The sequence below is a fragment of the Notamacropus eugenii genome, chromosome 3 (assembly GCF_028372415.1).
Source record: "Notamacropus eugenii isolate mMacEug1 chromosome 3, mMacEug1.pri_v2, whole genome shotgun sequence".
NCBI classification, from domain to species: Eukaryota; Metazoa; Chordata; class Mammalia; order Diprotodontia; family Macropodidae; genus Notamacropus; species Notamacropus eugenii.
This window is the reverse complement of record NC_092874.1, coordinates 227164361-227233840: the sequence shown is the minus strand read 5'-3', so window position 1 is coordinate 227233840 and position 69480 is coordinate 227164361. Positions and strand designations below refer to the sequence as shown.

The following is a 69480-nucleotide window of genomic DNA, read 5'->3' as shown; positions in this document are numbered from 1 at the left end:
ACGGTATTTGGTATGGTGATCCTTTAGAAAGTCATGGAGCTGAGCCTACATAAGGGATTTATGAAACCTGGACAGAGTTTGAAAATTGTGTTCCCTAGGAGTGATGATGCATGGAAGACTTTGAGCCTGTATGGTGACGTGCCACAGAAGCAGAATTTTCTGGTATTTAGAATTTGTGCAGTTGGAGAGGTAACTCTGGGTTGTCTCCCAAGGCTATGTTGGCAGAACACCACATTCTGATCATTCAAAGGCTGAACTCAGTTATGGAACCATATATCTTTTTTCTGACAAAATCCAATACTTACTATGGTGTCGGGCACATAGTAGGTACTTAGTAAATGTGGAAGGAAAGAAGAGAGGGAAGAAGGAAGGAAAGAAGGAAGAAAGGAGGGAAGGAGGGAGGGAGGGAGAGAGGAAAGGAGAAAGGAAAGGAGGAACTATTTATTAAAGACCTATTATATTTATTTATATGTTATATATTTATTAAACATAAATATTATAAAATATAATAAGCAGAAACATTAAACACATGTTTATCAAAATATTAAATATATTTATTAAGCGGTAAATATATTATATTATATTATATATATTATATATATTATATAATATAATATATTATATATAATATATTATAAATATATTATATAAATATATTATATATAATATGTTTACATTTGTAATATATTATATATATAAATATGTATATCTATTAAAGACCTTTTATATGGCAAGTACTCTCAAGCACTTTTACAAATATTATCTCAATATTATTCTCACAACATACTATTGTAATCCTCATTTTATAGATGAGGATACTGAGGCACAGAGAAGTTAAGTGACTTACCCACAGTCATATAGCAAATCTGTATAAGAAGTCTGAGGCTGGATTTGAACTCAAGTCTTCCTGACTCCAGGATCACTGCACTACCTAGATACCTCCTGAATTTACAATCTGTTCCAATTCTTTGTCACTTTTCATGCACTACTTTATATGCTAACTCGTCTCTTTACACTATAATTCTTATCTCTACAACTAAGCTGTCAGCTCCTGGACAGGAGGGGCCATGACCTGTGCTGCTATGTTTTCTCCCTTAGTGCTTCAGACAGTGGCTTCCTCCGAGTAAGAGTTAAACAAATGCCTCCTGACTATGGGGGATTGGGACCAGAACTGGAATTCCTTAGTTTAGGAATCTCCAGGGCACAGAATTCATTCCATCAATACAAGCAGTCACCTCTGACACACTTCATAGCTTTAAAGCTGCCTAGAGCAAGGAGAGGTTATACAACTTGCCCAAGTTCCATCATCGGTACGTGTAAGAAATCGGTCTTGAAGCCAGGTCTTCTTGACTTCAGAAACTGACACCTGGGAAAGGCCTTAGCTTAGAAAGGCCAAGGTCTTTCATGGCATCTGAGGTCATCACCAGTCCTCTTAATCTATGTTTTGATGCTGCATTCTGATAAACTCAGGAGGAGAGAGGGAGTCTGGTCACTTTGCCCTGCTCTGTCTCACTTAAATCGAAGTCACTTGCAAGTCAAGACATCACCTTCCTGATACCATTGGTCCTCTTTGAGCACAGAGAACAAATGACAATCGACTCGGGCTAGTTGTCTATTCAATATACCACATCCCTCGTGGATTACAGACTCACATCATAGGATTCAGAGCTATAGGGGACCTTAGTCCATCCTCCTCATTTTACAGTTGAGGAAACTGAGACCCAGAGAGCTTTAAGGGACTTGCCCAAGGTCACACAGTAGGCAGAGATGGGATTTGAACAGAAATCATCAAACCCTGTACTCTTTCCATTACATAATGCAGATGTTCACCTTCTCGGTGAAATTCTCTCATTTCTGCTTGTGGTAGCTGTCAGTGCCTGGGGGTAGCTCAATTCGGGCTCTCCTAGTTTGATAGAAAAATCACAGAACACTTGAGCTGGAGGGATCTTAGAAATAATTTAACTTGCCTCAGTATACGAATGAGGACTGGACCGAGGTAGTTAACTCTCCCAAGGGGAGTAGATTTGCTCTTTTAGAGAGAAGAGTCACAGAACATAAGATGATGCTGTAGTAAAAGCTTTGGGTTTGTAGTCAGAGGATGTGGATTCAAATCTCAGCTCTGACATCTCCTACCTGTGTGACCTTGGGCAAGTCATTCAACCTTTGGGTTCCTTATCTGTAAAATGAGGGAGTTTGGACCAAAGAACTCCTAAGGTCCCTCCCAGGTCTAAATCTACAACCTTAGGAAGTTGTACTAGGGCTTTGATAAAGGATCCTTGAAAGATGGGGGATTTATATCTCAAGTCAGCATTAAAATTTTAGTTCTACTTTCTGTCCCCTCTTCCATTTCCTGGGTGTTTGGGTTCTTTTCATCCAATGTTCTCTCCAAGTCCAAACTTATTGGCCCTTTAATTTCCTAGCACCACTCAGGATTTGATCTCCTCTCTATTTACATTCTGTCTTCTTTCTAAAGTCTAGGTTGGACCATGTCACCTCTCCTCCTCATTCAATAACTATCAGTGGCTCCCTATTATATCTAGGATTAAATGTAACATCCCCCTCTTTTTTTTGGCTTTTGAAACCCTTCATCATCTGATCCCTTTATACCTTTACCCTCTTTGGACACCAGTGACACTGGCCTCCTGACTGGTCCTCACTCCATTCCCCTGACTCACTGACCATTTTCATTGGCTAGCCTCATTGCCTGGAATGCCTGGTTTTCCTTTCTCATTTTTGCCTCCAGACTTCCCTGATTTTCTTCAAGTCTCAGCTCAAACCTCACTTTCACATGAAGCCTTTTTCAGTCATCCTGAATGCAAATGCCCTCCCTCTGAGATTGTTTTCAAATTCTACTGTCTCTATCTTGTTTTTCATAGTATTTTTTGAGCATTTTTTATCCTCCTGGTTAGCCTGTGTGCTAACTGAGAGCAAGGACGATGTTTTTTTTGCTTTTTCTTTTTCTATCCTCAGTGGGTATGGGAAACATACTTCATATGTTTTTTCATATATGAATTCCTTGAGGGCAAGAAACATGTTTTTGCTGTCTTCTGTATATCCCCAATGCTTAGCACCATGCCTGGCACACACAGTAAGTGCTTTAATAAATGTGTGTGAGCTTGACTTGACCCTCTCAGGGAAGTGGGGGTGGGTGACTTTTGAAATTGACAGTACTAACCACTTGGAAGGAGGCAATGCTCATTTAGATGGATAAATTCTGACATATTTCTTTTAAAATCAGTTTTGTTGCTTCATCGCTACCCTCCGGTATTATATTATACTCTACGTGATATAAGGATTTAATGTGATGGCGAATGTGACATGATCTGGTGATTACATGGTTTGGGGACTATCACCCGGCACCTTGCCCTTGGTGTGGAACACATTTATCTTGGTCAAATGAGGGAGATGAGCCACTGATGCTGTGTTGAAATGGGCAGAAGGCACTGGGCAGTTGGCACAGTGATCCGGATAATTCAGGAAAGCCAGCCTGCTTTAATGGAGGGTAGAAGAAGGAGAGTATGGGGCCTGAGGAACAAGAGTGCCTGTCTATAAAGGGTGGTTGTTCAGCCTTCCACTTCTCTCTGTCTCTCTCCGCACCTCCTCCCCACCCACCCCCCCCAATCGGTACAACCACTAAACTAATCTGGAACTCAAGAGAGGACAGAGCTACACTGCCTTGGGTAGGTAGGTGGGAAGTAACGGGGAGAGGGTATTTAGAGTCTAGTTCATAATCTCCTGCTGCTTACCTGACAAAAATCGGTACTTACTTTAGACTGGTGTTCCAGTTCTCAAACTCTTTGGTTCCAGTATCCCTTTACACTCATAAAAATTGTTTAGGCTATTTCCAAGAGCCTTTGTTTATATGGGTGTGATCCACTGATATTTGATGTCTTAAAAATTAAAACATCTCAATGTTATTATGAAAAATTTTTGTACTTCTAAGAGCCCTTGGGTCATTGTTGCCTCCCCTCCACCCCCCACTACTCTTTGAGAACCACTAGCCTAATGGGCCCTTAGCAAAAGTGTTTTAGCATATGACCAGGGAATTATTAAAAAAAAAAAAAAGCCCTAAATCTGTAAATGGTTGTTTCTCTGAGGTAAGAGGGGATGGTATCTTTCCCTGAACCTGTGACTTTCTCCTCTCTCCACTGAAGACAGATCCTGAGGAAATAAGTGCATGCTCTATCAGTACTAATTCAAGTTTTTATATCATGTTAAGGTTTAGAAGGGGGCAGCTAGGTGGGGCAGTGAATTGAGGACTGGGTGTGGAGTCAGGAACACTCATTTTTCTGAGTTCAAATTCAGTCTCGGACTCTTACTAGCTTCATGACCCTGGACAATCACTTAACCCCATCTGCCTCAGTTTCCTCATTTGTGTGAAGCCAGAGAAGGAAGTGGGAAACCACTCTAATATGTTTGCTAAGAAAACCCCAAGTGGGATCACGGATAATTTGACATAACTGAACAACAAAAAGCAATTTGCTCAAAACCACCCTGTGAAGTCATTAGTTCAATTATAATTATTTCCATTTTACAGATGGAAAAACCAAGACTAATAAAGTATCAAAGACAGAACTGATTCCAAGAGTCTCTGGTCTGTACCACATCAAGAAGGATTAAGATTGGCTCTCAGGTACTTCCACAAGACTGGAACTCTGGTATCCAATCTTCCTCCCCGCTTAGGGCATCTCCCATATGTCTGGGTTTGAATATTTTGTTTAAAAGCTTGACCTAATGGCTGGGGAAGGGATAGGATGACCTCCAGAATCCTCCCAGTAAAAGACAGAATGCTGCTTAGAAGTCTTAGATAGAAGACCTACGTAACAAATCAGTAATTCATTAGGAGCCAAGATCCCTTTTCCCACCCTTTATAGCCCCAATGACTCACAGCCAAACCCTGGCAAGGGGCTTCCCGGTGGTTTTAATTAGACAATTAATTTTTTATTGGTCGTTTGATTTCCTGAGCGAATTTTTCTCTCCCTGTCCTCTCCTCCTCCTCCCCTCTCTCCCTCCCTCTCCCTCCTCCCTCCTCCTTCCCACCTGTCTCCCAGCTGTGAAAAAACCAAGGAGAGAAAAGGGGACCCAGTGAGGGCGGGGAGAAAATAATCCCCAATGCCTTTGAACTGGAGAGTAGTGGGGAGGGGGAATTCAAGAGGAGGCTAGACCAGGGTAGGTCTCCTCTGTAGACTTCTCAACCAGTACTGATCACCACAGATGTGTATGTTACCCCCAGGTGATACCTGGGCTTCTGGGAGCCCCATAAAGATATTACCAATGACTCCCCCCCATTCCCCTAAGCCAGCTGGCTAATTAGTAACACAGGGTGGGAGTAACGCTGGGGAAAGTGCATCGGAATACATCAGTGGTATTTCTGTGGTTAATCCTGGCCGTGCTGGAAGGCTGTTTACCCCTCTGCCCAGGGATTAGGAGCCTGTTTGAGTTAGAAGGGCAGAGAGAGGCCACGGCTTTCGTCCTGGATCCCACCTGCTCTTAGGAGCTGGGGGGAGAGGGGGAGGGAGAGGAGAGAAGGAGGAACAGGAAAGAGCAGGGAGACTGAGTGCCTGAGCCAGCAGAAAAAAAGTGAGAGAAACCTGTCTCCAATCTGTCTCTTCTCATTGATCTCTGATTGCCAACCACTCAGAGAGGCTTTTGATTCTTGATCCTGACCTTTCTACACCCCCAATTCCCTAAATCAGCGGTTCCTGGGTTTGGGGAAAGGAGGGGCCACATATCTGGAGAGTGAGTTTATTTCCAGGTGACAGCCAGCCTTCTGCCAAAGGGAGCCCACAGGCCTTGTGTTTGGGTAAGAGGGCTCAATCAATCAACAAGTGAGGTCTGCCTCCTTACTCTTCCTCTGGCAAGATGATCCATGCATTTTCACTGGCTGTCCCCCAGGCCTGAATTTTCTTCCTCTTCTCTGACTTTTAGGCTCCAGTTAAAGGCCCACCTTCTGCAAGAAGCCTTTCTAGATCCCCCTTAATGACAGTGGCTTTTCTCTAAGATTATCTCCAAGTTAGAGTGTAGATAGCTTCTTTTTATTTTTTGAACGTAGTTGCATTTTGTTCTCTTACCAGAGCAACAGCAGGGACTGGTTTTGGTCTTTTTAAAAATCTCCGTGTTTAGCACAGCGATTTGGGGGAAAAGGTACTTAGTAAATGCTTTTGACTCAACTTGTTAAATACTTACTATGGGTCTCCCTCCTGACAGTGAAGACAGCATCAGGATATAAGAGATGCCTGCAGACTAAATACAAAGTAACCTAGGAAAGGAATGCATTAGTGAGTGCGAGTGGTACAAGCCTGCTGTGAGAGCCTCCCACAGCAGATGGCGCTAGAGTTGAGTGTTGGAGAAAATTTTAAATTACAGAGGTGAGGAAAGAACATTCAGGCAAGCATGTGGAAAAGGCAAAGAGTATGAGAAATGGAGAATCATATATGAGCACTAACAAATAGTTCAGAATGGCATTGAGGGGGGTAAGTAGGCTAGAAAGGCAAGAAGGGACCTGATGGTGAAGAGCTTAAAATGGCAAATAATTTGATCATAGTGGCAATAGGGAGCCACTGGAGTTTATAGAGTAAGAGTGTGACATCATCAGACCAGCACTTTAAGAAAATAATTTCAATAAGAATATGGAGTATGGAGAAAGATATAGCAGAGAGATCAAATAAAAGACTATCCCAATAGTCCATGCTAGAGGTGATTAGGGTCTGAATTAGGATGGTAGCACTCTGAATGGAGAAAAAGGAGTATATCTGGGAGAAGTTAAAAGGATAGAAATAAGATCTGGCAATTTATTAAATATATAGATTCATGTTGAGGATGAGAGTAAGGTTTTGAACCTAGGTGACTGAACGGATGATAATGTCCTCAACTGTAATAGGGAAGTTTGGAAGAAGAGCGCATTTTGGAGGAAAGACAATGAATTCTGGTCACTTCAACTCTATAAGACTCAATCTCCTCATCTGTAAAACGGGAATAATAACACCCATCTCTAAAGGTATTTGTAGTATAAAAATGAAAAGCGATAAATATGCAAAGTGCTTTGTAAACCTTTAAGCACTACATACATGCTACCACTTATTACTGTTATCATTAGACATGTGTCAAAATGCCTATGAAAAAATCCAGTTCAAAATGTCTAATAGGAGATTTGTGATTCAGGCCTGTAGTCAGGAGAGAAACTTGTGCTGAATACATTAGTCCAGGATAGCACTGATGATTGAACCCAGGCGTGTAGATAAGGTCACTGAGAGTGAGAGTATAAAGAAGAAAGAAATGGGTCTAGGAGAGAGCTTTGATGACATGGATGATGATCGAGCAAAGGAAACTGAGAAGGAGCAGTTAGCAAGGTAGAAAACAAACCAAGATAGAAAGGGGTATCCCAGAATGCAAAGTTTGGTCAGCAAAGTCAAGTGCCACAGGTAAGTCAATCAGGATGAGGACAAGAAAAGATCACCTGGTGACTTTGGAGAGAGCAGTTTCAAGTGAGTGACAAGTCTGGAAGCATCTTCCAAGGGTTGAGAAGAGAGAAAGAGAAAAAGGAGTGACAGTACCAAGTACAGGTGGCTTTCATAAGGATTTTAGCTGAAGAAAAGGGTAGAGAGATAGAATGATGGCTAACATGGATGACCAGATCTAGTGAGGGCTTGTCTGTTTGTTTATGAATGTAGCTGTGTTAGCTTCATCAGACTAGAGTGAGCTCAGCTCCAGGATGTGAAACAGCTAGAGGCAAGGCCTGCCCATGCCTGGACTACAACTAAGGCCTTTCCTTTGGCTCTAATGGAAGCCACCTACTGTCAGTGCAATTTCATTTCCCCGGTTTGAAAATAACAGTTTTACCATATTCACCTTTATAGTCCCTTTCCTGTACACACTTTGGTTTGTGGGTGGAATTGACTGTAACTGAGTCTTTAAATTCATTGTATTTAGCACTCCATTTACGTCTTTCACGAAGGTAGTTGTGAGTCATTGTAAATACCATTTTAAATAACTGAGATATGCTAATGTTTGTTTATGGATGGAGGAGACTTGGGCAGCTTTATGTACAGCAGGGAAGGAATTGATAGGGAAAGATTGAAGATGAGAGAGGGGAGAATAGTGGGGCCAATCTACCAGGGGAAATTGGAGGGGATGGGATCAAGCCTACATCTAAGAAGAAGGACTACCTTTCCATGAGAGACAGGAGGAAAGGAGGAAATAGCAGAAATAATATTGAAGTTTTGTGAATTGAGAAGAGGAGAAAAGGGAGTTCGTAGTGAGTGGCCTTAATTTTCTCTAGGAAGCACGAAGTCCTAAACTTGGAGGGTGGGGGAAGGAGGTACTTAAGGTGAGAGGGAAGAAGGTCTGGTGCACCCACTGTTGTCAGTGGGACAGAGAATCAGTTAAGGAGGAATAGAAGAATTTCCTTGTTGAATCGAGGGCTCAGATGAGATTAAATAACACAAATTTGTGGTGAACTGTCTGAATGGTTGTGTGATTTTCTTCAGCTCCATCCAGCAGAATGTTCACAGGAGCAGAAAAGGAAGAGGGTAGGCTTAATCCAAGGTTGGGGCTTTGCAAGGGAGGAGAGTAAAACTGGTTTGCCCAGGGTTCAAGATTGGAAAACAGGGCAAGTAGCACTAGAATGGGGTGGGGTGGCCTGGAAAAGAATGTATGAGTAGAAGAACAGGAGGTCACATTGAGGATGAAGAATAGATTTAGAAAGAGTAAGGCATAGAGATGGAATGAGAGATTATGGAAAAAGGAAATTTGAGCTCTTGACCATAGAAGAAGGACCCCTGTGGGTGATCAGTGGTATTACCACTCCTTTGTGTAGCTCAGGTGTAGTGAAGGGATAGGTTACAGGAGTTGAGTAGATAAGGCATTGGGAAATTAATGTGTTTGTGGGAACACCAATGTCTCTGTGAAAGTCCCCTAGTAAGAGGACAGGAGTGAAAGCTGACAGGAAGACTGAACCAGGCACTGAATGTGTTGAGAAAGGAAGAAGACTGTTCTGGGAATTGCTAGATACAGTCACTGGGATCTGCACTGGGTGATACATTTAGATACAGTGAAATCAGTAGTAAAGAGAGTAGGAGGAGAAGAGTGGTAGTAGAGAGAGAATCTGGAAGTGGCAATAAGGAGCAAGAAGTATTCCTACTCCCTTTCTAGGACCAGCAAACTGGGAGACGGGGCAATATGAGAGAACAAGCAACCAATACTGGGAAGGATGTCATCCGAGGCAATGTCTTCTGGGGTGAGCAAAGTCTTGGTGACTTCCAGAAGGCAAGAGAACCATGAGAAGAAAAGATGAAAAATAAAGAGAAGCTTGATTAGAGAGAAGGAGAACACCAGAGAGCACAGCAAAAGGACAGGGTTGGATTGGGACATGGGGTTAGAAATGAGTTGGATAAGGGTGACAAATGGGCACCAGAGATGAGCAATGGGCTCATATCTAGACGCATCTCTCCCCAACTCCTGAAGAGAAGAGAGGAAAAGATGAGAAGTTTCAATCAATAATTATGTGAGGCCTACTGTGTGGCAGGCAGTAGTAATGGAGGTACAAAAAGTAACTGAAGATTAGAGTCCAGAAAGTAGGTCTGGGAGATTTGTACTAATTGATGGTGGGTGAAATGAAGAGAGCCAAAAGAACAAAATAAACAATGAGTACAACAGTGTAAATGAAAATATCACTAAGGAAGGAAGGAAGGAAAGAAAGAAAGAAAGGAAAGAAAGAAAGAAGGGAGGGAGGAAGGAAGGAAAGAAGGAAGAGAGGAAGGAAGGAAGGAAGGAAAGAAAGAAAGGAAGGAAGGAAAGAAAGAAGGAAGGAAGGAAAGAAGGAAGGAAGAAAGGGAGGGAGGAAGGAAGGAAAGAAGGAAGGAAGAAAGGGAGGAAGGAAGGAAGGGAGGGAGGGAGGAAGGGAGGGAGGGAGGGAGGGAGGAAGGAAAGAAGGAAGGAAGGAAAGAAAGGAAGGAAGGAAAGAAAGAAAGAAGGAAAGAAAAAAGGAAGGAAGGAAAGAAGGAAGGAAGAAAGGGAGGGAGGAAGGAAGGAAGGGAGGGAGGGAGGGAGGGAGGAAGGGAGGGAGGGAGGAAGGAAGGAAAGAAGGAAGGAAGGGAGGGAGGAAGGAAGGAAGGGAGGGAGGGAGGAAGGAAGGAAAGAAGGAAGGGAGGAAGGAAAGAAGGGAGGGAGGGAGGGAGGGAGGAAGGGAGGGAGGGAGGAAGGAAGGAAAGAAGGAAGGAAGGGAGGGAGGAAGGAAGGAAGGGAGGGAGGAAGGAAGGAAGGGAGGGAGGAAGGAAGGAAAGAAAGAAGGAAAGAAAGAAGGAAAGAAAGAAAGAAGGAAGGGAGGGAGGAAGGAAGGAAAGAAGGAAGAGAGGAAGGAAGGAAGGAAAGAAAGAAAGAAGGAAGGAAAGAAAGAAGGGAGGGAGGGAGGAAGGAAGGAAAGAAGGGAGGGAGGAAGGAAAGAAGGAAGGGAGGAAGGAGAGAAGGAAGGAAGGGAGGGAGGGAGGAAGGAAGGAAGGAAGAAAAGAAAGGAAGGAAGGGAGAGAGGGATGAAGGAAGGAAAGAAGGAAGGAAAAAGAAAGAAGGAAGGAAAGAAAGAAGGAAGGAAAGAAGGAAGGAAGGAAGACAGAAGCTGAATTCTGAGTAAGTGAAAAGCCAATAAAGGTTCTGAAGAATAAATAAGGAAGCAGCCATACTTTCTTCTCTGTAGAGAGCAGGGGACCATTAAGGAAGAATACTGGATACATTGACAAAAATGGTTACTGCATAGTGTTTTCACTTGACTATTTTTCCTTCCTATCAGTGGTGGCGGTGAACCACTTTTGGGGTGTGGGGTATGGAGGAAGAATGTTTGCAGAAATCACTGTGATGTAAAAAGAAATAAAATTTATTAAAGACAAAAAAGGGGGAGGCCCTGGTATGTCCTATGAAGGGAGGAGGCTCTGTTTCTTTAAAATGCAATAAAAAAATTTGAAGTCTGTGGTCTTGATGTCTAGAGGCAAGAGAATGGATTTGATAATATTGTGAGGATTGCTTCACCAAATGTCCTGCTGGTGGGGACACTGTCATTTGTTGAAAGATAAGGACTTGTCTGGGAAGTGCACACTTACATAGGCACACAGTGACAATATGCACACACAAATGCTTGCAGATAGGTATAAATACACAGGATACACAGGAAATCAGTACTTTGATGTTGACTCATTGGCATACAGCAAAGAGAGAAATGGAGACATGAAAACGAAGGGACACAAGGAAGGGGGAGGGGAGGGGAGAGAGAGAGACAGAGACAGAGAGACAGAGACAGAGAGAACGAATTCAAAGAACATGAATGAATGAAAAGTAAACTCAAAAAGTGGCCCCAGTAGCCACAAGGGAGGGACATGAAGATTCCCAAGAGGTCAGAAAGGATGACATAGAAAAGTCAAGATCTAGAATGACTAGAAAGAAATCTGAAAGAGAAAGACTGGGCAGGCTGCAGAGAATGACAGGGAGAGAAGGTGGGGAAGGGAGGAGGCAGAAGAGGAGGCGGGGCATTGATTGGATCAGATACAATAGGACTGCCTTGGCTCTCACAGCCTGCCTGCCTGCCTCTCACATCCCGTAAGAGCAGAACATTGTTGTTTTTCCATCCCTTTCCCCAAAGCCCAGGACTTGAGATTGACTCAATTGCAGCTTCTCTCCATCCTGGATGTGAATAATTAAGTCATCTGGATTCTTATGATTTACCATTTCCAGTGATAAATAGACAGCAGCCGAGCAAGCCAGTTGGCAAAACTCAGGCTGGAAGTTATAATTTGTCAAGCTGCCAGCAGATTCATGTTTTATGCTAATGGCTAGAGACTCATTGACTGGGGGGGAGGCAGTGACCGGGTCAGCTCTGTCCTCGGGCACATCGGAGGTCAGGAGGTCGGGGGTGAAAGGCAGAGGCTGATATGGATTTTCTGTAAGGAGTGTTGTAATTTTATAATCATTCAGCTGGTCCTCACACAGAGATGTACAGAAGTATCCTGATCCACACACACTCAGAAATGTTGTGAAACACACACACACTCCACCCCCAAATACTCTGACCGACACAGGTCCACACGTACATTCTTTTCAGAGGCACCTTCTCACAAGATCTCAAACAAACCTGGACCCATTCCTTCCTGTCACCTTCATATGTACTTAACACAGGTGCAAGAAAATTTAAATAGATTACTCCCATACAGACACATCATTACCTTCCCTGAACTAACCGTACCCTCCTCCCCCCCACATAGACACCCTATAAACATAAGGATAAAGGGACATTTCTCCCTCATTTCAAGGTCTCTCTACCTTCCCAAAACTCAAGCATGAGCCTAACCCTCTCACTTTGAGATCTTTCCTTTTTATCCAGCTAAACCCAGATAACAGGGAAAAGGATGGAGTTAAATTCCCATATCCCAATTCTCATTGAACCAGTTCTAGAAAAATCTTTTCTATTTTCCAACCAATAGAATTTTTCAGGACAAGGAAACCCAACCTTGTTGGCAAGATACAATTTTCCAATCCAACACTAGCTAAATTCAAACCAAACTTTAATTCTCATCATTTTATTTTATTTCACATCACATTTGGACCTTCCCTCCCTCCTTCCACCCCCAAACCCGTGAAAATTCTTTTGATAGTCATAAAAAAGAGGTAGATATTTGATTTCTATATTTTGAAAATCCCTAGTCTTAATCTCTTGAATCTCTTCTGGTTTGACCCTGGGGGAGGAGGGTCAGAAATTTTTTTGAAGTATCTTTCTTCATCTCTCACTGTGAGAAACCTGGGGGTTTGGTTCAAATATGAAATGCTTATTTTAGACCAATTAGGAAATTACGGTTCCAATTTCGACTCCTAAGGTCCTTCAAAACAGATCAATGAACAGGTTGGAATGCAAGGGCCTTTGTCCTTTTCCTCATAGAGGATTTGATTTTGTTCCTCGTCAGTCTTCCAGAGTTGGGAAATCACCATTCTGTTCTATTAGTGGTACCAAGGGGTAGGGACTCTGCTAGGGGTGAGGAATGAACACTACTGTATTCTGATCTCAGAGATCAGATGACACTGCCTGTTCCAAATTAGCAGCACTGCCTTGATTTGGGTTTGGAGTCTTCCTCAGAAGGGAATTTTCAAGCAGGTTCCCAGGTCTCCAAAAAGGAATAGGAGGGAACTCTAAGAGAATAGCATGGATACTGTGATGTTAATCTCTGGTTCAGCTCTGTGGATATCTATCATCTCTGCTATGTATACTATTTTCCTAGGAATGGTTTTCAAGCGCTGAATTGATTTGTTTGCCCATTTTCAAGAAAAAGGGTCCATGAAATGCATCTGAAATGTAGAAATAAGTCCACTTGCATGGCTGTCTGCCCTCAAGTCCCCGCTGAGCCCTGGATATAGTACAGTGTCCCAACTGTACTAGACATAGCACTCTGCATAATACTGCAGATGGGCCATATGTGTGATAGCCTAGATTATGATGGAGAAGGATTTCCTGAGCTAAGCTGAGAAGCAGAGATGAGATAAAAAGGTGACAGAGAAGCAAGTATAATGTCAGTGATTACAACAAACAGTCCTATTCACCCTGCTCCTCATTTACCAGAACTTTCCAATTCTTCCAGTCGGCTCTCTCCAATCCCAATATTTGCAGTCTGTGTAATTAATTGTTAATAGGCAGCGTCTGTTTCATCCTGCCCAGAGGCCACATAGAAAAGCCTCTTGGAACATGAAAATAAATAATGGGGCTCCAGTTTGGAGCTGGGTGATGAGGTTATTTATGAGTGAGTGAACCATTTCTCTCTTAGAACGCTTAGGCAGCTAGAATAGCTGGAGTTGGGGAGGGGGAGTTTCAGGGAGGGAGTGTTGGAGACTGGACAGTTCTGGGAATGTAGCAGGTAAGCATAGGGATGGTCAACACAGACAGGACTCCTGATAAATCATGCATCCTAATTAGCATGGGCATTTTCTGGTATTGGTTCACCATCCTAGTTGGTCCCATAAGATCCAGGGTCTCACTACTACCCTGAAGACTCATGGTCCCAGTGGAAGTGATTTGTTTTGATGGAGGGACCCAGGCTAGGGGCCATGACGGGCTGCCCAGGATCCTAGGACTTAGCTGAAAAGCATCCAGCCAGAGCTGAACTGATTTAAGAAATCTAGGGTAAAGGTGGGTATATTGAAATATATTCCAAAATACATTCTATAGGGAGATAATTGGATACCTAGTAAATAATATTGTATAATAATGCATTGTATAGTATTGTATATATAATATTATATAGGTATCCATACATTTGGAGAGGCTAATGGAAAGAAAGCCATGTTGCAAATAATTGTGTGTTCAGTGGAATACAGATATATATGTAGGCTCCAATTCCTAGATTAGAGATTCTTTCATTAACTACAAGATTCTCACTGTTACTCCCCTTCCTCACCCCTACTGCACACACACATTCTTATAGTCTTCAAGATTTGAAAAACAGCTCCACCTGAGCCAAATACAAAACCATTTGATTGTGTGGTGTCAGAAAGCCCTCAGTTTTGAAGGCTATGGTCTCAGGAGGTGGGGAGGGCTATTTGTTTCAGGGGTATATGAATTTCAGCAACTTGGTAAGTCTATCCTTACCTCCCTAACCAGTCTTGCTGAGATTTTAAAAACAAGCCAGGGCCATCCAGGCTTCCCAGTCCTTCGAGGCTCAGAGACCTCCTATTCTGCACACACCAACATGCTACTTGCTTTAGTTACCCAGATCACCTGTGGGGGTGGGGCAGTGGTGCTTAGGAGAGTCATCGAATGGGAGTGAGGGGCACTGTGCTGGCTGAGTAAAGGAGGGAAAGGGCATGGGAGGGAACCCAGCCCCCACTCAGCCTCTCCTTCTGCCTCTTCTTTTGCTTCATCCTCCGGTTCTGGAACCAGATCTTGACCTGAGTCTCGCTAAGCTGTAGTGTGGATGCCATTTCTGCCCCCAAGCTGTGGGCAGGTAACGCTGCAGGTGAAACTCCTTCTCCAGCTCAGTCAGCTGTTTGGTCCCGGGGCGGCTCATCAGTGCTGCTGCTGCCACCTGGGGCTCCCCAGAATTGCTGTCCCCTCCAGGCTTTGCTGGGCACAGAGAAGAAAAGAGTCAGAGCCTGAGATGACCCAGCCACTGGGGAGCAGGCAGCATACAGCCCCAGTAACCACCAGCAGCCCTTTCCCCATTATAATCAATGTCTCTCCCTCCCTCTCTTTTTTTTTCATCAGTTTCTCCCTTCTCTTAATTCCTTTTTCTTCCTTTCTTTTTCTGCCTCTTTTTCTCTTTTAAAAAATTATGCATTATATACTATGGATAGATGGATTACATTTTATATGTGTATATAATGTATAAAGTACCTAGCATATATTGAAATTATTTTATAGCTACAGATATATGGGCAGAGGTTTTAACCTTACTAATTTTCTTCCTCTTCTCAATTTTCCTTTTACACTAATTTTCTTCCCTCTCTTTTCTCCTGTCTTCTCTTAAGTCCCTTCTTTCTTCTCTCTTCCTTCTCCTCTGCTTTGTCCCTCTTTCAATTTGGTCCACACCTCTATCCTTTCTCTCCAGCTACCTTTTCTTATCTCCCCTTTTAAGTTGTTTCTAATTTCCTTTCCCTGTCTTTCTTCATTTCTTAGTCTCAGGATTTTTCATTCACTACTTGGAGGCCCTCTCATTTTTCGGTTCTCTTCCTTATTTCTTTCTCCTCTCAAGGACCTGCTACCCTAAGCTCTCCATCTTGCCATCCATCCCATGCTTAGGTTCTTAAAGTCTCAAAGACTCTTAGACTCATTGTCCTCGGGTCCTAGACTATACGCTTTCCCTCCTGCAGGTTTAGGTCACTATTACCACCACCATAGGGTTTCTTAGTGGGAAAGGAGACCTTGCCGATGCCATCCAGCTTAAATCCCAGTAAAAATCGGGAAAGAAAACTTGGTGCTTCTGAGGGGTTTGGGGACTTTTTTTTTTAAAGGACCGAGTGCAAAGGGACAGCTATAAGGAATGGGCAGAAGTGGGGGGCCAGGGAGCTGGCACAAGGGGGGAGTCTCAATGCCTTTCTCCAAACCTATTAGTTGATCCTGCCTCATCATTCATCCCCCGAAGACAGCTGCCTTCTCTCCGAAGTCCACATTAGCCACGGGATTCAGGGAAGGGACTAATCATTCTACTACACACTAATGGGGTCTTGGATCACGTGATCCACTGGGGCTGCTGTAATGTGATGGATTCTTCACTTAATAAAAGAGGGTCCAAAACCCCTCTATTTACATTTATTTGTTTGACTGAAGTCTAGAGCTAGTCTCACAAGAAATGTGGTGTCTATAAAGTTCCTAAGTATTTGGGCCAATTCTCTTATCAGTGTCTTCCGTAGTCGGTGGAAAACGAGATTTCCCCAAACCTGCGGGCCAGGGCCACAGACTTATTAGCTTCTCCTGACTCTCCCCTTCCACAGTTGCGCGAATTGTTTTCCTTATCTAGGGAAAGCAAGAAGCCTCCAGTTCAAAAAGTTTTTGTTATTAAGTATCCTTAAAAACAGTAACAATTATGGCAGTAAGCATTTATTTTGCTAGAGGCGAATTTCCACGTCCTCCCGTGGATGCGTAACGACATCGTCGTTTTTCAGCCCTGCACTGTGTCTGAGTCCGAAAAAGAATCGAAAAACAAAACAGAAACACAAAGCGACCGAGGCTGGCCGGGTCTAATGGCCCTGGGATCTTCTCCAGGCATAAAGAGAGATGGGGGCGGGGGGCTTGTCTCCCCCTCCTCCCCTTCTCTTAGTATCCTTTCCTTTTTTTTCTTTCTTTTCTCTCTGTGCCTCTTTCTCTCCCTCCCTCTCACCCTGTTCTCTTCAATCTTTTTTCTTTTTTTATCCATATGTCCTTCCATCTGTCCATCCCATCCATCCATCCGTTTTAGAATTTCAAAAGCCTTTTGAGACGTTAGGCCCTCAGGGGCAATTGGGCAAAAATTTCTTTTCCATTTGAGTGTGTCCTCTCCATGCCCTTCAAACCCCAAACTTGGGGGCGGGGGGGGGGAAGCATCGCATTCAGCGGTCCCAACCGTTATCGGTCTACTCCGCCCCACGTAAAGTTCACTGAGATCTTTTAGCTTCCGCAACACTGGAAAGAAGGCAAGGTGTTTAGCCAGGTTCTGGCCCCAGATTACAAACCTGGCTGATTTGGGGTTCCCTTCGCAGCCAGCTTCAGCCTCAGAACTCTCCTGACCTTGTTTTCCCCATAGTGTCAGACTTGCCTCCAACCCCGTCAATTTCTTTTCCAAGAGAAGAACCTGAACTTGATGATTTGGGCAGGGTTCCCCCCCCCCCACATATTTTTGGGGCTTAAAAGGTAGAACCAGGGGAGAGGTGTGGAAAGAGGGGGACAGGGGGAAAGAGGGGCCATTACCCCGAACTAAGCTTAGAAATGTTGGCTTTTCCATATACTCTGTTTATCTCAGAGATGTTAGGGAATCAGGTACCCACTCAAAGCGTCCCAACCCAGCTGATATTTAATAAAGGGACAGCCAGAGTCCCCTTTCGTTCCTGCTCTGCTTCGAAGGAATTTTTTCTCCCAGCACACTAGCAGACCCAGCAGAGAAGCCTTTCTCAGGGAGGTCCAGAACAGTGAACTTCGTTTCAATTGGGCTGAGCCTAGAAACTCAGTCCCAGATAATTTACTATACTTTACTCTTTCAACTCCACCCCCCCTCCCCACCCCAACACTTACAAACTCTGACCCCCTCCCCCCCCAGCAGAGATCTCAATGGACCTTTAGGGATAGGCCTGGAGGCAACTGTTCTGCTAAGGTAATATTTATCAATGAAATTTAGCAATCATTTAAAAAGTCAACAGGCCAGGACCAACATAAAGTAAAATCTTTAAATTGTCTGAAATAAAAATTGAGTCAAAAGCCAATAAGGCTTCCACGTCCTCCTCCCACTTTAAACTTTAATATAAATTAAGCTCCAGGTTCTATTTCCCTTCAGAAAAGTTCCCCCAGGTTCCTGACAAAATATCCGAACCAGTTTCGCGTCCCATCTCAATTTGCTCCCCCCCCCTTCCCTTTCCCTGTAACCTCCTCCCTGCACTTTCCTTCTCTTTTCTCCATCTTTGGAATCATCCCTTCATTTTCCTATCGTTTAACCATACTCTCCCGCATAAGACTAAAACTTCAAGGCTGTTACTTTCTCCCATGTAAAGCAGGCACATGCCGACCCTCCTCCCCATCACCCCCAAAGCCAACGCTGTGCTGACTGAACAGTTTTTTGCACCCCAATAAAGGCGTGGAAGTTGAGGAGTGGAACTGATGTTTGAACTTGTGCCTTTCCTTGTAACGCCCTACCAGTCCCCAGCTCACCTGCTCTGGACGAACTCCTCTTGGTTTTCATCCATTCAAAAGTTTGGCGGTCTCCCCAAGAGTCCAAGGAATTTCGCTCATTTGTCCCCTGGCCGGTCTCCTTGGGGGCATAGTCGCCTTAAGGTACAGGGTGAGTACAGCTCCACACCCCCGCCCAAACAGGGAGGTGCAGCATGGTACCCCAGAGAGCAGCAGCCAAAGTCAGTAAGATAGGGAGACAGACAGGTCTCTCGGGGATAGCTTGGAGTAGAAAGGGCGTTGTATAGGGTGTGAGGAACCGGGCTAGTGGGACCAGGAGGGCTGGACGGAATGGAATCTGGGTCCCTAGCGAAGTCTCTCTGCCTCTCCAGTTTCGACCCTCCAGGGTATGCCCCAGCCCAGAGCATTCCTTCTACCCCTTCTGGGGCTGCGCTCATGATCCAGGCATGGCCGAAAGGGAGGGTGAGGGGGCTAAGGGATCCCCTCCTCGCCTCTCCATCTCCCCCCGCCCGGCAAGTCCCAGAAACACCGAACGCCCGCCCCCTTCCCTCCAAGGAGCCGGGGGACAGAGAATTGCAACAAGAAATTCGATCGATTGGTAAGGGAGATCACGTGATCCACTCCTGACCAATGACCAGGCCGCCTGGGATGAGCTAATAATGGAAGCAATTTGTAACTTTCAGTGGCTCTCTCCTCCTGGAAGCTGGAGGGAGGGAGGTGGGCAAAGAGTAGGGGAGAGACTCTGTACCCCGCCCCCCTCCCCTGTTTCTCCTCCCTACTCATGAAGTCCCTGGACACCTCGCTTTCTTACTCCTAACCTGCTTTCTTCCCCCCTTCCCCCCTTCTACATTTCCTTTGACCCACTCCCCTTCTCAAGATGCATCGGCTCACGAGCAAGGTAAGCCATGTACCCCCTCCCCCCCACTACCTCTCACTTTGGCTCTGGGGCCCTCCCAGGACACCTGCAAACTACGCCATCCCCCATAAATATATTTTGCTTCCGAGTTTTTAAGTTTCCTTGGGATGTGGGGTAGGGGTGGAGACCATCTCCTTAGGCAGTTTCTCCCGAGACTGGGGATAACGTTTGTAAACATTGTGCTTGTTTCTATTTCATCTTTCCTTTTGAAGTTAATTTTTTCTCGATAAATTTCATTTCACCACTCTAGAGGAGGAATAGTTTATTTCTCATTGGAAGTTTTTTCTTTTCAGATATCGGTTTCATTTTAGTTTTCTAAGTTTCCTTTCTTTAGAGATGTCAAGTTCATCCTCTTTTTCCAATCTTTTCCCGCCGATCTCTTCAGTTGCTTGAAAAAAAAATATTTTGGGAAGTTTCCATGTTCACCACTTTCCTCCCTTTCCCCTCAACCCTAAGTTTCAAGCTTTGGCACGTGTCACCTCCTTTGTCAACTGCTTGGGGGGAAACACTTTATCTTCTGTGTTTTAAGTGTGCTTTAATTTGTCTCTTGGACCGGGAATATGGCTTCTTTTGGGAGAAGACTGGGGAATTGGTTACCTAAAATTACCCTCTTCTCGCTAATTTCAAGACCTTTTAAAAAGATACTTGTTTTCTCTCTTTTGTAAATTTCACTCACTAAGCTACCCAGCCTTTCTCTTTTATTTCGTTGTTTTTAATCCCTCTATTTCTTAGTTTCATTTCTTTTACAAATCTGACTTCTGGGAAAGGAGATCACATTTTTATATTTCGATTAATTTCGTGTTGGGGGGGGTTATTTTAGTAAACATCTCTTCACTTCTTTTCCCCTCAACCCCTTTTCTATCTTTCTCTTTTTCCACTCCTTTTTTTGTAGTCTTTGCCTAGACAGGAGTCCAGTGTGATGGGCTCCCATGTTCTCTTCCTCTGCTCCTTTCCAACATAATTTCTTTGCTCTTCTCCCTCTCACCCCCAGCCCTAAATTGTTAAAGATGTGGTGTGTGTGTGTGTGTCTGTGTTTGTGTGTGAGTGTGAGAGATGGAGAGGGAGAGAGAGAAAAAGAGAGGGAGAGAGTGAGTCCCCCTTAGAAGGTATCATCTCACTTTTGACCAGACCCCAGGTCCTTCATTCTTCCCCTTCCTCCCAACTCCCAGACTTTACAAGCAGGACTGAAGTGAGATGTTCTGTAAATCAGCCAGTCTTAGCTGGTCTCTACCCCAGTGGATCCTCTACAAGGTTCTAAGGACTTTGTACAACCTTATTTCAAAATATCAGTTACTTTTGTGTTTTTGTTTCTCTGTCCTGGTCTCCCTGTCACTGTCAGTAACATGTCTTTCCTACTTTTGGTGATCAAAAGTAACTCTATTTGGAATTTAACAATTCTCTTACCTCTGAGGAAGGAGTGTAGAAGAGAAATTGACTTGCTACTCCAGATTTGAACCAACGGAAGGATAGGGTTAAGAGCAGAACAGAATGTTCTAACCCCCTCGAAACCTTGAAGTATTTCACTTTAAAACAAAACCCGCTTCTTCAGAAGTAGTAATTCTGCTTATTGTGGTGGTTATGATTAAGAAATATGACGCAAATTGTATTAATATGGTATTATTAAGTTAGTATATTAAAATGAACCTTAGCCAAAAAAGTATAGCATTGTTCATGTTAACCACAATAAAGTTTCAGAAGATGACTTTGTACTAGCCGCTGGAGAGACTCTTACTCAAAGCTTTCAGACTGCCCAAGTGAAACTAATTTTCCCCTCTGCCCTCCACCCGCCTGTCTCTCACATTGACATTCTGGTCACATTCGGCCAGCTCCACGTTCTGCTTCTCTGAAATATGAATCTAAATTACTATTAAAAGGGACTGCTCCAAGTTAATTGGCATTAAAAGAATTCATTTCAATTTGTTAATATTAAATGAACACACTGTACTTGAGTTCTCTTGTTCCATTCTTTCCTGATGAGCCATGAGGGAAAGAGGGAGAGGTTGGTTGGAGAAAGAATAGAGAACAGGATTTCTCTCTGACCCTCATGGCCAGACTCCATTAGCTCTGCTGGAGAACAAGGCTTGGGGGTAGGGTGGAGGAGAGGTTAGAGATTGGGGGGGGGGGGCAAAGTAGAGGAGCCCAACTACTGTTTTTCTATCCTGCCTCTCAGAGCCGAAAATCAGAGGATGAAAGGCCAGGGAAAGGGAAAAGGTTGGGGACTTGAGGGGTGGGGGAAGACTGTCCATCAGAAACTTAGGGAGAGAGGCAGGTTATAGGCAGAACTATGAGGACAGGTGCGTGATCTCTGGTAACACCAGGAGGAAGAAGGACGGCAGCAGGGCTTATCAAGGCAGGTGCTGTGAGGGGTCCTTGACTGTTGAGGTACAAAGAAATAAATGAGACTGAAGGAAGCAGTGGAGACAAGAGGGTTGTAGGGGATACTGTGGGGAGAAGCAGAGCTCTGATAAAGAGCAGAGGGACTTAAAAAAAGAATTAGAAAAAATGGGAAGATGGTATGAAAAAAATGGAAGGAGCTGGGATCCATCCAGGGGAAGGGGAGAATGGGAACTAGAAAGTTATTTTTCTACAGAGCAGGAAAACTTGCTGGCTCCCCTTCTCTCTTGAGTGCCAAATAGAAAGATACTGACTGTGTACAAGGGGAAAAGAGGAATGTAATTAAAATGAAGGAATAACTTCTAATCTGGGAGATTTAACCTGTTAAACTGGATGATTTAAGAGAATGGTGGCATCTTCTTACAAGCTACATTCCCATCTAGGGTAAAAGATGGGATTGACAGTGGTGATCTCTGAAGGACACTTGCAGACTTGGGCTTACAGATTTTCATGAATTTTAATGCTCTTATATTGATTTTGGGGGACCTATCCTAGAAGGGTGGCTCATTAGGGTGAAGACTCTTGAACTGTTAAGAAGGGTTTACCATCTGTTGACTTCCTACAGGGGAAGTCTGGGGCAGCTTTGATTCATGCTTCCACACTGGGGGCTCCTCTTCTCTATCAACCCACAATCAGAGACAGATGGGATCAGGATGGGGGGGAGGTGTTCAATGGGTGTGGCAGATTTTCATCCCAGGAAGGGTTACGATCCACAAAGAAGGGGAACTTTTTCCCCCAAGTTTGGTGGAATGGAAAGTGTAACACTTGAAGTGAGAAGAGATCTAGTTCAAGTCTGAGTTCTTACATTTACTAGGTGTGTTACCAGGGACAAGTCACTTAACCTTTTCCAGACTCAATATCCTTATCTGTAAAATGGGGATGATAACACCCATTTTACCAGCCTTCACAAGAATGTTGTGAGAATCAAATGAGATAATATCTTTAAACTGCTTTGCTTGGGCTCAAGCATTATGTCAGTCATCACTGTGAGTGCTAAGGACCTCAGACAGCTATTAGAAGCTACATCCGGGAAGTTTGAAGTTAGACACAATAAATAATTCCCTGATTGCTGAAGGGATATAATGGTTTGTGGGTGACCCAAAGTGGGTTATGCTCTTTCTTACAGACAAGAAGAGACCCCTCATTGTGTTTTTGGTAGGAGGCAGAGACAGGGATGAGTGATCTCTGGCAGTTTGGGAATCCAAATAGTCACATAAGCAGACCAACAGCCCTGACCACTGGAAAACACAATTTTTGTTCTCCGAGTCAATTTTTCCAACAAATTCTTTTTCCAGGACCAAAAGCCTGGCCTATATAAGGAAAAAGAGAAAAGTAGAAAACAGGGAGAGAGTGGTCTGGAAGTGGGATGCCAATGTTCCTTTCCTTCTTTTGTAAAGGGGAAAAGGAAAGCAGCATTTAAGTGCCTACTATGTGTAAAACATTGTGCTAAGCATATTACAACTATTATTTTATACTCCCAACAGCTTTGAGGTAGGTGTGTCCCTGTTTTAGTGATGAGGCAAATGAAACAGACGGAAGTTAAGTGACTTACCCAGGGTCACACAATTGTTCAGTATCTAAGGCTGGATTTGAACTTTTGCTTGTATGACTTTTATAGAGTTGTTCCTTTCTCTGTGATCTCAATGAAGGGGAATCACCTTCCTTTCTCTTTTCATCCTGGGGAAGCTTGGGATTGGAGGGGACCAGCCTCAGTGAGGGTAATGTCATCCCTGATCATTGATCCATAATGATTTGAATGTAATTTTCTTAGTCAAGAAGCATTTAGCAAATGCTGCTTTGTGCCAGGCACTGTACTAAACATCCCTCTAGCATCTTAATCTAATATCTTTTTCTTCAGTAGAGGCAGAATGGCAATCCAGGAACCCTGTCCTGGATGCTGGGCAAAAGGGGACTAGAGGGAGGGGGGAGAAGTCATATGAGGAACTCCCAGTTTAATACTGAACAGAACTTTATCCTTAAATGCCAAAGAAACAGGAAGAGGCTTGGAGGTGTGAGGAGGGGGGGGATGGGAAAACTACTAGGAGGAAATCTGTGGCTCAGGACTCAAGGGGGCAGGAGTTCAAAACCATGAGTTGTCCTGGAGGAGAGGAAAGGGGAAACTGAGTGACCTGAGAGAAGTTCGAGCAGCCGGAAAGACTGTAGTAAGGGAATTTAAATAAGAAACAGATTTTGCTGATCACTCAGTTTGACTTCTATTTCCATTTCAAATGATCCTAGACTCTCTCTCAGTGGAGCCACACCCAGTGGGAAGATGAGGGCCTAGACTGTGGGAGATGTCAGGGACAGTGGGTGTGGGGAGAAGAGGCGAACACAATGGAGAGATGGGGTACAGAACGGAGGTTGGGAGTTACGTTCACATCTCAGTGAAGAAGGTGACTGGAAGGGGATAAGGAATGGGGGGTGTAATTGAGGACATTGGTTTGGGGGGGAAAGGATCTATTTTAATAACAGTAGGTATTAGTCTGAATAAGTGGCTATAGGAGCAAGAGCTGTGGAGAGAAAGTAGGGTATATTAGACTTGGTATCAGGAAAACCCAGGTTCAGATCCCCTCTGAGATCCATATTAGCTGGATGACCTCTGAACCTCTGTCTCTTCATCTGTAAAATAAGGATTGTGATACTTATAGTATATGTTTTTTTTCAGAGCTGAGATTCAAATTAGGTGATGAAAATATTAAGGTGTTACAGAAATGTCAGTTGTTATTATCTGGAGGGAGGTCCTCTGAGTCAAGAATCATCCTTGCAGAGGCTGTAAAACCACCGGGCTTTGAAGTCATAGCATTTAGAGTTGGAAGGAACTAAAAGATTAATACAATCCCCTCAATTTATACACACACGCACACACAAAACAAAGCTGATAGATATGAAATTACTTCCTCAGTGTTACATTAGGTAGAAATTAAAAGACTCAAGTTGGATCAAATCTAGATTCTCTTAAATTCAAATTCAGAGTTCTTTCAACTATCCTGTTCTTTCCCAGAATCACATGTGTGGGTCAGTTAACTGCCACCTTGGGTGCTCTCTCTCTCTCTCTCTCTCTCTCTCTCCTCTCTCTCTCTCTCTCTCTCTCTCTCTCTCTCTCTCCTCTTTGGGGTCAGGCAGAGGACAGTTATCAGCAACCTTCTTCCTCTGCCTGACCCCAAGAGGGAGAGAGAGAGAGAGAGAGAGAGAGAGAGAGAGAGAGAGAGAGAGAGAGAGAGAGAGAGAGAGAGAGAGAGAGAGAGAGAAAGGGACAAGGGTGTGGGGAAATTCTCCCTACCCCAGTTTTTCCATTTCAATGGCATCAGCATTATTCGATTCCAATCAATCAACAAACATTTATTGATCTTCGATCAACAGCTCTGATCGCAGAATGTCAGAGCTGGAGGGACATCAGAGGTCATCTCATCCAACCTTCACTTTGTAGATAAGGAAACCAACACTCAGAGATGGAAAGTGACTTAGCTGAAGTTGCACAGCTAGGAGCTAGCAGAGCCAGTATCTGAATTGGAAAGCATAGAAAATGGAAATGAGGCAGTTCTGAGATAGATGATAGGTCATCCTCTTAGTCCTTTGAAGGAAAGGGGTTTTCCAGGCTTTTCTGGCTGATGGAAGGATTGAGATGGAATGATATATTGTTATGTAGGGAGGGACATAGGGGAGAGGATGAGGGAAGAAGAAGATGGGAAATGAATAATACTGGTTTTAATAAATGCTGAGTGGGGTGAAGGGTATGCCAAATTTTAGGAGAACTCAGTTTCTTTCAAACGTCATATTCTGGGAAAGTTATAATAAAGAGGGCTGAGGGAGTCCTGGTGTCTTTGTCTGCCAGCTTGGGCCCAGGAATATACCTATACTCTGGCTTGTTTTCCTCTTATAGTGACTCCCAGGACACAGGGGGCTGGTGTTTTGGGATCTCCAAGTGATGATTTCTCTATGTCCTCCTAATGAGTCACCAAAACCTCCTACACAACCCTGATCCTGCCCTCTAAACCTCCCTCATCATGATTAACCTTTCATTGAGATTCTCAAGAGTACAGAGGGAAAAGGAGAAACTAGGCCAGAACTGAGGCCTGAGAACAGATTCTCTCCCCTCCTACCCCCAACCCCCATCCTGCTCCACCACATCCATTTCAGGAATCTGAGGGCCTTCTCCCTATAATAACCTCCTAATAGCAGCCAGCAGAAAGAAGAAGGAAAACTATCATAAATTTTCCTTATTTATATAAGGAGACGGGATGTTTCTTGAACCAGTAAATACACAGAGAGGGAGCTGTCGGTAGAGAAAGGACCCAGCCCTGTCCCTTCTGGGGCCAATTTATCTTCTAGAGACACTGCTTGGAAGCTACCATAATGTTGTATATACAAGATGCAAACCTTTGGCATAGGGGCCTGCCTGAATTAAAGAACCTTATGGTATGTCCCTGGTCACTGAAAGTCTGCTCCCCCTTCCATCCCGTGTCTGCAACCCCTTCCCATTTCTTCCTTGTGTCTCTAGGTGCCTGGGCCCTATGAGCCCTATGGGGAAGAGTAGGTGTGCCTTATATACAGCAGCACCCCATACCCATGAAAAAATGATCTATTGATTTGTGCTCCTCAGTATCCATAACATGTCCTGGGCTGGATTTTTTTCCCCTCTTATACTTATTGTGGCTTTAAAATATGCTTTGAGGTGAAGCTGATTTCTCTTCTCTCTATTGATTCTCTGGGTTTTTTAAAATTTTTATTGCTATTTCAGTCACTCATCATTCTGCTGGGGGAGGGGAGGAGAAGCCTTTCTTATGGGGTTGTTGACACTCCAGATTGAATGAGTAGCTACACTCCCCGGGGAAACAAGGAATAATTAATAATAGTAATATTTCTATAGCGCTTTATAGTTTACAAAATGCTTTGCCTGAAACAGCTCTTTGAGGTCATGGTCACAAGTATTTTTCATCCCCATTTAATAGCTAAAGAAATTGAGGTTCAGAGAGGAATGAGCATATAGTACATGAGCATGTCTGATGCAAGGGAAATGACTGTTAGATGGAGAGACTGCCCAGAGTACCAGGATCCAGGATAAAAGCTCTAGGCTCCCCTCCCTTAACTCTTGAGCTTTCTCCAGTAAAGGCAGAGAAATAGGCCCAGGTGTTCTGTACCCCCACCTTCTTACCCTTCTCCCACAGCCTTGCAAGAAAAAAAAAAGGTGTCCTGGAAGAAATCAAGCACTGGGTAAAAATGACTGTGAACTCAAGCCATCTCTCCAGCATCTTCCTCTGTTGTGGCTCCTCTCTTTTTCAGACCATAACAGACAAACTGAATCATACCGCCTACTCTAAATGATTTTTGGGAATCAATTAATCAAGATGCATTTATTAAGCACTAACTGTGTGCCATACTCAGTGCTAAGAGATGACACGAACAAAAAATAGAAAGAATGAGATAATCCCTACTCTAGAAAAATCTTATATGAAAACATAAGTAAGAATAGGTAAAAGAAAATACATTCAACTAAAGAAGGTAATCTGGACAGTAGTTAGGGAGGGAGGTTACCAACATTTGAGGGGGGAGGCAGGAAAGGCTTTATGTAGAAAATGGTTTCTAAACTGCTTCTTCAAGAAAGAGAAGAGAAGGAAAGGACAGAATGAATTCCAGGTATGGGGGATAGCCAGTTCAAAGCAATAGTTTTAACATGAAATGCTCTGTGGAGAACAAAGAAAAGGCCTATTTGGCTGAATTTCAGGGCATAGGAGGGGAGTCATATACAAAGAAGTTGGAAATATAGTTTAGGGCAAGGGCTTGGAAAATTGGGCAGATCCTAGAGGCAATAGGGAGCCACTGGAGTTGATTGAGGAGGGAAGTGACCAGAGTCAGATCTACACTTTGGCAGATCTCCACGGTGCAGATAGACATTACCGATCATATATATATTTTTCTTGAGGCAGTTGGAGTTAAGTGACTTGCGCAGGGTCACACAGATACTAAGTTTCTGAGGTCAGATTTGGACTCGTCCTCCTGTCTCCAGGGCTGGTGCTCTATCCACTGTACCACCCAGCTGCACTGCTACCTGTCTTATCTATGCAAAGCTCTAGTCTAGGCCTAACTATCCTCTCTCTGGTAGCTGTCTAACTTTTCATCCCTTCCCTAAGGGCTAGAGAGGGAATGGAAAGTTTTGTTTTCCCAGGTCCTTCCCTTTAACTCTTGCTGGCCTGCAGGCAATGTATTGGAATAAAAATCAGAAAGGTAGTGATGAGGAAGGACTGAGACCAACAGAATGGGTGGGGATGTTAATAAGAAGCTTGAGGAGGAAGCACCATCTTGGATCCATTTATTCAACAAACATCAATTTTACAAGATACAAAGTTTATTTAGATAAAGTATCATATTTTCCCTCCAGAAGCTTATGGCCTAATGGGTTTACAAAAACGCAGGGAATTCTAATAAACAACATTACGTAATGGAGGGCTTCAGGGCAAAGCAGTTTGTTATGAGGTCCAAAGAAGAAAGATGTCTGCTACAGGGAGGGGTAGGCAGTGAGATGCTGGAAAACGTTTAACAATCAGCTCTGGATAAGGGAATGAGAAGTATACACCACAGACCTTAAATTTAATCAACCATGTTAACATTTTCTCCATCACCTAAGTCTAGACAATCAACAAGACAATAAATCTAGCCCTGATTTGTAGCATTTGTGGAGGCAGAAATGTTCACACTGAAAATTTAACGAGGGGCTTTGGAGAGCCGGTTCCAGCTGGTTCCTGCACACACCTAGATGTGAAGTGGTAGGGCTTCCGGGAGAAGATGTCATTTGAGCTAGGCTTTAAAGCATCGTTAGGAATTCCATAGAGAAGGAAAGAAGTGAAAAGCAGTTACCATAAGTCAAATAAACAGATAAATGAATGAATAAAAGCTGAATACATAGCTTCATTTCTGTCTTTTCCATGGTGATGATAATAATTGTATAACCTCCCACAGAGTTCTGATGAGGATAGCATCAGGACTTGAACCCAAATCTTTACTTAGGTGACCTTGGGTAAGGACTTTTCTGCTAATCTTCCGCCCTACCTCAGTTTTCTAATCTATAAAATGTAGGAACTGGGTTAGATGCTCTCAATTTTATGTTGTGAGTTACCTGTCAAAATCCCTTTAGCTCCGTTGCCTGGTTTTCATTAGGTGTGATGCCTGATTTATAGGAATAATAACCATTCTTTGGATAGCACTATAGTTTTTTCAAAGCACTTTCACAAGCACTATTCATTTTGCTACTCATGACATCCCTGAAACATAGCTTTTGGGGGTAATAATTCTTATTTCACTGATGAGGAAACGAACACACAGAGGTTAAATGAGTCTCTGGGCCTAGGATAGCCCTGAGTCTGCCTCCTGACTTCTAATTTCAAATTCTTTACAACATATTTCATGGTGTCTGATTCCTCTTGGGTCTTTTTTTAAAAAAATAATTATACTTTATTGATTTTAACATTCATTTTTTTGAAAAAAAATTTGAGTTCACAATTCTTTCCCTCCCTCCCCTCCTTTACCCACTGAGAAGACAGCAATATTATATCAGTTATACATGTGAAGTTGTGCAGAACATATTTCCATATTAGCCACATTGCCCACAAAAGGGGGGCAAGAAAAATAAAGTAAATTGGAAAAAAGTATGCTTCATTCTAGACCCAGAGTTCATCAGTTCTCTCTGTGGATGTGGATAGCATTTTTCTTTGTGAGTCCTTTGGAATTGTCTTGGATTACTGTATTGCTACGAGTAGCTAAGTCTTTCAGCAGTATTGCTGGTATGAGGTGTGCAGTGTTCTGGTTCTGTTCATTTCACTTTGCATCAGTTCATATAAGTCTTCCCAGGTTTTTCTGAAGTCATCCCCTTCATCATTTCTCATAGCACAATAGCGTTCCATTGCCATCTTATATCACAACTTGTTAGCCATTATGAGCACCTCAGTTTCCAATTCTTTGCCACCACAAAAAGAACTGCTATAAATGTTTTTGTATGGATGTATTCTTTTCCTTTTCCTGTGATTTCTTTTGGCTACAAACCTAGTAGTGGTGTTGTTGGGTTTAAGGGTATGCACAGTTTTATAGTTCTTTAGGCAAGGCTCCAAATTGTTTCCATAATGGTTACACCAGTTCACAACTCCACCAAGAGTAAATTGGTATGCCTATATTTCCACATCTCCTCCAGCATTTGCCATTTTCATTTTCTCTCATGGTAGCCAATCTAACACTTGTGAGGTGGTATCTCAGAATTGCTTTAATTTGCATTTCTCTAATAGTGATTGAGAGCATTTTTATGTGACTATTGATAACCTTGATGTCTTCTGAAAACTGCCTGTTCATATCCTTTGACCATTTATGAATTGGGGAATGGGTTTTCTTTTCGTAAATTTAGCTAAGTTTTCTATGTATTTGAAAAATGAGGCCTTTATCAGAGAAACTTACTATAAAAATCCCCTCCCCCCCAGATTCTTGCTTTCCTTCTAATTTTGACTGTATTTTGTGTGTGTGTGTACATATGAAAAGCCTTTTTAATTTCATATAATCAAAATTATCTACCTCTTGGGTCTTTATGGGACTTTTGTTTATTCTCTTGGCTACTTGTCTCTTCCTTTTTTTCCCCATAAATCCTTTAAAACCCCATGTTATAAATTAGGAAACCGAGGTACAGAGAGAGAGTACTACCTTCCCAATGTCACATGCAACCCAAGTCCTTGAACTCTAAATCCAGGACTCTGTTCATTGTGCCCCAATGTCTAAAACGAGGTGAGGGGGAGGGAAAGGACAGAGGAGAAGGAGCTGATGCTAGACAGAGGCAGGATCCCTTCACCTCTCCTGCTATCTCCCAGAGGGAAGTGGGGCACATACCTTGGGGGTTATTCCCTGAGAGTCCTTGCCCAGGCCTCCTTTAATCTCTATGGCCCAATGGAAAGAGCGTGTGAGAACAGCTGCTTCTAGGACTGTCATGTCTGTCTGTCTGTCTGTCTCCTCTCATATTACTTACCACTGATTGGCCATAAACAGCCCGTGCTCGGGGCCCTAAAACCAAAATTCTACATTGAGAGTTTGAGGAAGACGTTAAGAAAAGAGATTAAGGAACAGATAATCCATAGTACTAATACCTGGAGAATCCAAATGAAGTTGTAAAACAAGGCTTTCTTCAGAGTCACGGCATTTAGTTACAACCAGCATGATCCTGGGTTCCCAATGTTAAGCTAATGTTGGGGGGAGGGCATGGAGAGAATCCAGAGCTATAGATTCACTTGTATTTGATGGCATCCAATGACTTGAGGATTCATGGTCCAGCAGTGTAATGGAGTAGGAAGGGAGTTGGACGTGGAATCAGGAGAGAACTGGGTTTAAAGTCAACTTCTGACAATTACCAGCAGTGTCACTAAAAGACTGATCCCTTAGCCTCTCTAAATCTCAGTTTCCTTATCTGTCAAGTGGAAATTATAACAATACCTATGGTACTTAACCCGTAGGGTTGTGATAGGATCAAATAACTTGTGTAAACTGGTTTTCAACCAGGAAGGTACTATATCAACCAAGTGGTGTCTGGCATTCAGTTTTGTCTGACTCTTTGTGACCTCATTTGGGGTTTTGTTGGCAGAGACACTGGAGTGGTTCGTCATCTCTTTCTCCATTTTACAGATGGGGAAACTGAGGCAAACAGGGCTAAATTATTTGCCCAGGGTCATACAGCTAGTAAGTGTCTTAGGCCAGATTTGAACTCATGAAGATAAGTCTTCCTGATTCCAAGCCCAATACTCTATCCATTGTACTACCTAGTGCCTATTATGTGCCAAATGTGTATCAATGAAACAGTAAGCATATAAGCATTTTGAAGTGACTTCTATGTGCCAGGTCAAACAACAAGCATTTAAGCGCTTACTAAGTATGCCAGACACCGGACGTCAGTTGTTGCTATTACATGTATAATATCTGTGCTGTCGTTTTCATAGGGTAACCACCCTATTAGAACTATTATATTATAAATATTAGAACTATTATATAAGATAATGAAAGTTGTCCAGCTTTCAGATTCCCTCTTTGGCTCCACATTCTCCCTTTCCCCTCGCCATGCTGGGGATGGATAGCATAATTTCTCAGCTACATACAAAACATCAGTCTTGGCCAAGCTTCCTTCTCTCAGCCTCCCCCATGAGCTTGGGAGGAATGATATGGCTTAGTTTCAAAGGACAGAACCTCAAAGCTTCCCTTTTAGTTCCTGAAATGGAGGTGTCACCCAAGAGCAGGTGGTTGTGGATCTTCTTGGACAAGCCAGATGCTTGAAGAGGTCAGGCTGTGGGACAGGTGAAAGAGTTGGTGTTACCTGTACCTCAGAAGCATCTGCACTAAACAGGGCTAGACCTCTGGATGGGGCAGGGGAAGGCCCAAAGGATTGAGCCAGGTGGATCTCTGCCTAGTCATTACAACCCCAGTTTGGAATTCTAGAAGCTGCAGATTAAGGGTGAGAGGTACTGGAATGACAGGTTTGAAAGGGGACCCTCAAGAATTGTAAGATTTCAGTGTAGTGGGGACTGGGCCGTGAGTAGAAATAGGGCTGTAGGGGCTATCCTGTGGAGCATACCTCTGACAGCTTTGGGAGATGTGTGACTCTGGAGCACACTCCATAGGAAGGTCCCTCTAGGTCCACACTGCTCCAAAACCTGCTGTATTAGAGCTGGAAAGGATATTTGTCTACCTGGATGAATTGCCAAGGATCATAAAGGTAATAAATGGTAGAGCCGAGATTTGAGCCCAGATCTTTTGACTCCAATTCCAGCAGGTGTGAGTTGGGAGACTGAGCAACTGCTCTATCTTCATTGAGGGTGAGGACCCATTCACTGTTAGTTTGCCTGCGAATAGAGTTAAGCCACAGCGTGCTGACACTGCAGCAGAAAGTATAAAGTTAGACAATAAGAAGGACCACTTGCATGTCAGAAATCAATGATCTCTCTGGCTGCCAGGCTTAACCTGTGGAGGCACAAGGGCCATCACTACCCAGCCCCCTTACAAGGTTCTTGGCATTTCCTCTACATCCCCCTCTCTTTTCCTCCTCCACTACCAGTGTGCATGCACTTGTGCACCCACACACGATTGGGATAAAGGGGAGCAAAATGAGAGGTACCCTTGACTTTTGGGTTTTCAAACCTAATGCCAATCTCATTCATCTGGTAGCCCTAGGCATATGCCTGCGGATTATGTTTTCTGATTTATGGTTGCTAGTACTAAGGATCAGAGAAAGTGATATACCACTGTCAGGTCCTAAAGGTCACAGTCTGACCAAGGCTAGGTATCTACAAACCACCTTCCTTTTCCCACCTCCAACCTCCTCTATCCCTCCCAAACAGAGAATGCTGAGTAATGGCTCATTAAGCCCCTGTTAGAGGAAACCTAAATATAAACAAAAATTATGCACGGCAAATGACTTTGACAGGAACGTAAGCTGGAAAAAAGGGGTGGTACAGGGGCAGCAAGGAAGGAAACTCAGACACTCAGCAGAGAGAGAGCCTGTGTTAGTTATAAGAAAATCAAGTGGCCTACACTGAGGCCAGGGCTAGATCTTGTCATTAAAAACTTCAAAACATCCCACCTTCAGCTGAAACTAGGAGTTCTCATGCCAGTGTGCCCTGACTCCGTGGCAGCCAATGAGAGAGTTAATGAGTCTCCCATCTTCTGCCCAAAGGGCCAGGGATTTTGTTCTCCATTGTCCTCTGGAGAAATATATTCCAAATATCACCTTTGTCCCATTCCATTTTTCTTAACTGTACAATTTCAGTTTTATAGAGAAATTTTTACATGGTTATCACAATTCTCAGTCCTCTGAGTATATGTGTTGAACAGGGAATGTGCTATCTTGGTGCCTTGCTTTCTAACCTGAAAACATATTGCTGTCCTTAGAGCCAGATGTCTTCCTCTTTGGTGGTGGAAGCTAGCCATGTCTTTGGTGGAGCTGTGCCCAAGGCAGTGAATGTATATATATATATATTCTATGCATTTTAAAAACATTATTCTGAAAAGGAATCTGTTAACAACCCCTGTTGGTCCCTTTCTATGGGCGAATTTCAGGACAAGGGATGCGATGCCCTTTTAGAATTGTTGCTATATGTTTGGACAGTTGGGGCAAATTTGGTTGATTGGAAGGAGCTGGGATGGGGAAGAAGGGACAGACAGCTTAGGCAGACTGCAGGACACAGCCCCACCCCTGGCACAGTAATACTAGGAGAGAAAATAACCCATTCCTCCTCCTCCCCTGACCTCTGCTCTCAGCTCTCTTCTGGGACTTACCTTCTCTCCCAACAAGCAAGTGGAAAGACTTCACAGCCTGGGGAAGAGAAAGTCTGGATCACTGTAGGAAAAAAGCATGCCCTGCTCTCCACAGATGTCAGCACCTGGAACAAAGTCCTGGCTACCTCACCCTATCTATGCCTGTACTATTTACTATAAAATCCAAGAATACTGGAAATGAGGGACCTTGAAGGTGTCACCCATTTCAATCTGGATCTGAACCTGAGTTCTGGGTAGGTGCTCGTGTGAGATTAATAGTGTCTAGATAAGTGGGTTATTGCTTAGCATTTGGAAATAAATCAGAGCTCTAAGACTCTGACCTCAAAACCTCCCACACAGTTGGCCTCAAAGTCAGCACAATTTCCCAACTCCATTCTGGCTCTGGCCTTGGCCCCAACCTCCCTCCAACTCAGTCCCACTCATGACCCTGGTGCCAGCTCCACTGTCAGCCACCCTCCCACCTTCATCCATCGTGACATCTCATTTTTAGCCACCTTTCCAAATAAATCTGTACATTCCTGGTTATTCATAGCATTATTTCTTACTCTCAATAATAACCACGGAATGTGCCAAACTGACATGTTTGCAGAGTAGCAGAGGAAGAAAGGATGTGAGTCAGGCATACTATTAGTACTACTTAGCAATGATAATAAATAATGACTCATTTATATAATACCTGTTGTTAACAAAGTGCTGTGAGAGGCAGGATGGTACAATGGGTAGAGACTGCTTCACAGTCGGGAAGATGGGTTCCGGTTCTGCCTCAGGCATATACTTGCTGTGGGGTCATTTAATCTCTCATTGTTTAAGTTGTCTAAGGCTTTAAGTTGTAGAATGAATAGAACCCTGAAACAGTTGCGATCTAGCTTTAGGCACTAGCTCTGTGATCTTGGCCAAGTCTCTTAACTTCTGTTTACCTTTATCTACTGAAGAATGAAATGGCAAACCACTTCATATCTTTGCCAAGAAAACCCCACGGACAGTATGGTCCATGGAGTTACAAAGAGTTGGACCACACTGAACAACAAATAAGTTGCAGAATAGGGCCTCTAGTGGAGAGAATTTCCTGATTGGGAGTTCCCTATACGAAGCACAGGTCTAGCCTCAAACAAGTACTTCAGGGTATTACTGGTTATATGGGGTGGGGGAAAGCACAGAATGCCCTCCAGTGTTCTTTGGAAGAATGCCCTAGGACCCTCCCTACTTTGCTTCCACCCTCTAGCCCTGGGCATATGACCCAGACAAGGATGGAGGCAGCTTTCTCTACCCTGACCCCAGTTAGAGTGGAGGTGTCTATGGAAGGTAAATAAGAGGGTGACAGTGTCTGGCATGTTATAGAAGGGATTCCTTTCACATATGGGTTGAACCAGATAGCTAATGAGGTCCCTCTCAGCTCTGTGAAAGTTTAACGCAGTTCCTTGTCTCAGCATCATTGTCAGCTCCACAGGCAGGTGACTGAGAAGAGCCAGCTGAGCTGTCTGGAGGGGTCAGGTCACTTAGTCTCCTGCCTCCTTTCCAGAGGCAGCAGGAGGTTGGGGAAGTAACAAGAGATTGGGAATTGAAGGACCTGTGTTGAATTCCACCCCTGTCAACCACTCACTGGGTGACTTTAGAAAAGTCACTGCACCTGAAGTTCATTTTCCTCATAGGTAAAATGAGGGGTTAGATTAGGTGATTTCTAAGGTACCTTGGAGCTCTAGATGAGCTTGACTTCATCATGGCCCTGCAATTCATTCTTCTTGAATCCAAGGAGATAGGCTAGAAAGGACGGATGTTAAACCCAAGGAAAACTTTCTGTATTAGACTAGAAGTAGACTGTGGAATAAAAAGGACTGTCAAAACAGCAGAATACACTTAGAGTATGGAGTTTATTTTTGTTGGCAATGGGGGGGGGGCGGTAAGTGGCTTACCCAGGGTCACACAACTACTAAGTATCTAAGGTAGGATTTGAACTCAGTCCTCCTGATTTCAGGGCTAGTCCTCTATGTACTGCACCACCTAGCTGCTCTGAGTATGGAGGTTATTGATTGTAAATTTAGAGCTGGAAGAGACCTTGGAGGTCATCTAGTCCATCCCCCTTTTTTTATAGATGGGAAGGATAAGGCCTAAGAAAGTGAAAAGACTTACGTAGGGATACACAGATGATGGAAATCAGGTAGATAGATAAAACATTTATTGAGTACCTATGGTATACCAAGCATTATGCTACGCTAGATCCAAATACAAGTAAACTTGCATTCTAACAGGGAAAGATAACAGATAAAGGGGAGCTAGAAAGTGAATGAGGGCATTGGGGGGCGATGTAGCAGATGGGGAAGAGGAGGAGCCTAAAGAGGGTCCACTCATGAAAGAAGAATGACCAGCATCGTGTCTGTTAGAAGTGAGCCTATCTAACAAGCCCCCAGCAGTGAGAAACATGCTCACCTTGAATAAAGAATTATACCTGTTGTGAAATCAGGAAAGCCTTTATTCCCCCTGAATGGACGAGTAGCCTCCCCAGTAAGGTTACAGGAAGACTACAACACGTTCCAAAAGATGGGATTACTTATACTGTTTTCTGAACTTTGGATCTCCCACAATACCGTCCCCTGGCCATGTGACTCCATATTCTCCTCTCTGATAGGCCCTTCCTCACACAGCTCCTTGAGCCTGTACCTTAGTTTCTGACTTCTAACCACTCCATGCTAGCACATGAACATTCTAGTCACAACCCTTATCACCTGGGAATGTGGAAAACAGAACTTTCCTTCCTTCCTACACTATCCAAAATGGTGGTCCTGAAACAAGGAGGGTCCCAGACAGGAAGTTACTCAGGGTGACAAAGAAGCCAGAAGCAAGATGGCATAGACGATGACCTTTCAGTGTCACTTTCAACCTATGATTTTTGTCAGACGTCAGAACACATCTTCTATATGAAACAGAAATGGAGCTATTTTGGCATTTTCTTGGGCCCTGAAGTCCTGGGGCACTTAGTTATCTAATGTAGAGATAGGCTGTGCCACCTTCTTCCCCCAGGTGTCTCCTCCTTGCCCATCCTTCCTCTCTAGTACTCTTGGCTGCCCCTGCAAGTTGTGCCTGCCATCTGGGCAGCACAGAGCAAGGCTAATGCCAAGGGAGTGCCAGCTTTGATTTATGGCCACCTAATCTTGGCAGGAGCTGGAAGCCAGGCAGTTTTTTTCCTGGAGAAGAGTGTCTCTTAAAGAAATAATGCACCTGAAGTCATACAGTTGAAGAATAAGGAGGGAGATCCATTGCTTGCCATGGGTTCCCTTAGCCATTGGGGAAATACTCTTCCCCGTCTACTTTGCCAGGCCTCATTGCATTCTGAATCCTTCATCCAGTGACTTGAAGATTACTGCAGAGACCTGGATTTCCATGGAAGCTCCTCATCCTATCTGGTACATGCTCAGCTTAGCTTTCAAAGACCATTTCCTAGTTTACCAACCCCATTTCCTGTGACTTCTTTTTTTAGTTTATTATCATTTTTAAATTTTTTTTCCCTCTACTTCTAAGCTTGTGTCGGGGCAGGGCTTTTTAACCATTTTTTGTGTCCTTTTTAACCTTTTTTGTTCATCTAGGGAAGCCTATAAACCCCTTTCTCTGAATGTCCTTCAAGGCATACTCTGAAATATGTAAATTATACATTTAATTGTGTAATTATAAAAATTATAATTATAAACATATATGAATATATAATCTGTAAATTATAGAATAATGACTATATCAAAATACAATGATCAAAACATTTTAAAAATAAATTCATTTTTAAAAACTCATGAATGCTGGGTTAAAAATCCTAGCTCGTTTATTCAGCAAATGTTGCTTAAGTACTTGTGCCATGCTAGCCCCAGTTTATGAAGTTTTAATGAAAGTGTTCTGTTTTCACAGAGCTTACAGTCCAGTAGGGATACAAGACAACTCAGAATATTACAATCAATCAACCAGCCAGGATTTATTTTGAACTGGCTATGTTGTAGGCCCAAGGAATGTGAAGATAAAAGGGAAACAGTCCCTGCTCTCAGCTTACATTCTATCAGGGATACGAACATAGGTAAGTATCCATACAAAATACAAGGTAATTTTGATGGGAAGTGCAATACCTTCTGGGTTGAGGGGGATCAGGAGAGGCTTTGTATAGAAAATGGCATTTCAATTGAGTTTTGAAGAAAATAAGTGATTCTGAAAGGTGGAGGTGAGGAAGGCATGCATTCTAGGCATGGATGACAGTCAATAAAAAGGCATAAAGATGGAAGGTGGACCCACTGTGTGAGGAACAGCGAGATAGTTGGTCTAGGTAGACAATATCAGGTGGGAAGGAAAGTAATGTATAATAAGGTTGAAAAAGGTAGTTTGGAGAAGGATTTGATTTTTGTTTTTTACATCGCCATAATTTCCCTCTGAATCCCTCCTCCTCCCCCTCCCAGAGAGCCATCCCATGTAACAAATAATATTTTTAAAGATGAGAGAGAGAGAGAGGAGGGGGGAATCAATATAACTGATGAGAACATCAAAGAAGTCTGAAAATGTGTGCATTATACAACACTTGTGGACCTCCCACCTCTGCCAAGGGTTGGGAGTGCCGGTATCTTCTCCAATCTTTTCTTTCCAGCCATACTTGTTCTTTGTAATTTCAAACCGTATGTGTGTGTGTGTCTGGTTGTTCTTTCTGTTTACATTGTTGTGATCATCATGTATATTGTTTCCTTGGCTTTACTTCCTCGTGAAGGGTTTTAAAAACCAAATTCAGGCATTTATATTGGATTTTAAGGCAACAGAGAGAAATTAGAGGTTTTTTTTGAGAAAGTGAATGACCCAGTAAGACCTACGCTTTAGGAAGACCAACCAACAAAGCATCTATTGGGGGGCACCATATAGTAAAATGAATAAAGCACTGATCCTTGATCAGGAAGACCTGACTTCAGATCTGACCTCTGACATTCACTGATTGTGTGACCTTGGGCAAGTCACTTAATCTGTTTGCCTCAGTTTCCTCATCTGTAAAATGGAGATAATAACAGTGCTAACCTCCCAGGGTCGTTGTGAGGATCAAAGGAAGGAAGATTTGTAAAGTGCTTAGCGCGTAGCAGGTGCTATAAAAATATTCTTCGTCATCATCATCATCATTATTATCTTGTACCTACTATATGCCAGTGCTAGACACTGAGGACATAAAGACTTAAATGAATCATTTCCTGCCCTCAAAGGGAGTACTTCATCAGTATAGTTATCCCTTCCACATCTCAGGCTTTGGGGCTTTTGCAGGGGTGGGGGTAGGGGGAATCTATATAAAATTTTTTGACTTTCCCTTCATACCAGAGAAGTGGTCTGAATTTTTTTCTTTTTCTTATATGGAGTGTTTACAGTACTTTTTTGTAAAAACTGGGTTGATATTCTACATATACATATACATTTTATACTATACATATATTTTTATGCATTTATACACATACATATTATATTACATATACATATTTTGTGCATTTATACATATACATATTCTACTACATATACACATTTTATGCATTTATACATATACGTGTTATGCTATACATATATTTTATGCATTTCTGAGTTTCTAAACTTTTTCTGTGTCATCTGTTGTCCTTTGCATGTTTTTTGCAGCTTTTGCTATGTACACCCCCCAAATTCCCATTTAATCTCTTATGCCAGCCTGAGATATAGCCAAACCAAGATGGGGAAAGACACGATGTAGAAAGGATAACTGTATTACAGATGGATGTGCCAGAGTTGCCATACAGAGTACCCTGAATTCCAGGGTTCAAGAAAGTCTTCATGGAACAGGTAACATGGAAAAGATGCTGCTTCATTCTTTATATACATATTAGAATCACACGATGATAGATGTAGAGCTGGAAGGGGCCTCAGAGACTATCTCTAGTCCTTTCATTTTAGATGGAAAGAATCAGAGGGGTAGAAGGAAAGTGACTTATCTAAGGTCACACAGCCAGGTGGTGGTGGTGGGGAGGAGCAGAGTTCACATGGGAAGTCCTGCTGCCTCCAAATCCAGTGTTCTTTCTACTGTACAACTTCAGACCTTGAATTTGGGTATTACCTCTTTCCTTCTTTCCTATCTGTTGAGCCAAGTCTCTCCCTTCCTTCCCAAGGTAGTCCAATACCTTCTCTTACCAGGAATCCATCCCAGATTCTTTCCCCATGTCCAGAATGTTCCAGGTGGCTCTTTCAACACCTTCTGTGAACTTACCTTCCATGGAATCATTTTTCTCTACCTGATAGTTTGGAGACAGAAGTGAGCAAGCTATGTGTTCAGGGCAGGGAACAGATTAGCTTGCCTAATCTATTAGGAAGCCATGAGCAGTTAAATCCCTGAGACAGAACTGGTTGGCCTAGAAATCTGGTTTTCTCATGGTGAGGAAGGGAGGTGTTGTGTGAGTCTATTGTTTCTGTGTATGTTTGTACCTATTACTGTATATTTTTGTACCTCAAATCCCACTGGTTTTGGATTGCTTCTGAACCAGTTTAATTCAATTAAACAAATGTAATCCATGGCTTGGCTCCCTACTTAAGGACTCTGGGTACGCACAGACTGAGTTCCATCCTGGGGGCTTGACCCTATAGGGTCAATCTTTCTTCTTTTGCCTCTTTGCCTCTACTTGGATTAACATAGGAAAACTCTTCAAGATAAAATTCAAATAAAGCACATGTTTAGGGGATCCCAAATGGCAGCGGCAGGATTCCCAAGTTCTTTAAAGGCACTCAACATACAATGCAGCTATTGGATATAGGACAGCCTTTATTTTACCCTACAGAAAATGCATAAAATGCTGAAGACTCGCAGGAATTCATTAGACAAGTACAGAAATAAAACATTAAAATAACCTCTAAGCTCTCCACCTCCAGAAGGAAATTAAACTTTCAACCCTCTGTTTTTCCAGTGAGTCCCTATTTTCTAAAAGCCTGTGTATACAGTCTTCCCAAGATTGTCGTAATAAATACCATGTGGTTCAAACGCCCCCGAAAAGCAAGCATGATTTGGTGTTTGCTGAACGAGCAGCCCCACTTTTCACTGAACTTGTACTGGCTCATTTACTGGATTTACTCCCCAGATACAAGCCACGTGGACTGTTTTTTTTTTTTTTCTTTACAAGGAGCAGGGTGGATGAGGAAATCATTTCACTCTAGAAGGTCTAGTAATTCAATGTGAGGAGCTCTTGAATTATGAGAACCTTGTTAAGAACCTTGTTGATTTGGAGGAGGAAAAGAGGAATTCCCTTTCCCCTTGAGGTTATGATACCTGTTTCACAAGGCTCTCTCACAGGAACTATTGTTACTGTTACTATATCTTTAATATATTGTTACTATATATTACTAGATATTGTAACTATATCTTTAAGAGTCAAAAGGAATGTTGTGGAAATACAATTTTCACTATTCATTGGGAAAGAATTCTAAGAAGAATAGTTTGAGAGCAGCTGAAGGCACTTTTCTTGTTATAGCTAGAGGGAAGATGGAGAAGACAGAGAGAAAGATGATGGACAGACCTCCTTTTTTGATGGAACTGTTTTAATTTTTCCCTTGTGATAAAGAAAATAATGTTTACCAAGAGGATTTATTTGTTATACTGAACGTGAGCTAACTAATGTTGGGACCACATTCTCAGAAGTGGCAAAAAATCATCTGGCATCATAGATAGGGTTTGAGGTGATCTGATTGTGATCCTCATAGCTAATTAAAATATCGTAAATACATTCCTGTCTTTGTTATGGTATCTGTCTCATTGTTATTAAATTTTATATTAGGAACTTTAGTATTTATTTCATTTTAGGAGATTAAGAATTTCATAAATTGAGAGGTGCATAATTACTCTTAGGAAAGGTGATTTCTCCAGTTTATTACATAAATAATATTTGATAAACTGGTTGGAGGCTCTGAATTTGGTTGATTGATAAATAAGTTGGAATTTTATTAATTATTTAGTGAGGAATTATACAAATATACTCTTTGGGTGACCCTAAAACCTGAGAAGATAAGATTAAATATGGGAATAATTCAAGCAATAGACTGAAGAGTAACCAAAAGTGAGGGTCCTTTCACCCCTATTATACACTTTGGAAAAGACAAAGAGCCAAGTCTCAACTGAGAGCCAAGAGAATGGAGCCAGCTCACTTCTGTAGGCCAGAGGAAGGTGTGGCTGATCTTCATCACAAGTGTACCCTGTGCTCATCGGTTACATTTCTCCAGTGTCCCCCACCCTATACTCTTATCAGATTGTTTAGGACACTCAATTCTTCTCTCAGGGATTCCCCAGGTCAATCCCTTTTACCTAAATAAGAATGAGGAACATGGATCAAGCAGCATCTGAGTTTGAACTCCCCGCCTCTCACTCCATGTAACCAAAGACAAGTCTTGTCCTCTCCGAATCCATTTCCTCAGCTGCAAAATGGTATAATGATAATTGTCACACCTACTTAATGAAGATGCTGGGAAAATTAACTTAGAAAGCTTTGTAAATGTTGTTGCAAAATTTAAAACTTTCTATAGAGTTATTTCAAAAAGTCATAGCAGAGTCTTCGGCTTTAATAGCTTAAGACAATATGTCATGTATTATATTGTTAATAAGATACTAGGCCTTGAGGATCAGTGGTGGTGGATTCCCCCTCTAGGCCCCTGTCTTCAGGGAGGACATGGCTACTCATACTACCGACATTCCAGTAAGATGGAGGACCACTAGATCTTCCCATCTGCCCTTACCCTGGACCATAAGGACCTTCAGGCCTTATCATATGCCCTCCCACAGTGCCCTGGAGATCCTCAGGTTGCCATTTACCCCACCATCGCACCCTAAAGACACCCAGGCCTTATCATTAGACATGTAGTTGAAGCTTTTTACAAGGGATGGCTCCACTAGAGTGTGAGATCCTCAAAAGCATGAACTGTCTCCTTTTTTTCTTCCTATTCTCAATGCCTCACTCATAATAAGCACTTAATAAATGCCTTTTCATCTCATTCTGCAAAAAACAACATGACCCCTACCTTTAAACCATAGGAAGTAGAAAAGAGAATTGATATGATTATAGGATAAAGCTTTATGAATATGAGTTAAGCAACTGTGTGAGGGATAGACTGGAGAATATAAAGATTGGAGTCAGAGACACTGGTCAGGAAGCTCTTCTAACAGTCCAGGGGAAAAGGTTGGATCTAGAGTGGTAGAATAAAAAAGGCCAAAAGAGTTTTTGTGGAGGTAAACTCAATAGTACTTGGCAACTGATAGGCTATGGGTGGTAAGGAGAGGCAAGTGTCTCAGGTGACATGAGATTTTAAGTTTGGGGGACTGGGAAGATGGTGGTACTATCAACCAAACTATCATGAAAGTGGGGTGGAGCACAGCTGGGGGGAGGTCATGCTATGGGTTTTTTTGTTGTTGCCCAGGCTTCAGAGACTGCCTCACCCTGGAATAGCCCTCTGTCCCCAAAGCCTTGTCCTCTCTTTGTTGACTTCCTTTCTGAGCCTCTATTTTGAGGAAGTAATCAAGCCAACCATCCTTCATTCCTCTCTGGGCTCTTCTCTGCCTCTCTGGGCTTTGCCACCATCTTTGGTGGTACCTTCTCCTATCTACTCATCCCCCCACTTTCTATCTCCTGCTTTCCAATTCCCTGTTATGTGTTATTGTCCCCCATTAAAATGTAAGCTCCTTGAGAGCAAGCATTCTTTCTTTTTGCTTGTATTTGCATCCCCAGTTCTTAGCACAGTGCCTGGCACTCGCTAAATACTTAATATGTCTTATGTAAGAAGCACTATGTGAGTGATATATGCTTCTTGAGGGACTGACTGATCCTTCCTTTATTGAATGGATAACCAGGAAGAGTCTATATCGCCCCCACTGAGATGCCCCTTTCTTCAGTGATTGGGGTTGGGAGCAGCAAACAGGGTTTGCCAGATTCAAGGGTAGCAGGAACACTGCTGCAGAGAATAGATCCATGTTTCTGACCTCGAACAATCAATTTATTTGACCCGAGTCTCATAAAGACGTCCTGATGAGCACAATCACTGGCTAATGGTTATGAGCTGTGACCTCTGGATTTATGACCAAGGGACTCGCAGTCTGTCTGCAGAAACAGAAGAGCAGGCATAGAGACCTGGTGGTAACAGGACTTTATTACACAGAGCATTTACTTGCTGTGCCTTTTAATGTCTAGAAATTTCACATGCATGGGTCCTGAGGAAGGATGGTGGGAGTAACAAATAGGAGAAGGAAGAGAGAGTTCAGCCCTAGTGTAGGGGAGGTGGGGGAGAAGAGAGGAAAAGCCACCTATCCCTAGGGTCTCCAGATTTTTTAAAGAGTAACAGACGAGTACCACACCTTGCTCCAAAATTGACAAGTTTTGTGACCTGGAGTAAGTCACGTAACTGCACTGAGCCTTTCTCACGTTCTCTCTTTCGTGTTCATCTATAAAATGAGGATAATAATACCCATATTATCTATCACGCAGGTATCGGAAGCAAAGCTATGTTAGCCTTAAGGCTCTGGATGTGAACTTTCTTGTTGAACTTGTTCCTATTAGAGCCAGACACAAAGATTTGGGGAGTCCTATAAGTGAACCATGGGAACTGACGAGATCATTGACAGAGAGTATGTGGGGAAGAGGAGGCCCAGGACAGAGCCTAGAGGGACCCTTATGGATTGGGGCCAGAAGACAGATGATGATCTGACAAAGGAGACTGAGAAAGTGGTAAGTGCATTAAAGATATACAGGCAGAGATTTAGGGAGCTCTGGGGGAGGAAATAGTCATTGCTCACTTGGGGGTTGGGGAATTCTTGAAAGAGGTGGCATTGGGTTTGGCCTTTCAAATATTAGTAGGTTTTCACCAGGCAGATTTGGTGGAAACATTTCTGGCTTAGTAGACAGTATAAGCAAAATAGGCAAATGGAAGACATCATGGGTGGCGGTGAATGGTCTGGTTTGGTTAGAGCAGAGTACAGGAAAGAAAGTCAGGAGATCAGGTGTCACCAGGCTAAGGGGTCTAGAACAGGTCACACGGAGCCAGTGAAGAGGACTGACAGAGATCTGAGATGTATGATGGTGGTGTAAAGGACCATGGGCAAGTCATTTCACTTTTCTGAGCCTCTGTGTTCTCATGTTTCAGTGTTTCCATGCTTCCGTGGTTCTGTGATGTCACTGATATGGACATTCTTTCATCACAGCCTATCCATACCTTCTCAAGCCTGTGCCATCATTTCCCATGTTCTCCTATAGATCCCCTAGAAACCAACAACCCAGCAGGCTAGAGCCTTTCTCATGTGCTTCATGGGTACCAGTCCAGCCCTTGAACTATCTCTCTATCTTTTATCCCTAGTACCTGCCACATGACCAGACTGCCTCTTTTTCAGATCATACATGCCCTAAGTGATACTGAGTACACTATTTCTTGAATGTAGGTTATCAGTGGAAACATGTCCTAATCCACTTGCGCCAACCACGTGTTACCCGTTGGACCACTTGCGACTCAGACTTTTTGCAGCAGATGTAGAGGGCCAGCTGTGAAGTCAGAAAAACTGGGTTCATATTTTACCTCTAACATGTAATTGTTGTGTGACCCAGTCATGCAAAGTCACTTAAACTCATAGTGCTCCAGATAATTCTATAAGGCTCCAAGTCACAAAGAGATGACTGACTTGCATTCATCCATGTCCAAACAAACTCCCCTCCTCCTGACAAAAACACCTTTCTTTTTTAAAAAATCCATGGGCATCCCATGACTATTACCTGCTTCACAGGGTTGTTAGAAAGAAATCACTTTGCAAACCATGAAGCACTACACAAAGTCTGCTGCTAGTATTATAGTCTGGCCCCGGTCTCATTTCCCATCTTTCTTCTTCATATACTCCATATATATACCAGTCACCATGGATTACTTGTCATCCCCTGTACGTGCTCCAGACTACCCTTCTTTGGGAGCTTTTCTCACACTGTTCCTTCTGCCTGAATTGACCCTTCCCTACTCCACTTGCACTTTTAAAATCCTGCTGCCCATCCTTATAGGCCTAGTTCAGGTTCCACCTCTCCTATGAAGTCCCACAACACTCACTGTGTACCTCCCAAGCACTTAGCATTTTCTCATTTACATTATATATATATTTGTGTAATTGCCTTCTCTAGTTGACTTACTGAGGGCAGAGACCAGATCTTAGCCACCTTTATATCCCAGGGGCAGCACCTAACGGTGTCTTGCCTACAGGAAGGCGATAATATTTAATAAATATTTGCTAAGTTTTAATTGGCATAGTTCACTGAGCTCTATCATGGCAAGCTGTCCTCAAACATGAACTAAATCTCAGTACAATCAAAGAAGGGGAAATTTTTAGTATAAGGATAAAGAAAAAGACAGACTTCTTAGAGATCCTCCAGTCTCAGAGGAGAGAGAGAAAAAAGATGACTTTATCACTAAAGGCAGCCTGGGGCTTTGGAGCCAAGGTTGAAATCTACCCTCTGCTCCTAGTCTGACTTTTAGTTTAGCCAAGTATTCTGCTGCTATGTTCTTTATATTAGAGCACAAGCTGCTGGTAAGTAGGGATTATTTCCTTCTTCCTATGCGTGTCTGGCACAGTGCCTGTACACAGTATTTAATAAATGATTGATTGATTTCATCACCTGTAAAGTGACAGTATGGGACAAGATGATCTCTAAAGTTTCTTAGCTTGAAATCCTAGGATTCCATGACTTGGGAGCAACGAGGAGGCAACCTACCGTGACTTAATACCATTCTATTGGCCACATCTGTTCTAACCCAGTCCTGGCCCAATCTTTGTTTAGAAAGAGATTCTGGATCCCAGATAAGCACCCCAGAGTTGGTTGAGGAAAGGGGAATGTTCTACCCCTTCCCCACTCTTCAGATGACTGATGCTACAGTTTCTCATGACCCCCACCTTGGATGAGTCTTCCATCTGGAAGCTATTTGGCATCTCATGGCAGGAGTTGGGACACAGTGCAGACCTCTGCAGGGTGGGCGGGCAGGCCCAGATTACTGCCATATTGAGGTAACAGGGGTAAAAAGGGCAGACTTTTGGGGGGCTGGACAGATTCAAGAGCTCCTGGATGACAATAGGTGAGAGGGAAGGTGGAGGGAGGAGTTCCTCTTGTTAAGCAGTGGAGGATTTGGGTTGAGATTTGTTGAGGCCAAACATCTCTACCACCAATCATATGATTTATAGTCCTGATATTGCAGAACTCTAAAATTCAGTGGCAGGGTCAGCTTGGGTCTGGATACTTTCCTTTCTAAGGTACTATGTGAACTTTAAATGACAAGTTCATCTATGCAAATCCATCCATGAGAGATTCACAGATGACTAGGGCAGTATTCCATATAGAGGATTCCATACTCCGTTTTGCCCCATCTGAAAATATATCAAGATCTGGAAAGGACCTCATAAGTTGTCTCTCTGTAAATGAGGGAACAGGCCTAGAGAGGAGAAACCACTTGCCTAAGATCACACAGATAATTAACAGAAGACCCAGGATCTGAACCTAGTCCTCTGCCCTCAAATCCAGTGGTTTTTTCCCCCGACATCACAAAGGCCAAACTCCTTGGTGAAGTTTCCTTTGAACTGGCAGGTAAAAGGGAGGTAGCCTCTCCCTCCTCAGATTTCCCATAGTACTTTTCTTGGATCTCTTCTCTGTATGTACCTTTCTCTGCCTTGTATCATTTCAACACATATTTGCTACTCATATGTTCAAGATGCTGATGATAGAAAGGTAAAAATGAAACCATTCCTGATCTCTTCCCTCGGGGATTTCAGATTCCTATTTGGGGGGAAGGGAGAGGGAAATAGGAATGGGGAGAGTTGTAGCATGTGCATAGATAAGTAAATACAAGGTTATTTTGTGAAGGAAAGTGAGCTAATAACTAGACATGGGATCAGGAAAGGTTACATAGAAGGCATTGTATAGGAGGCAGCATCCGAGCTGTGCTTTGAGCATAGTGAGGAGGCAGAGGATAGGAAGGAGGACATTCCAGGTATGGAGAGCCATTTTTTCAAAAGCACTGGAAATGAAATAGTAGGTACAGTAGTATAAAGAGGGCCATTCCATGCAGTAGGCACAAAAGTTGCCTCTCATGTTGTGTGCCAGCCGTGGGTGACTCAGCATTGGGTGAGTCAGAGATGGCAAAATTCTGCACAGACATTTTGACAACCATTGACCTGGTGTTTTGATACAATGTGGCAAACCCTGAATGGTCCTTTGGGCCTCTACCCATAACCATGCCAATTGGGTGGGGTGCTGCTTCAATTAAAGAGACAGCTTCCAACCCGCTTAGACTCTTTTATGTGGCAAGTCCTGCTCTTTGACACTGAATTTCAAAGTGAAGATTGTTGTTCAGTTGTTTTCAGTCATGTCCAGCTCTTTGCGAACACACTGGGAGTTTTCTTGGCAAAGACACTGGAATGGTTTGCCACTTCCTTCTCCAACTTATTTTACAGATGAGAAAAGTGAGACAAACAGGGGTAAGTGACTTGCCCAAAGTCACAGAGCCTAGTGTCTGAGGCAGATCTGAACTCAGGAAGATGAGCCTTCCTGACCCCAGGTCCTGCACTCTATCCACTGCACTAACTGCCATAAAGAGAGGGGGTGAATTTTAGATTCCTATTTGGATCATGTAATCAAAGTAAACTTGTTTCAGGGTTCCAGTGGCCTTTTCCGTTTTATGTTTCTTTTCCTGAGTAGGTGTCTGAGCTTAGAGATGACCGTGAATTCAAGATTTCCCAAGTCCAGTAAGTGGAACTGACTGGTGGCGGGGGAAGCTTTAGATGAGAGAAGTCAACCACCCACAAGAGGAGGAACCCAAGCCTTTGGCCTGGCTTATCAGAAGACTGTAGAGGAGACTGTGCAGAGGCAAGGTGAAATGGAAAATGCGTAATTAACATTGCTTCACATTCACATTAGGCATTAGAATCAGTCTCCCAGGAGAATGTCATAGTCGTTATAAGTTAAGCTACTGAATCCTGTTTTAAATTTGTTGGGTTTTTTTTTCAAATACATACTTGTAGGTATTATATGTTTAGCATTTCTTTTGTGTGTAGCAAATAAATACCTCTCTCATACCTTATTCACATTGTGTCTTGAATACCTTTGTAGTGCTCCTTTAAGTAGACCTAGTCATGGGCCCAAACCCAAGCTTTATAATTTAAATAATTCATCCCAATGAACTAAAATGTTTAAGGAAAAGAAGCATGTCTAATTAAAACTCAGACTCTCTAGGACGGAACCCAGTTAGGCCCATGGAGCTGATGGTAGAAAAGGAATCCTGGGCTGTTACAGGAGAATTTGTGAAGGGGGGCAGTATGAAAATGACGAAAAAGAAAAGCGTCAGACTGCAGAGGACTTTAAGTGCCAAGCTGTATCATAGTTATAATGTATATGTCTTTCTTTACTTCCTCCTCCTCTTACCCATCCAAGCCTGGCCCCCAACCAGATTATAAACTTCTTAAGAGCAGATTCTGCACAGTGGCCTGTACTTAATAAATGTTAGTTATTGAATTGAATTCAAGGCAGTGATGGAGATCACTTCTGACTGGGGGTAGTGAGAGAAGTCTTTGTAGAAGAGGTGATATTTGATTTTGTTTTGAAAAAAGGGCAGAGAAGTGGCCCAAGCTTCCTATGTCCAAATGGCCACATAGACTTGCACAGCTGGCCTGATGGAAGAAAACATGGCATCTTTTGACAAAACTCTGCCCTCCCCACTCCTACCCCTAACAACTATGCCAAGTCTCAAAGCTTGAGGGATTCAGTGGGCTGGGGAAAGTGGAGGGAAGAAATCAGGGAGGTGTCTTTAATTCAGAAATAGCCCCCAAATGCCCATCTTTCCTTAACTTAAAGATAGCGAATGGAGGATACCAAGTCTTGAATTGGTGAGGATGATGGGGGGGAGGGGGGAAAGTATCTCAGTTGGGATTTTTTTACTGTCTTCTTGAATACCAATCCCAAAGGCATTATGTAAAAAAAGAGGAGCCAAAATCTAAAATGTACCGTCTTTCTTGAATGATTTGGGCAATCAAAATGCTTTTATTTACTTCAATAAATATATACAGTCTCTCTCACTTCATTCAGTTATTTATTAGAAAAAAGGAAAATACTCTGATTCACACATCATACAGTAGAAATCATCCAAGTTCTCTGCAACGTACGATACCCAGAGCAACATCTTGTTCAGGCCACCCAAATAATCTTATCACCTCTAAGAAGTTGGAAATGAGGATTGTCTGAGCAGGCTTGTAGACCAAGTGGGTATGGGAAGAACTCTACATGGTCCAGTCTTTGCTCAGGATGCAGCTTATCCCCAGTGGACTCTAGGGAGATGGATGTTCATGATGGGATTTCTTCTCAAATCTTGGGCCACTGCCTATTCATGCTTTCCTGATTCCTGTTTCTATTTGGTCTCCACTATAGCACCTGGCCATCCTGTCATGATTCAGTCAGCTTTTAGCTGATAGAATTATTGGCCAAACATTGTACCAACATTCTAAAATACTGATGTCACAAGGTGATTTGGGATAAACAGATCTGACCTTCCTGACCAAATATAATCAAATGGTCAAGGTAAGAACATACACTCATGGCAAGAATCTGGTTATCAGAACTTACACCCAATTTACTTACATAGTCATATTTGAAGTGAGCATACTTGTTACAAATTCAGGATAGAGTCACTCATGTTCAGGGGGATGCAACTAAAGTACTAAGAGCTCTTTCAGAGATTCATCAAAGTTGTATCTAAGTATTCTTGAGTCAAAGGTTTCCCCAGTTGCTACATCTGTTAGTTAACTCCACTGAAGCCAGGCATAAGCAGTGACCCAAGAAACCCCAATTTGAAGCAAAATAAAAAATTAAACAAAACACTTTACTTGCTGAAAGGCCCAGGCCTTCTTCAGGCCAAAGTTTCCAAGAGCTAGAACAGTAACAAATACCAAGAACCCAAGTCACCAGAACCAAATATTGATTGTTGGGTGAGCTGGGGAATAAGCAGGGAAGTCATAAAAGAATGTGGGGAGAAGGAGAGGCAGGGACAAGAGGCTCTATAATTTGGGAGATTAATCTGCATCATTTGTATATTAGTATCTCTTTTACATTCCATACATACCAGTTTCTGGGAAAGTATACACAAATTTCCCAACCCTTGATTATATCAACTAACTGATATCAATCACTTGTTCAATGCGTACTATGTGCCAGGCACTGTACTAAGTGGGGGGATACAAAGGCAAAAAAGAAACTACCTGCTCTTCAGGAGTTTACTTTATCTGGGGAGACCTATGTACCTATATATGCATTAAAAAGATAATTTGGAGGGAGGGGAGGGAAGCCCTTGGATGGGCAAGCAGGAGGAAAGGCCTTTGTAAAATGTAATCAAAGCTGAGCTTTAAAGGAAACTCAAGGGGTTCATAGAGGTGAAGGTAAGAAGGAAATGCATTCCAGGTGTGGAAACTGTCTGGGCAAAGGCACAGAGAGGATACAGAGACAGAGTCTCTGGTGAGGAGCAGGAAGGAGGCCATTTTGGCCTAGCCATAAGTGATGGAAAGGGAGTAATGAATAATCAATCTTTGATGTTAGATTGCAGCCAGGTTGTGAAGGGATTCAAAAAGCAAACATTACCTAGAGGGAATAGGAAGCCTCTAGAGTTTATTAAGTAGGGGAGGGGACATGATCAGGCCGGTGCCTCAGGAAAATCACTTTGGCAGCTGTGTAGGATGGATTAGAGAGAAGAGGAAGGGAGACCAGTTAGGAGAGAGGCTATTACCATAGTCCTGGAGAGAGATGACTTCTTGTGACCTTAGAAACAGACGTTCTCCTCCACATTCCCTTTCTCCCTACAGGGTTCTCTTTCCCAGTGTCCTCTAGCGTCCATGTCCTTGTTCCCTGTCTCCTCTGAGCTGCCTCTCTTTCCCCTGTGACCTCTCAATCACCTGCCCTTCTCCAACGTCACCCCAGTCTGGCCTCTACTTATCCCATCTCTTCCCTAGATTACATCTGAATTGCCTGGTCTCAACCCTCTAGGACCCTGGACACCATACTTCCCAGAATTAGGGAGTTTCTGGAAGTCCCACTCACTGTCTAACCTTGGACCTTCCCATTGCAGTATTGAGAAGATGGTCCATCCTCTACGGAAGGGCAGGAAATAGCCCTACAGGGCCTTTGCGTAAGAGGGATGGGGAGGCCGAGATGGCAGAAGCCAAGGAGGGCGAAGGGAAGGAGCTGTCCCCGGACTGGCAGGAGGCGGTAGCTAAGCCGGAGCTCCGGGCCTAGGCGGCAGCGGAGGCATCACGAACACAGGATGATGGATGGGGCTGCGGGAAAGGCGGAATCATCTGAGGCTGGGGTGCCCGCGCGCCAAATGCAGACAAACCCCTCCGCCACCGGCGAGGGCCCGCTGTCTTAAATATTACCCCGGAGTTTTCAATTATCTCCTATTAATGGATTTGCAGGGGCTCCTTCATCAAGCCCGAGGTGGCTGGGTGTGGGGGTGTGGGGAGCTCGCGGCAAGGGCTGGAGCTGGGAAAATGGCCCATATTTCAATATTAAAGCCCTTTACGATCGTCAGCAGCATGAAAGATGCCGCAAATAAAACGGGGCCGCCCGCGCCAGGCTCTCCATCTCGCAGGGTTTAATTAAAGCTGAGGGGGAAGCGACTGCGGCTGCGGGGAGGGTCCGGAGCAGGCTGGGGTGATCTGGCGACCAGACAGGGACCCGAGAACAGCCCTGACCGTCCTTTTCCGTGCAGATCCCGGGCTTTGGGAAGCCCCTTGGTCACACCTGGATCGTTTTGCTGGGGACAGATAGCGTTCCGAGGCTGACTTTAAGTTCAACCCGGCGTTTTTTGCAAGCAGGGCTGGAATAGAGAGGTTGGGGTGGGGGCAGGGAAGGTGGTCGGTGCATCTGACCATTAAACAAATAGCATGCAAATAAATGAATGCAAATGAGATGCAACGTCTAGTTGATGGGGGGTACGTTTTGAACCACACTGCTGTAGAGCTCACCCCCAAACCATCCCCCAACGCGTACCCATTCCCATCTGTCCCCTCCTTCATCACCATCAACGTCTGTTGCCATTTCTATACGGCCACTGGGGAGAGAGGGAGGAAGGGAGGAGAAGTGGGGACGCTTGCAAGTCCTTCCCGTGGCCCAGCTTCTGTGGTTTGGGGTCCCGAGACTCCGTCTGCTTTCTCCATCACCCCCTCCTGCCTCTCCTGGCTCTGGCCCGTGACTCCCAGGCTGGAGGCCGAGGGTATACACATACACAGTAGCTTCACTGTTTCTGCCTTGGCAAAGCTCCTGGCTTGACAGCTTGTGCGAGCCGGGCAGACTCATCAGTCAGGCGGGAAGGACGGATCAACGTCCGGCAGCTTGTGCTGAGGACTCCCTTGGGGGCAACCGCTGGCCCAGGCCCAGCCTCCTTGTTTCCCTCCCTTTCCTCACTCTCTTTGCTTCCTCCACTCCCAGCTGCCAACATGGCACCAGCTGCAAAGGACACTGAACAAGGAAGACAGGAGACCTGAGTTCAACTACCAGCACTGCCACCAACTGACTGTGACATCAGGCAAGTCACTCCCACTTTCTGAGTCCATTTCCTCATCTGTCAAATGAGGAGTTTGCACTAGACGATTTCAAAGGTCCTTTAGGAATATATGTTCCTAGGTGCTTACTTAGCTCATTTCTCTTTCCCTCATGAGGTAGGCCTTCCAGGACAGACCCCATCCAAAACTCCTTCCGAGGCACCCCAATGGGTCTCTAGCTGAGCCCAAGTCAGTCAATCAATGTTGGATTAAAGAAGGGTCTGTTTGAGGCAGTTTTCAGACAAAGAAACCAAAGCTATCTATAGTAGTGAAGAAAATGCTCTAAATCACTATTGATCCAAGAAATGCAAATTAAACAACTCTGAGGTACCACCTGAAACCTATCAGACTGACTAACATGACAAAATAAGGAAAATGTTGGATGTTGGAAGGGGATGTGGGAAATGCACTCTTGGTGGAGTTGTGAACTGATCTAACCATTCTGCAGAGCAATCTGAAACTATGCCCAAAGGGCTATACAACCGTGCATACCCTTTGATCCAGCAATACCACTCCTAGGTCTATACCTCAAAGATCATAAAAAAGGAAAAGGATACATTTGCACAAAAATATTTATGGCAGCTCTTTTTTGTGGTGGCAAGGAATTGGAAACCAAAGGGATGCCCAGGAATGACTCAATAAGCTATAGTGTATGATTGTAAAGGATTATTACTGTGCTATAAGAAATGAAAAGCAGGATGATTTCAGAAAAACCTAGAAAGACTTACACAAATTGATACATAGTGAAGTGAATGGAACAAGGAGAACACTGTACACAGTAACAGCAATATTGGTCAAATGTGAATGATTTAACTATCCTCAGCAATATAATGATCCAAGACAATCCCAAAGGACTAATGATAAAACATGTTGTCTGCCTCCAGAGATATTGATTTAATAGGACTGAAACAACCTATTTTTCACTTTCTTTCACTTTTTTTCTTTTACTCAAGTCTTCTTATACAAAATGACTAACATGGAAATGTTTTACATAATTGCACAGGTATAACCTAGATCTGATTGCGTCCCATCTTAAGGAGGGAATGGGGAGGGAGGGACAGAATTCAGAACTCAAAACTTTCAATAAAAAATGTGTTGTTTTTTAAAATGGGATGGGGTAATAAAAAAAAGAAAGAAAGAAGGACAAAATTCTGCATATAGCACTGAAGGAAAAATTACAAAGAACCAAAAATAACCCTTCCTCTTTACCTTGGGGTTTCTTAAAGAGGTATTTCCATTAAATTATGTACTCCTGAAAAACCAAATGGAAATGGAATTCTACCTTAGATGCTCCAGGGATTCTGCTGTTTAAAGGTGTCTTATGGTGAATCCTAGGTTAAGGAGAGAATTTTTTTCCAGGTAATTCTGTAAGATTATAAATTGGCAAGAAAGTGCTGAACTGCACTGGAGGGACTTGGCTCATATCAAGTTTTCTATACCAATAAATTCATTGATTCAGTCCCTATCCCCTCCAAGGAGGAAGAGAAGGGAATAAATATTTCCATAGTATTTTGATCCTCACAACAGCCCTGAGTGCTGTCATTATTCCTACTTTACAGTTGAGGAAACTGAGGCAGATGGTGGTTAAGTGACTTTCCCAGTGTCACACAGTAAATATTTGGAAGTTTCCAAGTCTGAATTCCCCCTCAGCCTCCTACCACAAGGCTGGTCATGTCTGTCTCTTTTACCAGCTTAAGGTGTAAATGTATCAACTAATCAGGATTTTCCAAGTCTCTTTCCTCACATATCTCATAAATGTGATTTTATGAGCCTGGAGAATACCCAAGTGGTTCATGACTCACCTTTTACTCAGAAATCCTCCAGAATTGCCTGAGATGCACAGAGCTAATAGCCGAGGGTTATGCAAGCTAGTTGAGAAGATAAGATGCAGTTATAGAACGGAAAACTGATAAGGACCTTAGAGATATTTGAAACTAACAGCCTTGTTTTACAGATGAGGAAACTGAGGCCCAGAAAGTCTAAATAATTCATCCAAGGTCAGCACTACTAGTAAGTGATGAAGCTAAAAATGGAACCTTGATTCTCTGACTCCTACATTAATGGATTAGTACAGCACTGTTCTCTCCCATGATTGCTATCAACAAATGCTAATTAAATATTTTCTAATGTTTGGGGCAGCTAGGTGGTGCACTAGAAAGAGTGTTAGGCCTGAACATTCATCTTCCTGAGTTCAAATCCAGACTCTTACTAGCTGTGTGACCCTGGGCAAGTTACTTAACCCTATTTGTTTCCTCATAAAAAAGGGAAAAGAAACATTTGTACAAAATTATTTATAGCAGCTCTTTTTGTGGTGGCAAAGAATTGCAAATCAAAGGGATGCTCATCAATTGGGGAATGACTAAATAAGCTGTTTCCTCATCTGTAAAATAAACTGGAAAAGGAAATAACTGAACATGACTGAAATGACTGAACAACCACAAAGTAAAAGTAATGGGCAGTAATAGTAGAACCAGAACCTTGCAGATTTAATGACTGAATACTTCCTGGAAAAGGAAGGTTTTGAAGAAGACAGATGTGAGTTAGCAGGTAAGAAAGGAAAGAACTTCTCGGTAGGTGAGCTCAATTTTTAATATGGTTTCAGAGGTAGGAAAGAACAGATATTGTGTAAGAGAACAGGGAGCAGAGATTTCCTGGGACTGGAAATTCCAAGTTGTATGTTAAAGAATCGTAAGAAACCAATGAGACTGCAGGAGTCCCTCTCTCTTAATAGAGGGAATTCAGAATGTTGTATTGAGACATCAGATAGAATATTTGTGCCCGATCTGTGACAGAGCCTTCCAAGTTAGTAGAGGTTTGATCAACCATGGCCAGATACACTGTACACTGACTCCAACATTGGGATGTCATATTGGCCCTCTTTGGGCAGAAGGACAAACACAGCAACAGCATTGAGATGTATAGATATGGTAGGATGAGAGGCACCAGGCAGAGTTATGGAGATGATGATATGGTTAACTCACTCTTTTCATCTCCAGGTAAGGGAACAAAGTGCAGGTTCCCCTCATAGATCTTAGGAGAGAAAGAGAGAGAGAGAGAGAGAGAGAGAGAGAGAGAGAGAGAGAGAGAGAGAGAGAGAGAGAGGAGAGAGAGAGACTGCCCCAAAAGGGAGTCCTATTCTGACCCTGGAGTTCCTGGAACCAAGTAGTAAGGGGGATGAAGGGTTAGAGAAGGAGAGAGAAGGCATATGAGGACAGTGGAAAGGTACTAATCACACCAAATGAGAGAAGGCAGCAGGGAGAGAGAGATGAGTTGATTTTCCAGTCTAATTTAAAAAAGAGAGGAATTCACTGACCTCTATACATCATGAGGACAAGAGGAAATATGGTGTTCACATTGCAGCAAAGGGGATTGAGGGTAGACACCAGTAAGAACTTAAGACAAAGTTAAATGATGGGTTGGGTGAGTAGGAGAAGGTATGGAATGTTCTTTAAATTTGAGCAGAATTATGAGATACAGGCCAGAAAATGACCTAGGTAAACTAGACACAAAGATTGATGCTAATGTATTAGCTTACTCACTTAATACATTAGTTTAGAATAAACAGCAACAAAATTGTAAAGAAAAACAACCTTGCAAGACTTGAGAACTCTGATGAATACAATGACTAACCACAATGTCAGAGGACCAGTGGTAAAGCATGTTACCTATTTCCTAGCAAAAAGGGGATAGACCCAAGATGCAGAATAAGACATATATTTTCAGACAGGGCCAATGTGGGGAATCTACTTTCCTTAATTATGAAAAAGGAGGGCTTTATTTTTCCTCCCTTTTAAAATTTTCCAATATAGAGGTGTATGGGAGAGAGAGGGATGTGAAGGAAAGGAAAGAAGGAAGAAAAGAGACAGAAAGAAAGGAAGGAAAGAGAGAGGGAAAGAGGAAGGAAGGAGAAAGGGAGAGGGAAGGGAGGAAGGAAGGAAGGAAGGAAGAAAGGAAGGAAGGAAGGAAGGAAGAAAGGAAGGAAGGAAGAAGGGAAATAAGAAAGGAAGGGAAGAAGAGAGGGTGGGAGGGAGGAAAGAAAGGGAGGTCAATGTCTCATTATCTTTTTATATATGTAATATAGAATAATCTCTATATATTATATAGATTTTAAATGTATATAATTAAAATTTTTATATAAGTGTTTTATATATTAGTGTTCTATATTATATATTATATAGAACACTATATAAAAATTTAAATTATATGCATTTAAAATTATATAAATATGTTTTAAATCCACAGAAGAGAGCAGAAGGAAGGCCAGAAAGGATCACAGACAAGCAGGACAACTTTGAAAGCTACAGGTTGAATTTATTATATATTTTAAAAGAAAAACAAACAGTATATAACAGAAATTTGCAGCTCACGTACAATCCTCTTTTTCTGTTCTACTATTGTATATAGAAAAGACTATTTGTTGTTTATTATATTCAAAATAAAAATGAAATATTTAAATATAGCTTACTATGTGTTTTCCTCATTCAATATATGACAGGAGTGCTAAAGGTATTATTATCCTCATATTAGAGATTAAAATAGTACAGTGAAGTGACTTGCTTAAATTCACATAGCTTAGCACAGTGCCTGGCACATGGTAGACACTTATTAAATGTTTATTAAATTGAATTAAACAAAGCCAGGGAGTGCCAGAGAGTGACTTTAAACCCAGGCCTCCTGATTCAGACTCAAGCTCTCTCTGCATTACTAAGATTGCTTTTTCTGTTCTCTCATCCTCCTGTTGCCTAGGGATTGGAGGTGTAATGGAATGCCCAGGACAGAAGAGTATAGGGTGGCTCAAACTCACAGGATGGATCAAATCAGAGAAACTCAGAGTTGAGAGGCAGAGACCTCAACTGTCAGCTAGTTCAGCCTCCAACTGAAAAAGAATCCTGACCCTGTTTGAAACATGCCTGACAAGTGATCAGAGAATTTGTGATCAAAGAATTCTAGTGATGAAAAACTCATCACCTACTAATATGGCCTATTCCACTTTTGGATAGTACTCATTGCGAGCACATTTTTTCCAGGTAGGTAAGCACAGTGGGCTTGGAGTCAGGAGGACTACATTTATATCCCACCTCAGGTATGTGACCTTGGGCAAGTCACTTAACCGCTAGCTACCTCAGTTTCCTCAACTGTAAGATCAAGATAATAATATCCCCTACCTCATAGGATTATTGTGAGGTTCAAATGAGATATTTGTAAAGTGTTTAGCACAATGTCTGCTACATGGTAGATATTTAGTAAATGCTGTTAACTTCTTCCAATAAACTTAAATCTACTCTTTCTACCCATTACTCCAGGTTTGGTTTGGTTTTCCAACTCAACAAACAATTATTAAGGGTCTATCATATGCAAGACACTGTATTGGCTTCAGGGGTTACTAAAAATAAAAATGCCCAAATTATACCCATCCTGGAGCTTATGGTGGGGGTAGGATGGTCATAGACAAGAAAATATAAGGTCATTTGAGGAAAGAGAGATCTCAGTAATGGAGGAAACCAGGGAAGACTTCAAGGAAGAGGCAAAAAATGAGAAGCCATTTTGGAAGGAAAAGAAGCATCTTGAGAATGTAGATTAGGCTATGCAAATATATATTATAGAAATATAGATTAGCTTATATAAATGTTCCGAGGTGGAAGATGGAACTTCATATTTCGGGAACTTGTGGTAAACAGTTTAGTTGGAATGCAGAGGGCATGAAGTAAATATAGTGAGAAATAGAAGTGAGAAGGTAGGCTAGACTGTAGAGAACTGTTCCTCCAGGCTAAGTTGAATGAGTTCAAATCCAATACCATATGATAACCCTTCAAATACTTGAAGACAGCTATGATGTCTCCCCTCAGTCTTCCCTATACAGGGTTCCTGGGAGGGATCAATCAGCCAACAATTATTTGTTCAGCACCTACTATGTGCCAGGTACTAGAGACACAAAGACTGAAATAAACAAATACCTCTCACTTCAAAGAGAAATAATATGTACACATATGAGTATTATATATATGTATGTAATCACCCACCCATATATATGTGTGGTTACATACATACACATACATGTACATGCACATGTGTATACATATACATATAAATGTATGTGTGTATGTGTGTGTATATATATATATATATATATAATATATATGAATTTTGGAGAGAGAAGGCACTAACAGCTGAGGAACTGGGAAAGGCTTCATGTGGAAAATGGGACTTGAGTCTTGAAGGAAACTAAGCCTCCTCAGAGGCAGAGGTGGGGAGATGACACAGAGCTAGGACAGAGAGTGTCTTGTGTAACAATATTGAGGTTGGTTTGGCTGGACCATATGTAACATATGCGTAATAATGAAATATGTGCATCAGAAGCCTGCAAAGGTAGTTTGAAGCTAGGTTGTAAAGGGCTTTAAATGCCAGAGTAGTTTCTATTTAACTCTCAGATAATAGGGAGCCACAGGGGTTTGTTGAGGAGAGGAGTAACATGGATCAGACCAGTGCTTTAAGAAAATCATATTGGCAGCTATGGGAAAACGGAAAAGAGAGACTTGAGGCAGAAGAGATCTGTTAGTAGGCTACTGCAATAGTCCTAAAGAGAGGAATGATTGCCTGAACCAGGATGGCGGCTAGGTTAGTGCATAGAAGGAGAGTGATGCAAAAGATACTGGCGAATGTAGGGGCAAGAAAACTTGGCAACTGACTGGATGTGTAGAGTTAGGGAGAGTAAGGGATGGAGAATGACACCAACACTACAAATCTAGGTGAGTGGAAGGATGGCAGTACTTTTGATGGAAAGAGGGGGGCAGGGTTTTAGAGAAAAGATAAGCTTTGGACTTGCTGAGTTTGAGATACCTGTAGAACATCTGAGTGGAAGTGTCCATCCAATAGCCAAGACTCCAACACTGCAGTAATGCAGTTTTGCTTGCCTTTCTCAGTGGGTGGGGGAGGGACTGGAGGGAAGGAGGGAAGTTGGAATTCAAAATTTAAAATTTTTAAAAAATTAATTAAAATTAAATTTAAATATTTAAACAATATTGATTTAATATTATTAAAATAATGTTATTTAAATATCTTGAAATAAATAATATTTTTTTTTAATTTAGAAGAGCAAAAAAAAAAAAAAAGGCTGGAATTCAGGAGAGAAGCTACCCCTGGCTATATTGATCTGAGAGCCATCACATAGAGAGGAGATGTGAACCCATGGTTACTAAAGAAGAGGGAAGGAAGAAAGTTACTATTTCTCTCCATTTTGTAGAGAGAGAGAAACTGGAGCCCAGAGAGTTCAAGTGATCTGCCAAATATCACAGTGAACTGGTGGCAGTGAGGACTCCAAGCCCAGGCTTCCCAGCTCTAACCAAAGGATACACTCCCTACCTTATAATAATACTGGTCCTCTAATACTGGGAAGGCAAGCCACAGAGAGCAGTAAGTCACTTTCTAAATTCTCCTCCTTGGTGGCATTAGGAGAGAGGGGTTATGTTGTGTGAAGAGGCTATTTATGTAGCCTGACTCAGGTTTCTTCTCCTCCCTTTTCCCTTTCCCCCCAAACCTCCCTGGGTCACAGTTTGGAGACAAACCAGGTTTTGAATAAGAGGGAACAGGTGATCTGTCTTTCCAGCTGCAGTTGGATTAAAACCAGAGGGAGAAAAAATTACCCCCCTCCTCCTCCCCTTTCTCAATCCCTTCACAACACCCCTGTCTTACCAGTCAAACCAGACAATGCAGTGATTCCAGGGTTAAGGGAGCAGGCAAAAGGAAGAAAAAGAAAGAAAGGAAGGAAGGAAGGAAGGAAGGAAGGAAGGAAGGAAGAAGAGAGGGAAAGAAAGAAAAAGAGAGAAAGAAAAAGGAAGGAAAGAGGAAGGGAGGAAAGAATAGAGGAGGGAGAGAGGGAAGCAGGATAGGAAGGAAGAAGAAGGATTAGAGATTGGTTATTTCACATAGGGAAAAGAGAGAGATGGGGGCTGGGGGTGGTGGGATTGGGATAAACTTTTAGGAGTCTGAATTGTGGCATTCAAGGCTATAGGGGATTTTTCTAGTGAAGTTGGTGCTTGGTTGGCCCAGTGGGATCATTGCACACTCTGCAGCAGGAGAGACCAATGTGTCTAGGAATGGGTAGATATAGGAAGCTGTGGAATCTTCTTTTATGAATCTGGAAGAACAACGTGGGGAGGAAACCCTAGTACCTAGGGGCGGATGAGGAATAATCCTGACTAGAAGCAAGTGCATAGAGAAGAACCTGATTCAATGTCTTCCTAGAGACTAAATTGAAAAGGCAACAGAAAAGACAGACCCTAGACTGGTCCCCTCTTGTGCTTTTCCGCCTGTTGTCTGGCTCCTTTCAGGCTTTTGCTGCCTGGCTTCCTGCTAGGCCTGCTGGGTTTCCCCATTACCAGCAAACAACTCGTCCATGTCTGCCTGCCCTCTGTGCCGTGGGCACCCGCAGCCCATTAGCCAGTGCTGCAGAGGAGGAGAAGAATGTAATAAGTGATTCCAGGATCATAAAGACCTCGTCAGACTCCCACGCTCTCCAGTTTTGCTCGAGCTTCATATTCATCAACAAGATGGACGGAAAGGGGGCTCTTGAAATTGCATCTTAGGGACTGATTCTCAACCAAATCCAATCACATCTCAACTCTGAGAAAGATGTGAAATATGATCCAGTTTCCCCCATATCTCAGACACCAGCGCTGTGCCCCTCACCCATTATCTCACCTCATGTCCCCTCCAAATTCAACCCCAGCTTCCACCAATGCTAGATATGACTTGCCCCTTCAGCTACCAAGCCTATGAAGAATTCATCCCTCTACTCGTAACACTCTCTCCTCACCACCCTACTTTCCACCCAAGTCAAACCTTTCCCATTTTGACCCACATCCTTCTCCTCCAAGGAGCCTATCCTGACCCTCATGACCCCTACTTTCTTTCCTCCCCATTCCTCCTCACAAGGCAGTTCTGATGTCTCCCTCTATCAGACTGGGATGACACTGCGATGAAAATTCCCTGAAGGCAAGAACTCAGTCTCCTCCTTCCTCTGGCCTCTTCCATGCACCCGGATTCTGCTGCTACCAAGAGCACTACTCCTCCTAACAAAATCATCAGCCTTTTGAAGGATGAGATAGTAATGAATAATACTTCCCTTTATAAGGGAGCCTGAGGAACTAAGCAGGACCCAGGGTGAGGAGGAGACAGGTTTGTCTAAAACAAGATTTCTTCATCTTTTTTTTAGCTGATGAAACCTGTAGACTCCTCAGAAAAAGTTTTTACATGCATAAAGAAAAATACATAAAGTTACAAAAGAAACTGATCATATTGAGCCATAGTTATCAAAATATTATTTTTTTAAGTTCGTGGATCCCAGGTTTAAAAGCCAAGATCTAAGGGCATGTGACCCCATCTATCTCCTCTACTTAAAGTGTAGTAGTTACTCAAGAAGGTTGTTTAAGGAAGCTAGGTGGTGCAATGAATAAAGTTTAGGGACTAGAGTAGGAAAAAACTGAGTTTAAATCCAGTCTCAGGTTGTTACTGCCTGTGTGACCCTGGGCAAGTCATTTTACCTCTGCTCAGTTTCCTCAACTATAACATAGGGGTTTTAATAGCAATTACATGCCAGAGCTAGCTCAGTGTTTGGGAGGCTCCAAAGAAAGGTTTGGGAGAGAAGAGGTATTAGATTGACTACCAAACTGAAGGTCTACAGAGCCGTTGTGCTGACTTCATTGTTATATGCTTGTGAAACATGGACAGTCTACTAGCTCCATACCAGTGAACAGAATCACTTCCACTTGAACTGTCTTAGGAAGATTCTGAGGATCACTTGGCAGGATAAGGTACCAGATACTGAAGTCCTTGCTCTAGCTGAACTGCCAAGTATTCAAACTATGCTTCAGAGAGCGCATCTCTGATGGACTGGCCATGTTGTTCTAATGCAAAATGTACACTTGCCAAAAAGACTATTTTATGGAGAACTTGCATGGGACAGGTGATCCCATGGTGACCAGAAGAAATGATACAAGGACATTCTCACGTTGTCTCTCAAGAACTTTGGATTTGACTGTGCAACATGGGAGACACTGGCACAGGACCGCTCAGCATGGCGTGCCCACATGAGAAAAGAGTGCTGTGCTCTTTGAGCAAAGCAGAATTGAGACAGCACAAAGGAAATGCATGATGCGCAAATTTGGGATACCTAACCCACATATTCACTCGAACTATCTGTGCCCAACCTGTGGTAGAGCATTCTGAGATCCTATTGGTCTGATCAGTCACAATCGAACACACGAAAATTTCACTTTACAATGGTGATGTCATTTTGGGACTCTTGGAAGATGAAGAGCAACAACCAACCAATGTGCCAGGATTGTTATGAGGAATAAACATTCGTAGACTGCCTACTATATGCCTACTAAGCCCTTTTTACAAATATTGTCTTACTTGATCTTCACAACAGCCTTTCTGCTATATAATGCATGATTGTCCTCTGAGCCTCAGTTTCCTCCTCTGATAAATGGGGCAAGTAACAGATGCTCTTCCCACCTCAGAGGGATGCTATGAAGCTCAAATATGGGATCAGGGGTGAATGTTTTTAAAGGCAAAAAGTGCTATATATACACACACTATTAAACACCCTCCACACACATACCCACATAATGTCCCATTACTACTATTAGTGTTATTATGAATAATCAACATGATTCTTCATCATCGTCTTACTCTTCATCTCATAGTGCTATGGAGGTGACACTGGGGTCTCATCATTTAAAGAAATTTATCATCCTAAGGTTGGTCACTTAGGGATGATGATTTTGGCCACAAAAACTCACAAAGGACTATTTACTAAGGGGTAGTACGGTTGTGGTTTCTATTGGTAGGAGTGCCCAGAACAACCAATCACAAATGTTTTGAAGCATGGAGAATCATTGCTGTCATCATCATCATCATCATCGCCATGGCAGTCATCTTGTAGTGGCTAGAGAACTGACCTAGGTGTAGGAGTACCTGAGGACAAGCCTCACTTCTGACATGTTGATCAACTCGTAAACATTTATTAAGTGCCTACTATGTGCTAGGCACTTAAGACACATACTGAGTGGTTGACAGAACTCTCTAAGGCTTTAACCAATTCTGATCTGCGATGATAAAGAGAGTTTCCTCTCTGGAAGTTCCCTGAATCAAGGCAATCATGGCCTCATGTAAACGATGATGATGACGGCAACGATGATGACGGCGACGATGATGATGGCGATGATGATGATGGCGACGATAGATGGTTTCTACCTGACCCCCATCAAAAAAGACAAGAATAAGCCAGGTGATGATAACAATAATGTTGGCAGCAACATATTTATCAGCATAAGGAGACCTCAGCAACTATCCAGGACTCCCAGAGGGAAGGAAAGGAAGTCCTCTAAGCAGGTGATGAATCCTTCTAACACTTCCTCCTCAACAGAACATGAGTTCAGAGAAGCAGGATTAAACGTGACTCCTAGGTTACCTTCCTAGGATATCTGAACACGGTTCTGGGCTAACCCACAGCCACAGACTTCAAGGGAACCTGGGGATAAAAGAGGTGTAGTCAAAGGGGAGGGGGACACAATCAATATTAACAACTGCCCGAGGGACCTGGTTCTATTGGACAACTGACTTGCTGTGCACAACCCAAGCAGATCCCAGATAGATACCCTTGAGTGAGTGCCCCAGTGCCACTGGAATGAAGACTTGGGGATCTCCTCTTATGGAGGAGCCTGGAAGAAGAGGAGAAAGATCCATCTTCAAATAGAGAGGTGATGGACTCAAGAAGTAAAATGAGACAATTTTTTTTTGGACTTTGATTGTTAAGGCATTTGCCTTGCTGGACTAGGCATATTTGTTTTGCCTGCTGATGCATATTGCTTGACTATGTGGGACTTTGAGTCATAAAGACCTGAGTTCAGATCCTGCCTCAGACACCATGGACCTGGGTAAGTCACAGCCTCTCAGCTTCAGTTTATTTGTAAAATGGACATAATAACAGCACCTACCTTAGAGAGGTGTAAGAATTAAATGAGAATATTTGTAAAGCACTTTTCAAAATTTAAAGCAATATAGGTGCTAATTATTATTAGATATTATTATTTATTTCGGTGCTTTGTTTTCCCTTTATTTTTTCCAAAAGGGAGAGGGAGGAGGGAAGGATAGAAAATAGATTTTTGTTAATTAAAAACTAAGATTCCTTTTTTTTTTTTAAAGAGCAGGAGGCAGGGGCATAGGAAGAATTAAATGGTTTCTTTCTGTCTCCACTTCCAGCTTCGTCTGGAAGCTAGCAGGCACATTTATGTGCGCTGTCAAGGCTGAAATTTGCATTCTCTTGAATTTGAAGTGTTTCCCTCCCCTCCCTGTACCATACCCCAAGCTACTTTTGCATGGTGGTTTTTAGCTTTTATTATAAAACATGCAATTTGACTCATCACTGTATATGCGCTTATAAAAAGTCATTAAAAATTGTCCCTTGTTGTACCTCCCAGAGGGAAGAGACACTGCTACCTAGACCACCCTGCCCCCTTTGCCTTCCCCTTTCCTCTGGCCTGGGCTGCCCTAGAACCCACCCCCTCCATTTCCCCCTTGTCTGGGCTGCCTGATTACTCCCAGGGTTTGAAGGAGATGAAGTCCCAACTCCACTCTGACTGAGAAGGTAGAAGACAAGTAGGCTTTTCCTCCTCTGGATGCTATAGTCCGCCAGCACTTTTATCTTAACTACTTAAGTAATCTAAGGACTTCCGAGTCTTGCCATTTACTCTACTTACTTCACTCTTAGGACTTCCAGAGCCTTCCATCTGCCCTTCAGTTGAACTTTCTATCGTGTTACAGGGACTGTCTAACTTTTTCTAAGCACATAGTAAATATATAATAAATGCTAAAGAACTTTTCACTCGTTCATTCAGTTCTGTATTTATTCATGCATTTTGCATCCTGGGAAGTTGACTGCCTTCTTACCCCTAGCTTTCACTTTCTTGAGAGATGCCTTGTCTTCTTCAAGTTTTCTTGGAGGCAAATTAGAAATTGCTCAAGAGAAAAATTTCTAGGGACCAGGAAGGAGGTTTGAGCCAACCTGGGCAGCACTTAGGCCATGAGGTCTGAACCAGATCATCCCATGGACTGGTAAAGTCAAAACGAGCCTCGCTCAGCCCTCTGTCCAGATCAAACTCAAAGCCCGTCAGACTAAAAAAATGCCATTCTTTGGTTAAATTCCAGAGTTGAAAATCCTTCCTTTGAGTTATCTTGGTTTGCAGAAAGTACCCACTAGCAGGCGTATTATCTCCAAGAAATAACATAATAACCCCTTCAGAGGACAAGTAGGTAGTACAGTGGATAGAGCACCAGACCTGAAGTCAGGAATACCTAAGTTCAAATCCATCACCAAACACTTACTAGCTGTGGGACCCTGAACAAGTCACTTAACCCTGTTTGCCTCAGTTTCCTCATCTGTAAAATGAAATGGAGAAGGAAATGGGAAACCACTCCAAGTATCTTTCCCAAGAAAACTCCCAAGTGAGGTCACAAAGGGTCAGACATGACTGAAAAACAACTGAACAGTAACAGCAAAGGATAATGGAAAGGAGTTGAATCCAAATGGATTTAAATTTAGATGGTTTCAGTTCAAACTCTGGCTCTGCCTGCTTACTACATTAGTGAGATTGGACATACTGCTTAACATCTCGGGGTCCTCATCTCTTCATCCATAAAATAAAGGGGGGAAGAAGGGTCGGCTTACATGACTTCTAAGATCTTATCAAGCTCTAAATCCTATAATCCTGTGAATATGGGGTAATCACTTGTTGATAAAAGGAAAGAGTATTCCTAGGTGGCCAGAGGTCAGCAGGAAAGTTGCTGGATGATTAGAGGATGAGGGATGTACTAAGTGGATACCTTGCCCATGGAGCATAGGTCTACTTCTACCAACTTTAGAGCTGTTCCCTTATCTCTAGTCTACCTCCTGTTCTAGCCTCTCTCATCTCACACATGATCCACTCCCCTCCCAGTTCATGGTCCAGCTAGTTCTCTCTGTTCTATTTGGGGAAGGTTTGGACTGTCTGATATGTGAGGTAACCCAATGGAAAATCTCTGGCACTTTCAGGAGAATGGATCCCTTGATATCATTCCCCCACACTCTAAAATTGAAAATTGCCATCTAAGACATACTCGTTTTCAATGCCCCTGTGGTCTTCCTCTCCCTGCCTCTGGATCATGAGGAAGCCTATCTGGTAAGCAAGTGGTAATCTTAGGATGGTCTTTCTGATTGAGTCTTTCAAGGAAAGTATCTCTCAGCCTGACATACTGAGGAAATAATTGGCCAGGCAGACCAAAGCAGCCTCTCTTTCTCTCCAAGAGTTTCTCTGATGCCTGATCTTCCTCCAGCACAAGCCAACCAGTCCAAATCAAGGTGAGTTTCCTGGGCAAGACCCAAAGTTCAAGGAGGAAGGCCACTGAGGTGATGGAGCTGGGATAGGGCTTCTCTTTTCCCGCCCCACCACTCCCCAAGCTGGGTTCTCAAACTCCTCTCCCAGTTTGGAAAGTGGATTATTTATGGTTTATTTTCGACACCAGATCATCGCTGCCTGAGTTTCATCAATTTGTCACTGTTTTTATTGTCAGCGATTGCCCATAACTGGAGTGCATTTAAAATGTCATTGATCTTGGTATTATAGTGTCATAATGTGACAGTAATAGGTGTAGCATGAGCAGGAAGCCCAGGCCCTTAGATTGATGGCATTCAGCACACCAATTATAGTCTGTCCGTCTAAGTGATAAAAGAGTACGTAGGAAGCATTCAATAGATAAATTAGATATCGTTCCCAATTATTCCCTTTTATTTTATGGAGTCATATGCTCCACTAGCAACTTTTTTCTTCTCCTTTGGCTCAAGTCAGGACAAATTGACCCCCAAGAACAAGGAATACCTCTTCTCATGGTCATTCATAGTCCCCTGCCTAATCCTTCTTACTAACCTGGGCTCTTGATGCACCAACAACAGCAGGAGTGGGCGCCATGTACAATGGTTGTAGTCAGTGATGGCAGTGCCAGTGTGTAAGTGGCTGAATTTCACACTAACACTGGGGTGGTCTGAGGCATTAGTTATATTTTTTCTTTTATAGAGCACTAGAGAAACTGGGGTGAGAATCAGGAGATCTTTGAGATCCTCCGGCGTCCCAAAGTCAACAGAACCCTTTAAATTGGTCTAATTTATAATGACTGAGAACAATGACCCTGAGGAGAGGGAAAGGGAAGTAGATAGAGTCCAGAATCTGGAGTCAGGAAGACCTGAGTTCAAATCCAGCCTCAACATTTACTAGCTATGTGAGCAAGCTACTTAACCTTTGTCTGACTCAGTTTCTTCAACTGTAAAATGAGGATCATAACAGCACCTACCTCCCAAGGTTTCCAGGAGTATCATGAGGATCAAATAAGATGATATTTGTCAAGCTCTTTGCAAATCTTAAAGTACTATATAAACCCTGGTTGTCATTAGCTTCAGAGGTCAATTCATTTGTGCCCCTGCCTCCACACCATCATGTAATTCAATTACCGAAAATGTTGTCTTTCAATTAATTTTCCAAATTATCTCAAAAAGAGATTTCCTCACTCTTTCCTGACATTCTGATCAGCACAAAAGCTCTTCCTGCTCATTCTGACTTCCATTCCTATTACTAAAAGATGCCATCCACTTAACTGGATAGCAAAGGACTCCTTCCTCTGCTGAGAGCCAAGGGCATAGAATTTAGAGGAAAGTTCACTCAAGAAAGGAAATTTCTGGTTTAAAATGGGAAACAGGGGAGAAAGTACAGTAGCAGGATGAAATTGATGGGGCCTCAACCAGTGAGTTCCCCAAGCTGAGTGTTCATCTAAGTCATTTTGATCTGAGCCACCCCCTACAATTCCCTCCCTCCTCTTCATCCTGTAGCCAGCATGGAAGATAAAAAAAAGAAGCCAGAGACACCAAGAAGCAAAGGGAAT

At 42.9% G+C, this 69480-nt stretch overlaps 2 long non-coding RNA genes across 6 annotated transcripts; one reads left to right on the top strand and one right to left on the bottom strand.

Annotated features, from left to right (window-relative positions):
- Positions 1-12525: 12525 nt before the first annotated feature.
- On the bottom strand, positions 12526-18911 carry LOC140534169 (uncharacterized). Its single transcript, XR_011977188.1, has 2 exons — positions 18356-18911; positions 12526-15085 (listed from the first exon to the last, which is right to left on the bottom strand). It is a non-coding gene; the product is annotated as an uncharacterized lncRNA (long non-coding RNA).
- A 59-nt stretch (positions 18912-18970) lies between these two features.
- LOC140534168 (uncharacterized) lies at positions 18971-49010 on the top strand. Of its 5 annotated transcripts, none has more exons than XR_011977185.1 (6): positions 18980-19232; positions 33912-34162; positions 37818-37980; positions 39552-39731; positions 44471-44638; positions 48629-49010. It is a non-coding gene; the product is annotated as an uncharacterized lncRNA (long non-coding RNA). The 5 variants fall into 5 exon arrangements; XR_011977187.1 differs by lacking the exon at positions 33912-34162 and adding an exon at positions 37241-37327 and having other exon boundaries at positions 19019-19232; XR_011977183.1 differs by having other exon boundaries at positions 19019-19232; positions 44399-44638.
- Positions 49011-69480: the final 20470 nt, after the last annotated feature.